The sequence below is a fragment of the Glycine max genome, chromosome 12, assembly GCF_000004515.6.
Source record: "Glycine max cultivar Williams 82 chromosome 12, Glycine_max_v4.0, whole genome shotgun sequence".
Lineage (NCBI taxonomy): Eukaryota > Viridiplantae > Streptophyta > Magnoliopsida > Fabales > Fabaceae > Glycine > Glycine max.
Window position 1 is genome coordinate 30,790,186 of NC_038248.2, and position 72,089 is coordinate 30,862,274.

Below are 72,089 nucleotides of genomic sequence, written 5' to 3' on the forward strand. Positions count from 1 at the left end.
AATCAGAAAAATTATCAACAAGACTAACCAAATAAGTCCATACATAATAAAATTTTAATACATGATTAAATTTCACAAATGGTTACAATACACTAAAAAATAACTACACTAAATTTTTTTTACAAAATCACTAAAATAAAAACAAATTTTAAAAAATAACTACAGTTTTTTTTACCAAAAATAATACTATTTAAAAAAAACTTTAAAATTTTTTTAAAAAAATACCATATGGGGGTGATCCGTATGGTTTATACGCATTTACAATCCGTATGAACTATACGGATCCGTATGGCCAAAACACTAATTAAATTTTAATAAAATACAACAAAGTTTTTTACCATACATAACAACATTTAAAAAAAAAACTCACAAGAATTTTTAAAAAAATAGCAACAAAAATAAAAAATTTAAACATTATTTCTAGTTTATTATTTTTATTTAAAAAAAATCCCATACGGAATTTATACGGATTACCTGGTTCATACGGAATGGAAATCCGTATGAACCATACGGATCACTGATCCGTATGACAATAACACTAATTAAATTTTAATAAATAACTAAAATGATTTTTACCATACATAACAACTATTAAAAAAAATTAAAATTAACTCACAAGAATTTTTTTAAAAATTGCAACAAAAAAAAATTTAACATAATTTCTAGTTTATTATTTTTAACTAATAAATTTTTTTTTATAAAAATACCATACGAATTGTCTTCACTGATCTGTATGGAAATAACACTAATTAAACTTTAATAAATAACTAAAATAATTTTTACCATACATAACAACTATTAAAAAAATTTAAAAATAACTCACAAGAATTTTTTTAAAAATTGCAACAAAAATAAAATTTTTAACATAATTTCCAATTTTTTATTTTGAATTAATAAAATATTTTTAAAAAATACCATACGGCCGTATGGCCACAACACAAAATAAATTTTTAAAAAAAACATAAAAGAAATTTACCAACAATAAAATCTAATTATTTTTAATAATAACTTAAATAAATTTTACCAAAAATAAAAGGAAGAAAATTAAAAATATTTTAAAAAAGAAAAAATAAATAAAACCCATAAGGATTGGTAATCCGTATGGGTTTTTTCCGGTAACACGCCATTTTTTTTGGGAAAGCTTCAAAAAAAACCAAGACCAATAACAATAAACAACAAAAACCAATTACATAAAACAATACAATCATGCAACAACATCATAATAGGAAATAATCATTTAACACTTCAACAAAAATGACTTGAGAGGGAACGAACCACTTACCTCGAAGAAGATGACCCAATAAAGGAGAAGAAGAACTGCTTGTTTCCTTTGACAATTCTAGTTCTCCCCAATACTCAATTCTAATATTCTGTGGTTGAGTCCTGAAACGACCTTAGTCAACATATCATTGAATTCAATGAATGCCCTTATGTCCACCCCTGCTCATAAGTCAAAAGCCCATTGATCAAATTCTTATAATTTTCCATGAAAATAGGTTGTTCTAGTGGGTCAATGGTGCAATTAATTTATAAATTATAATCGTGCGAAAAATGAAGGACAAGAAGGGACATAATGAGATAGAACAGAACTGCATCAACTGAGCAAGAATTTAGTAAAATGATTGATAGCCACTCGCAATTATCATCAGCGAAAAAGAAAATCAATAATGAGATACTATGATTAAAAGCAAAGTCTAGAGAAGCTAGCATAAGATTGCAAGAAAAAAGAAAAAGAAATAAAAACAAAATCACAAATAAAGAACAAAAGACTGGCTTGCACAGAAACTCTTTTAGTTAAATAATACACACTTGAATTTTGGCTTCCCACCATTCATCATTAGCAACAATGGTTTTCTTCTCTCCATCCCAGCTAAGACTAGTGTCCTTCCCAATAAGCTTAGCCTATAATTGTCATTCTTTTTTCAAAGAATCCCACCTATTTCTAAATTGTTTATATTCATATCTCAAATTTGTTGCCTTTTTGAACTTTTCTGTAATATTTGTCCAACCAAGCTTAGTAAAGTGGTTGTGAGGTTTATTTCTAGCATGCACCTCTTCTATGCACACTTTCAACATAATTTCAATATTTTTATCACACCATTATGCTTTCTTTCTTTTCATAGGAACTTGATTAAGAGTCATTTCACAAACTTAAATGAAACAAATAAAAGCATAACCCTAATCCAAAATGATTCAAAATTTAATGAGAAGAAAAAGAAATTAATGAAGAATTGGTTAACCTGTGATGTTAACCAAGGAAGAAGAGATGACGAAGGATGATTTGAAGAGAAATCAAAAAAATGGAAGAGAGATTGAGGAACGGATGAGGAGAAAGGCACAACACATAACTTGTGAGAAATAAGAGAGAGAAACTTTGAGGGTTTAGAAAATATGAAGGGCATGCTTCATCATTTTAAAATTTTTTGTGGACATAAATATCGTCCAAGTATCATTTAAGGAACAGATTCCCAAAAAATACAAATTTCACAAGCTGATAATTCGAACTTCAGAAAAGATCTACGATAATTTTTACTTTTATAAAAGCTAAAACATTCTTAATAACCAAACACTAAAAATAAAAAACTTTTTTTTAATGGATAAGATGATGAAAGATTTTTGGGTTGCGTCCGCCGATAATGCCTCACTTCAACCCCTCTAAATGAAACACAAAGTTCATAGAGTGAGAAGTCTGGTCTTGGAAGCAAGATGTTTGCACCGGGGCGAGCAACCGTTGCCACATCCAGAAGTGATGAAAACATCATCACTTGATGATGATTGGTAAGGAAGGTCACGAGACAGGTATTCAGCAATTGCACTATTTCCAATAAGACAATAATTAATAACATCAGCGACACAAGTGATGTGAAAAAGTGTGCACCATAACCCAAAAAATTTCCTTGTGGAACTTTAAATCAATTGATGTGGTTCTACTCAAATTTAAAAGAAGAGAAATTAATTCTATGATACTTTTGAAAATTAAACTTTTTTAAAATATTTTTTTAATAAGTTTTTAGTATTGTTAGTGACAAACTTTCTCTCCCTCTCATTCTTTCTTCTTAGTATGTTTAAACTCATTCAAATGAAAGAGAGATGAATGCAGGAATTTAGTTTGTGTTTGACTCTTTATATATGTTGTGCAATTGGAAGAATGATGGCGTTGGAGTATAGTTTGTGCAACATAAATCTTGAAGGCCTTGTGAAATTGCCATCTTCCCACAAGGACTTCTTGATTGGAAGAATGATGGTGTTGTGGTGCGGTTTGCTTACGTATGTTGTAGGTCAGAGAAAGGAATATAACGGGAGCAAGAACGTGAAGAACTGATTAAGAGAAAGTGAGCAGTTACGTACTTTGTTATAGTTGAAGGCTAAAGTAGTGGAAACAGTTACTAATTAAATTTGACTCTTTATAATATGCTATTGATTTTAAACAAAGGCCAGAATGAAAACCAAAGTAGTTACCAAAAAACAATATAGAGTATTAAATGCATATTAAGGGCAAAAACGAAAAGTAAAAGTGAAAATCAAGAAGCAACAGCTGTATCGTCTTTAGCTATTGCATGTAATAGACAAGGGGAGAGAGGCACGTGTCTCTCTACATATCTTAAATAATAATAAAAAACTAACATGAGAATAGTGAGTAGAAGTTTAAAAATTAAAAAATATAAAATTGTTTAAAATTTGTGGACACCAAAAAGATAATATTTCCTTTATTAACAGTATAGATCATGGAGATTTTTAAGAGACCCACGGGTCTGGTAGTTTTTTCTTACTCGTCGCATTGAGAAAAATTTTCACACTAAAATTTTATGATATTATTATTTTATGATTTCACTTATTGCCTATTTTGAATCCACAAAGAACAGAAATTATGATGACATTCCCCGGCAGACATATGGTTAAGAATCATTATATATGAGTAGGAAAGTTATGGTCTTATTGACATATTTAATGGTGGTTAACTATATTTTACAAATGGTTAATATTATCATAATGGTATTGACTATAACACGTGATTAATTACATGAGTGTAAATATGATTAATTATATATCACAAATGATTACTAATCTTGTGAGATTATTGATTGTCACACGTAGTTAATTACATGAGTGTAAATATGATTAGCTTTATTTTACAAGTGATTAAAAATATCAAATGAACGTAATTATATCAAATATCAATCACTACTACAAAAAGCAGATTCAACATCGGTGTGTTAACATTGGTTATTAAAAAAACTGATGTTAACATATGCGCGGTGGTATAATTGTAAATACCGTGTATACGTTAACATCGGTTTTGTGAAAAACCGATGTTAACAAAGTTCATTAACATCGGTTATTGGAGAACCGATATTAACATTTATTAGTTAACATCGGTTTTTAAATAACCGATGTTAACATGTGTTTATTAACATCGGGTTTTTAGAAAATCGATGTTAACGTTTGATATGTTAACATCGGTTTTCTCCAGAAAACCGATGTTAACCTTAACATCATTTTGTTAACATCGATTTTTTTAAAAAACCGATGTTGAAGTTATATTTTAAAAAATATGGTGAGCCCTAAGAAGCTGGCGCTCTGTCTTCTTCTCCATCTAAGCTTTCGCGCTCTCTTCTTCTTCTAATCTCCGTCTAGCGAAACTGTCTCTGTCTGCATCTGAGCATCGTGTTCGTCGCACTCGAGCATCGTCTTCGTCGCACTCAAGCATCGTCACAAGTCTCTACTTCTTCTCCTTCGCCACCATACCTAGGTATGTTTCGTCTCCTTTGCGTTGTCTTTTCCTTCTCTCTGTCTTCTTCTCCATCTAAGCTTTCTTGCTCTCTTTGTTCTCCATCTACCTTGAAGTTGTATGTTCTCCATCTGACCATCATTTTGTCTAAGGTCGAGCATCGTGTTCGTCGCACTCGAGCATCGTCAGAAGTCTGTGCTTCTTCTCTTTCGCCACCTCACGTAGGTATGTTTGGTCTAATCCTGTATAAATATTTGATTGCATTCATGTATCGCACACTTAGTGAACTAAACATGGCTAGGGTATCTCATATTTAACTCGAGCATCGTGACAACTTTGTGCTTCTTCTCCTTAGTGAAGTTTCCCTTACCCTTATTGTGTTCTTGTAACAGTTTAAGAGTTTAAGAGTTAACGCCTCCTAGTTCCTAAAACCTTCCTTAAGATTAGAGGACCATTGGTTAAAATGAAAAGTAAAATCATTGTCCATTGCTTTGATCCATGACCATAGTAGGAATAGGGCATCTTCTAACAGTATGGTTCCATGAAAAGTTGTATCTTGGAACACCACCTTATTTCTATGGTGCCATATTGTCCAAGTTAAAGCAATCCACTAGCATTTCCAGGTTTTGGACCTGACTCCATCTGCTACCTCCATTCCATGTTGCAGAAAATGGTCCCTATATTTTGTGGCATTACAGTGATAAGATTAACCCAGGACATTGATTCCCACCATAAAGGGAGGGTTTTGCTACAATTGAAGAACAAGTGTTCAGCCCCCTCCTCCTTATTTCTGCATAAAGGACATAGCATATCATCTATCGGTATTTGTCTCCTTCTAAGGTTTTGCTTTGTTGGTAATCTATCCCAAAGTAGCCTCCAAGTGAACATTGTTGTTTTTGTGGGTATTTTGAGTTTCCATATTGCCCCATAATCCTGTTCCTGTCTTGCCTCCATCAGCTCTCCTCATATCAAATCATATCCACTTTTTGTTGAGTAGTCTCCTGCAGGCTCAGGTTTCCAAATCCAAGTGTCCTCCCTTAGGGGATGAAGTTGCTGCTGTGATATGTCCCCAAGAAAACTATCCGCCATTGCTATTTCAGAATCGAAAAGGTGTCTTCTCCAATTAAGTTGTCATTCCCAGTTTGAGTGCTATTTCAAGAAAACTACCCATGCAATCATTATTTGGTTTGAGTGTCGTTTCATTTGTTTTGCTTATGCTCTTCTTTCCCAGTTTAGTTAGGATTCTTTTATCAACTCGTTCTTTTAATCCAACACAATGTCAGTATTTTGGTCTAAAAGTTAAGATAGTTCCAATGATTGCTTTTTATGCATATTTTTGTTTGTGAAGTGATCCTAAGAATTTTTGTATGTAGCTTGTGTAGAAAATTGAAACCAGTAATTTGAAAATAGGATGCTTAAACTGGTTTAGGCTATAAGAAGCAAGTTTTAACCACTATGCTACATAAGCCAGTAGCATAGTTATGAAACCAGTAATTTGAGAACAAGATGCTAAACTGGTTTAGGCTACAACAAGCAAGTTTTAACCACTATGCAACATTTGCTTTTAACCAATGTAGTGTATATGGTCCTTAAGCACACGGGTTAGTAGATCAATGTTTAGGTCAATGTATATGAAATAACATCTTTTCTCTTTTTTGCTTGATCATTATTAATTCTGATGGCAATATCAATAGATACAAAGCCACAACTGATATAGAAGTGGCCCCTGCAGCAAAATATAGAAGTTTAGTTGCTGCCACAGCTGATATTCTCTGGATTCAAACTCTTCTCTTGGAACTTTCAGTCCCTCATTGTAGACCTAGGTAGGTTAATTATTCACCATGAAGTAAAAAGAGAGCATCATTTGTATATGCAGATAGATATATAACATAACAAGGCAGCTAGAGAGAGAGAAAATATAGAGAAAGAGAATGATAGTAAGGGAGAAGTTCATTTATGTTCCAAATTTCAGTGACATGATTGATTCATTGATTAAATTCCAAGCAGCATGGCTAAAAGCTTTTGAGTTCTACCCTTAATTGTTTTTTTATTCTTCTGTATTTTATACTTTGTTTTCTATAGTTCATTTCATCATCATTGTAACTATAGCTGCCCATTATAAAATAGCTTAGACAATCTAGGTCTGCTGCTTCTGAACCTTTTATTTATCCTTGAAGTAGTTTATTTTTTTTATTTGTGTTCAACTAGTGAAGAGTGAAGACTGAAGTTGTTCTGTTAGACTCGTTGATTTTCCTTTCATTTCAACGGAAGCCTAAGCAATACACTGCCACTGAATTGCCAGTAAGAAAAATTGGTCATGAAACACACACAAACCCTAATGACACACACACAGACACACACGTATGATAGAAACACACAGACACACACTGATGACACACACACACACACACACACACACACACACACACACACACACACACACACACACACACACACACACTCATCATACAAAGACACACACAAGTTTGATAACAAATTTGTTCAATTATACATGCAAAAATTTGTTCAGTTCTGACTTGTTAGCTGTGACAAGGTAGCTGGCCTCTTCATAAGGTACTTATCTAAGTTTAACTTAAATTCTACTGTAGTGGTGATGACCTACTAATATTAGTGAAAACAAATTTGCCTACTGTACCTTAGTTAATTTGTTCACAGTTGTAAAAAATGAATTGATTTTAACTTGAGTTATTCGTATTTTAAGTTTTCAAATATGCTTGCATGATTGTTTTTTTTTTTTTTTGCACTGCAAAAATCTGAAGATGGAAGTCTGTCTCCATTCCATTTAACCAAGACCAAGTGTGGAATAGATACTACCTTATGCACCACTTTTTTAGGAATTTTGAAGAATGACAGTAGGTAGATAGGAAGGGCTGTTAGGAATATCCTGCCTCCCATAGAGAGACATCTCTGCTTCCATTTGGCTACCTTAGATTCAAACTTGCTGATGAGAGGCTGCCAAACATCCCAGCTTTTAGAGGTGGACCCTACTGGAATTCCAAGGTAAGAAAAAGGAAATTCCAACTGGCCACAATTAAGGTAGCTAGCTGCTTCCCTGCACCAGTCCAAAGATTTACCCAAGCACCCAAATTGGCTTTTAGCATAGTTAATCTTGAGTCCTGAAACCAACTCGAAAATTCTGAGGATAGATTTCATGACTCTAACATTAGCTATAGTTGCAGTTCCAAAAAACAGTGTATCATCTGCATACTGCAAGATGTTAATCTCCTCCTTTTGCCTCCCGACTTTATAGCTGCTGAAAAGGTTTTTGGAGACAACTGTCCTCATCAAACCAGTGAGTCCCTCAGCTGCTATATTAAATAGGAAAGGTGCAAGGGGATCTCCTTGCCTCAGTCCCCTCTCAAGCACAAATTCTCTAGTAGGGCTGTCATTGATCAAAATTGATATAGTTGCACTAGAAAGGCATCCATGGATCCATTTTCTCCATCTTTCACAAAATCCCATCCTCATCATCATATAGTTTAGGAATCCCCAAGAAACCGAGTCATAAGCTTTTTCAAAGTCAAGTTTGAAAACCATGCAGGGGTTATTTTTGAATTTAGCTTCAGCTAAGACCTCATTAGCTATCATTACACCATGGAGGATATGTCTGCCTTTGAGGAAAGCAATTTGCCTTTCATCAATTAAGTGAGGCAGCACAAGAGGCATCCTATTAGCCAGGACTTTGGACATTATTTTGTAGACACACCCTATGAGAGAGATGGGTCTATAGTCATTAAGAGATTGGGGGCTATTGGTTTTGGGGATGAGGGCTATGAAGGATGCATTACTTCCTTTGGGAAATCTGCCATTAATGAAGAATTCATCAAAGAATCTGATAAAATCAGGTTTTAGAGTTTCCCAAAACTGTTTGATGAAATTGAAATTCAAACCATCCAGGCCAGGACTTTTATCTCCCCCGCAAGCCCAAACTGCAGACTTGATTTCCAGCTCAGTGAATCTATCAACAAGGCTTTCCTTCTGCCTTTGATCAAGGGAAGAGAACTGGATCCCCTCCAAGGTTGGTCTGCAAGGATTCTGCTCTGAGAATCTTTCTTTAAAGTGCTGAAGAACTGCAATCTTGACACTGTTAGGGTCATGGATCCATCCTCCATCAATACACAGACCTTGAAGAGCATTAACCCTCCTTCTATGATTGATGATTCTGTGGAAATAGGATGAATTTCTGTCCCCTTCTCTTAACCACTTCACTCTGGATTTTTGCCTCAACATAGATTCATAGGCAAGGGCTGCACTCCATAGCTGCTCCTGCAGTGATTTCTTGAGGTCTGCCTGAGTTTGGGATATTGTTGAGGCATTAATACCTGCCTCCATGTCATTTATCTGCTTTTTTAGATCATTGATTTTTCTTGCAGTAACAGACCCGTTCTGTGAGCTCCACTGTCTTATGCAGTGTTTGAGGAACTTTAATTTCTGTTTGAGAACATAACCACCCCAGCCATTAGGATGATAATTACCCCAGCTATGAGCCACCATATTCTGAAAGCCTTTGTCCTTCAACCACCAATCCATTACCTTGAGAGGTTTGGGCCCCCAATCAATGATTGAAGACCTCAAGAGGATGGGGCAGTGGTCTGAAAAACTTCCCACTTGCTGGATGAGGTTGTGTTGCTGTCTAGATATCTGATACAGCCTTGGAAATTTCTGCATTAATGCAACTCCTTCACCATTCCAGCAATCGGGAGTGATCATAATATAGAAAAACTAAGATGAATTTAATTTAAATTACTGCTTTGTTATCATTCTTGATGGATGTTCTAGCATTCATGAGTATTGACTTTGGTTTAATGGCTTCAATTTCTTACTATATGATTAAATCTTGCTCTGATATTGGATGACCATTGGTTGAAATGAATACCAAAATCCTTCTCCAAATGTGTCAGCCATGTCCATGACCATTGGTTTTTTTTTCCAGGTTATCATAGACTACTTTTAATTGACATTGTTGTTGAAGGTCGTTCGGGTTATAGCAACTCCAGGTACGTACGTAGGAACTAGCATGTATATACTGTTGTTTCATTTAAAATATTATATAGTGGTGTTTGCTTTAAAATGTTATATACTGGTGTTTGATGTAAAATGTTGCATACTGGTTTCAATGAATGAGGAATTGAGTCCCTTAGGAAATGAATTGATGTAAAAAACAGAAAACCTTCTGCAGTGCTTATTTTTCCACCCACATTTTTTTTATCAGCCAAGATAAATTATATTTATATATATTGTGAGTACCAGAGATACAAAACAGTACATGAATTAGATTGACTTGCCAGCAACATGGTTTCAAGCTCAGACTGAGATCAATCTCACAAGGAACCAAAGCTATGTATTACAAATACCTACAACACCCACTGTCTATGGTTTCTACCCCCCTGAAAAGACAAATCCCGATGCTATGTTAGACGACCAATAGCTGTAGGTGAAGGCAAAGTCCTTCTCAAAGTTCTTCAGCCATGTCCATAGTGTAAAAATAGCATCCTCCATTAACTTGTTACCATCAAAATTTTGATTAGAGAAGATGATTTTATTCCGATGTTGCCACACTGTCCATGTGAGGGCCAGCCACCAACTTCTCCATCGGTTAAGACGAATTCTCAAAGAGGGGAAATTCAGCTAAAGTTGTGATAAAACAAGACATGAAGGGAAGAAGGCATAAATATGGGTTTAACAACAATGAACGTGAGAAGGCACAGAAGAAAAGGGTGGTGGATGATGAAACTGCCGACAAACATCAACTGGATGAAGTCCTATGAAGATCCTCCTCATTCTTAAAGAGGGGAACGAGCAACAATTTGAAGGTTTTACATTCAGGAACTAAAGAATTCAAAATAGCTAGTAATAAGAGGGATTTGTTTATGGGATTTTCTGAGCACCAAGAGCGGCTACGCAAGAAGTTTACACTTGAGGAGGGAAGGATATTTGCAGCTAATGAACAAGTTTCTTAACTATTTGTCCTTAAGATTTTACTGTTTCTTTTTGCTAATATGTAAATATAAATGGTATAAGGGTATTCCGTAAAAACATGGTCTATATTTACTTCTAAGATTGTTAGGGGTAAAAATAACCATGTCCCTATGGCATAGCCTTATATTATTTATATTTACATATAAGAAAAAAAACAATAAAATCTGAAGGACAAATAGTTAAGAAAGTTGTTCATTAGCTGCAAATATCCTTCCCTCCTCAAGTGCAAGCTTCTTGCGTAGCCGTTCTTGGTGCTCAGAAAATCCCAAAAACAAATCCCTCTTATTACTAGTTATTTTGAATTCTTTAGTTCCTGAATGTACAACCTTCAAATTGTTGCTCGTTCCCCTCTTTCTTTTCTGCAAAAAAGAAAATCAAATGTTGTGAAAACATGGATGAAGTCCTAAGAAAATCAATATCAAAGAAAACATGGATGAAATCACAATTAAAAAGCACAACTACCTATCTTTTAGAGTCCTTTGGTTAATTTGTCTTGTCTCCTTATGTGGTGGGGTTTTGTTTAATAATGTTATACTTTTGCCTTCCAAAAAAAACTTATGACTAATCCTCTTTTCATTAATCCAATTTTGTATGTTATTGTATAAAAGATCATGGGTTCTCCACCTGCCTCCACTACTCCTCCTCCTCCTCCTCCTTCTCCTCCTTCTCCTCCTCGTCCTCCTCGTCCTCCTCCTACTTCGGATGCATCGGCTTCGACGTCTGCCGTGAAGCGGACACGCAAAGCCTCACGCCTACGATCGTTGTCCACTAGACCACCTGGTGTTGAGAGACCAGTGGTGCATGTTGATCCTGCTACAGGGAAGGCTGACGGTCCCCACAAGAAGAAATTAAGAACATATTTGGGGATTGTGGCACGTGATAAGGTGGACATCACCTACGAGAACTGGAAGGAGGTCCCTACTGCTCAGAAGGACCTGATTTGGGAGGATATTCAGGTATTTCTCTTTTCTTATTTGATTGTGTGTAATTAATAGCCAAAAAATTTCATTATTTTAACAAATAAACTTTGTTTCATGTTGTCAGACGGAATTTGATATCCTAGAGGCTTCTGACAGTAGGACGAAAAGGAAGTTACTACAGACCATGGGGGAGAGATAGAGGCAGTTTAAATCAGACCTCACAAGGAAATGGGCCCTTGCAGCCGATCAGGACGGTGTCGAGGACACTGTCTGTGACAAATACGGCATCAGCAAGGAAAAGTGGGCCCAGTTTTGCCAGACTCACAGAGAACCTTCTTGGGAGATATGTTCCTTTTCCATTTAAGTTGTTTTTCATATTAAACATGATGTTGTTATACTTCATTCTACCCATTTCAAACATTATTGTTTAATTTTTCCAGGATGTGCGCATCAAGGCACATGCCATCCAAAAGCAGAATACTGCCCCCCACGTTTTGTCTCGTGGGGGTTATGATTATTTGGAGCAGAAGCTCCTGGCTGAGAAGACCAAGAAGAAGATGCAGGAAGTTGCACAGTCAGGAAGCGTTGATGGCGTCATCGACCCTCCATCCCCGGTCAGACGCCACGTGAAGTGGAAGATGGCCCACACGAAGAAGACAGGGGAGATGACGACTGAGGCCGCAAAGGAAATCGCTGAGAAGATTGTAAGTCATTTTCAACTAACCATTACAATTATGTTTCAATATTTTGAGAATTCCATGTACCACTGTGTGTTTTTTGTGCAGGATTCGTTTGAGGAGCAGGTCACACAGGGATCGTTCGTCCCCCATGGACGTCAGGATGTTCTGGCCGCTGCTATTGGACGTCCAGAGCACCCTGGACGTGTCCGTGCTGCTGGAGCCGGTGTCACCATCAAGCAATACTTTGGATCGGCTCCACGGACGTCCCGCAGCGCTTCCTCCCTGCCTCCTGACGAATTACAGCAGCTGACTCAGCAGATCAGGGACCAGCTAGAGGAGTCCATCACAGAGAAAGTGACGAGGCAGGTCATGGCATCGTTCAGCCAGCTTCAGTCACAGATGCAATCTCAGGCACCTCCTGAGCCTCTGGTTGGTCCTGGTCCCTCCGGTCCTCGGGTGAGCATAAAGGGGAGTTGTGTTGATCCCTCAGGAAACGATCCTGAGACGGGTGACTCTGACAGGTGTGGCTTGTACATAGAAGCAGATCCTGCCCGCCTAGTTGCCGTGGGGAGAGTTTATGAGGGATCCACTCTTGTTCATAACACTCCTTTGTTGTCTGGCCAAGTAAAGGTAAGTGTGGACGAGGTTAAAGATGCAGATGCTGCAGTTCCTGTACCCACTGCTGAGGTTTCCTTAGTGGGGCAGACACTTCACACCTTCCTTGCTTGGCCAACACATCTGATCAAGTCTTTATCAAACCAGGTACTTATTGTCCTTACTATATGTTTCTTCTTTTTAAATTAATTCATTAAGCGTGTCTCAAATTTGGCTATTTAACTTTGTTTCATGAACAGGTAATTGTGTCTCCGCCAAGACCACCTCCGAAGCCCGATCCAGAGGTCGATGATCCGCTTTATCTGATGACATTGACCATCCCAGAGCTTTTCTTGAGGCCTTATCAGGTTAGATGGGATGTCACCGTGTTCGGGGTCGTTAATCCAGATTTCCCCCTGTACATAAAGCACGAAGACCTCTCCGAAATCGCACACGGTGGTCAATGTCTCAGCATATCAGCGTTACATTTGTGGATTCTGTAAGTCTTTATATAAAAGGCTTTTATTTACCTAAGTTATGGCTTTCAATTCATAAATATTTAACTTTGACTTAACATAAACAGGCATCTCATTGAAACATGTATGCGAGCGGTGAATTCTGATATCTATGGATTCCTCGAGCCTCAGTCCATTCAGAAGTCTGGGCAATCACAGTTTGAATCTGAAAGTTACATAAAGAGTTGGATGCAGAGTTCACAACGCGATGTGTATCTTGGAGCCTACCTAAATGGGTAAGTCACAAAATAACAAAATTTAATTAATGTTTACTAATGTACTAACCCATTTTAGGTTCCACTGCAGCGAACATTGGCAGATGGTGGTCATCCTGCCCAAGGAACACTTAGTTGTCTGGTTTTGTTCATTGCATAACAGGCCAGACAACTACCTTAAGGGGATTATTAATAGGTTAGTGTTCTTTTCAATACATTTGCATTGTAATACCTCAACGTACAACACCAGTTTTTAATTGTTACTCATATGGAACAGTGCTATCAAGGGTCTTGATGATGCTACACAGCCTAAATCAAAGGCTCCTGCTAGGTGGATTGTCGTCAAGGTACATCATTTACATAAAACTTCCACTTATATATATTTCTTTATGTGTCTGTACACTAGTTGTTTAATTAATATCCAAATTTCATTATGTATTTAGTGTAATAGACAAAAAGGAACTACTGAGTGCGGCTACTATGTTATGCACTGGATGTCCACCATCATTTTAGGAAGTTTTAGAAATAATTGGGAAGCTGTAAGTTTATTTCAAAGAAAATCGATTTATTTATAATTTGTATTACATTATTAACTTAATATGATTTATTTAATCATGCAGTATTTTAACGACCCTAGACCATTGGAGCCTGAGAGATTAAAAGCATTGCGGATCTAGTGGGCACAGTTTTATCTCCGAGTTAGAGATCAGGCCAAGGATTTAGGGACATTTTTTTTTACATTTTTTACATTTTCTATGTAACATGAACATTGAATTCATTTGTTGATTGTTCTTTATAATATATAAATCTGCTATTTGATGTTTATTATCATTAAAACTGCTTGAAAGCAGAATAAAATGTTTCTTTGCTGTGAATTGGGCCTCCTGAAATTGCATTTGACAGGAACAATTTTGGGTTTACTGTAAAAACAGAAAGTATATATAAAAAAATATTTGAAAACAACATTGGTTATTAACAAAAACCGATGTTAATATCATAACCAACATCGGTTATAATACAAAACTGATGTTAACGTTTGTATATTAACATCGGTTTTTTGTGTATAACCGATGTCAGCGTTTGTATTTTAACATCGGTTATCTGTAGATAACCGATGTCAACTAGTGTACATTAACATCGGTTAATTATAAATAATCGATGTGAATATTTGAATATTAACATCGGTTATTTATAATTAACCGATGTTATACACAAAGAACTACACCAAATAAGTGTATGCATCATCAACGTTGACATCGATTTTCTAGAAAAACCGATGTTAAGGGCATATATTAACATCGGTTTTTCTCGAAAATCGATGTTAAACTAACATATTAACATCGATTTTACTGGAAAACCGATGTCAACGTTTATCATGCGTACACTTTTTTTGTTGTTGTTCATTGTATTTAACATCGGTTATTTAGAGAACCGATGTTGTCATATGTATGTTAACATCGATTCTCCAAAATCGATGTTAACATTCATACATTCAACATCGTCACTTTCAACATCGATTTTAGAACCGATATAGAATGTTCTAAATAACCGATGTTGAAAGTGTATTTTCTAATAGTGAATATGTGATTAATAACATCGCAGAATTATTTAAAATATCTAATACAACAATAAACACAAATACCAATTGATAAACACTTAGATTCTTGGAGAATCCTTCCTTAAAAGCTAGTGATAAACTAGCTTGCTAACAATAAAACTGAAAAAAATACAGAGAATCACAATTATTTGTAAAACGATCCAATTCGCAAAATTGGATATTTGAGAACCTATTAGGTCCTCAATACAACATAGTAGCCGCCTTAATTTGTGAATTTTATTCAGTTGTCTTTAAACACTTTCTTGCATGCCTTTCACAAAAAGATTTTACCCTCTTCAAACCCTCTAACAGAGCAAATGGATCAGTAGCGAAAATAATACGAATCCAATTATTCAGCCCTACCGCAGTTCCTGCAAAATAAATTAAGAGGTTCCAATTTGAGTTTATTATTTATTTTAAATTATAATAATAAGGTTCTATTTAACTTATTTTTTTCAAATTTAAAAGTTACTTTAAAATTTAAATAAAATATAATATCTCTAAACCTAAAATTAAAATAACCTTTAGTAATTTTATATTTTGAAATTAATAATTATTTTCAAGTTAAAATTTCTTAGATTATATTTTTTTTATCTTGAAATTTGAAATAAAAGAAATAGAAGCTAAAAGATCTTAAAATTAATTTTTTAAAAGTTTTTAGTTAATTTTTTCATCGGAAAACAAATTGTGTTTTTAAATTCTTCTTTTCTTCAAATTTTCTCTTGATCAATTTCTCCTTTTAGAGAGAAAAATAATTCAACATAAGTTGTGTCAAATGTTATTTAATATTTAACAAATTTTTTAATTGTTAATAATGTATTCATCACACAGCCTATATTCTAGAACTGCTCCATTTATCTTAAAAAAAAAGAAGAAGAAGAAGAAAGAACTGCTTCATTTATTAATAGTTATGTAAAACCATTTTGAGTTTTTTTTATTAAAACGTTGTAATTTGCTTTTAAAATTTCTAAAATGGTATACATTTTAAAAAATTATCTTTATTTTATAAACTAGACATCTGAAAGTCGACTTGTTTTGTTTTTCTACTTTCTGACATATACAAATATTGACACAACTTTCGGAATCATAAAAAATTTCTTCAACAAAACTACGTCGGCTTTCAGAAATCTGACTTATATCATAGAGGTAAATTTTTAAAACAAACAATATAATACTTTGGTAATTTTAAAAGTAAAGTACTACCCCATTTTAGAAAAAACAAAATTCCAACATTTCCCTTCACCTTGCTTTTGTTCAAAGGTCAACATTCTTTGTTTTTAGAATTTCCTTTTCTCCCTATTGGACCTTTAATTGGAAGGACAAAAATTTATTGATAGATGAACATCAACATAGAATCATCCTTTTTGTTTTGAAGTTGAGTAATTGATCTTGATAATTTATTTTGAATTATTGAACATAACTCAGAAGTGTGACTGAATTAATTTTAGCCTCAAATTTTACATTAAAAATTGTGTCAATTGATTCTAAAGATGCAAAATAATATCTTAAAGTGTAGCATAATTTATGATTGTACCTGGAAGAATGATAACGGATTCCTCCTTAGCAAGCTTGAAACAAAAATCAATATCATCGCTAATATCCTCCAGAAGTGAAAGGTTTAGTCTTACCTGTATTTCATTCAAGAATAAATAAAAATAACCTATAAAGAAATTAATTGAATAAATAATATTAGAGTTCTTTTATTAAGACATTTTATTCTCTTCTCAAAGAACCTCAATTGTGATATATCCTTAGTTCCTCACCATCATAGCCATGGACCCTTCTGGTTTATAAGGGCAAATAATGTATGGATTATCCTTTAACTCTTTACAGCATATATATGCAGCATGCCTCAAATTATCAATGGTTTTCTTGAAGAAAACCTCTTCAGTATGCGCAATTATCTGAGGTAGAGCTGCCTGCCAATCCAGAAAAGCCATCAATTAGATCAAAGAAATTAGTAATAGATGCAAGAAAATTCTTCTTAACCTAGAATTTTGGATGAAATTCTAAAATATATTCGCACCAACATATGAATACTAGTCTAGTCTTAAGAATGCTAGCTTCTAGTCTATTTCATGAAAATTAAACCAAGTGTATTCCTTAAAATGTAACATTTCTTTTTATTGTTTTTCATACTTCTCTAATTAACTTCATAAAAATTGAGTTAAAACTTTCTTCTCTTTTCTTTCTTTGCTTTATATTTTTTTTGTTATTTTTCCACTTCAGGTGGTACTATCAAAGCTTTAAATTAAATCAAGTTGTTTCGGTTAGAGCAAGTATCCATTTGTGTACTAGAAAATTAATTAACTTGCAAGAGAAAATTAGAAAACCTGGATGAAGGTGGCAGGACCTCCCAAAAGATCAAAGTACTTTTTAATTCGCTCATCTACCTACATAGGGAAACATATGGTTTAAGAAACCACATAATGTATTGAATAATATGAAGAGCCATTTAAAATTTAGAAGTAGAAACAAAAAATTTCATTTATGAAATGTTTATATTTTAATGTACCGGTCAACTATTGAAACTTCAATATAGAATATACTAAAGAATAAAGCAATCAAATAGGAAATTAATAAAGGTAGTTCAACACAATAAAATAAGCACTACATAGAGTGGGAACCATCAACAAACAATCAAATATACTGAAAAAAGGTTTATTAATTCCCTTGTCTAAGAACATAAATCTCAGATCAGAGATAAGACCAGTCAAGGAACTTCTCCGATTAATTAATGAACTTCTAATTGCAGTATGATTATTCATGTACCATGGGATCAATGATCTAAGACTCAAGATGAAAAATATAAAAAGATTCAAAAGTTAGTTAAATAGAGTGGGACAGATTAAAACCTTTGGATTTCTAAAAGTGCCAGATGGATCATTTGTAACAAACCAACCAAGCCTCCATCCAGGAACTATCCATCTCTTAGAAAATGAGCCAAGAGTCAGAACAGGAACAATAGAGCCAAAAATTCCCATTGGCACAAAAGGCTTGCCCGCAAATGCAAGGTGACCATAAACTTCATCAGCAATCACAATTGTTGCAATCCGTTTTGCAGTTTCAGCAATCTAAAGTCCAATATACAAACAATTAAGTTATTATTTTAATGTTGTCAACTTTTAGAAACATATTTTGTCCAAAATAGTTACTGAGTTTAATTAATGCATCCCCTGATAATTTAAAGTATCAGCCAATCACAAATCTATGATAAACTTATGAGTTTATCAAACTAATTCCAAATAAAAAATGAAATTAAATAATCTCATTTTTAATGAACAATAGAACTTAAATAATTATCTTATTTTAAATTTCATCAAATAATATATTTATTATCACATTTAATGCATCATTTTCTCTCTCTTTCTCATGTCATTTATGTGTAAAGCTAAAAAAAAGTTAAAATTTCATACATATAACTCTCTTTATTACACACTTTTATTATTATTTAAGCTAAATTATAATTTTGATCCTTTATAATTTTAAATTTATAATTTTATTCTTTCATTTTCAAATCAAGACATTTAGTCTCCCTATTTTTCAAAATATGCAATTTTAATTCTTCCGTTAATTGATCATTTAAAATCAAACATTAACTTTGATGTAACATATTAGTACTGACATGACACTTTATGTAAGCTGTTGACATGACATTTATGTCAACATCTTTTTTATTTTTCACTTTATTTAATTTCTTGACATATAAATGTCATGTCAACGGTCTACATAAGTACTATGTCAACGCTAATATATCACATGAAAATTAATATTTAATTTTGAATGATCAATTAGATCAACTGAAAGAAGGAATAAAATTGTTTATTCTAAAAAAATACTAAATGTCTTGATTTAAAAATATGAAAAACCAAACTCACATATTTAAAATTATAGAGAGACAAATATTACACTTTAGTCTTTTATTTATTCATTCCGGAACTTATATAAGTATAATACTTCTATTTTTTCCAATATTTTCATTATAACTGTTAATTAAAAATGATAGATAAGGAGTATAATTGTTAATTAAAAATTATAAATAAAGTTATAAAAATTGAAATTACAATTATCACACACATATCCTATATTTATTACTTTAAATTTATAATCCAAGAGTAAATTTTATTGAAATAGAAATCTATTTCTTAGTAATTGAAAAATTAGTAACTAAGTTCATATCTAACAACTAAAATATTAGTCGATAAGTAATTATTTTTTAAAAAAGTAGTCGTTAAGTAATTGATTAAAAAGAAAAGTAAAATATTATTGATCAAAAGATTATTTTTTATATATTTCAATCATATTAAATAAATAATAAATAATTTCTCTGAACATAAAATAAATAAGAAAGGTGTATCTAAAGGAATAAAGATTTTAGATTTTTTATTAATTAACAAAAATTATTAAGATTTTAATATTTTTATAATTTATTAACTTTAAAGTATGCTCAAAATGTTGAAATTTTAATTTTTATAATTTTCGGTTAACAATTATATTTTTTATTTATAATTATTAATTAACAATTTTAATGAAAATATTGGGAAAAAATTGAAGTATTAATGTATTATACTTCCAAGTTGTATTACAGTAATAAAAAAAAGTGTGTGATAAAGGAAGATATATGACATATGTTGATATAGGTACCATGCATAAAATTTTAATCTTACACATAAATGATATGAGAGAAAAAAAATGCATTAAATATGATTATAGGTGCATTAATGACAAAATATTTAGAATTATCTAAATTTAATTGGTTATAAAATTAAAAATGAGATTGTTTAATCTTATTTTTTTTTACTTTGGGTCAATTACACAAACCCCAAGTTTAATAACTTTTACAATAATTACTTTAAAAATTATATACTATATTTTTTTATTGGTTAAAAGTATACTTTTTTACAGTTACAGTACATACAAAATTAGATTAAATTAATATGCAGGTCCTAAACTATTTGACAATTTTTTACTTAGGTTCTTTTTTTTTTTTGATTGAGTGCTTGAACTTGTATTAATTTTTTGTTAGGTCTATGTTGTAACCGAATTGCAAAGACCTAATTGTAAATAAATACAGATTCAAAACCTTAATTGAAAAATAATAATTCAAAGATCTATTTAAAAATAGAAAATAAATCTTTGAACTTTCTTTTTATCTATTAGGTCCTAAGCATGTATTATAATTTTAGATGGCTAACAAAAAAATAATTCAATAACCTCTAAATTAATTTAACCTAAATATTAAACTTAAACTTATTGAGTATCAAGTCACATATTAGGCAACTAAAACAAACCTTCTCCAAATGATGGTAACTATACACATTCCCACAAGGATTCCCAGGATTTATAATCACCAAAGCAACAGTGTTCTGATCAGCAAGAGCTTCAACAACATCTAGATCAACCTCCCAACCTTTCTCTGGAAGCAGATCATAATGCCTCACTTCAACCCCTCTAAATGAAGCACTAAGTTCATAGAGTGGGAAGCCTGGTCTTGGAAGCAAGATGTTTGCACCGGGGCGAGCAAGCATTGCCACTGACACATCAATGGCTTGTGTGCATCCACAAGTGATATAAACATCCTCACTTGATAATTGGTAAGGAAGGTCACGAGACAGGTATTCAGCAATTGCACTGTTGCAAATGGGACAGTAATAACATCAACAATGACAAAGTACACCATAACCCAAAAACAAAGTGTATTTCTACTAAAATTTGAAAGAAAAATTAATTCTACGGTACTTTCAAAAAAGTACACCATTACCCAACGTCCTATCCAATACCTAGGAAATGAATAAAAAATAGAAAAAAGAAAAATGAGAGTTATTGATGAAATGTTTAAAACAAAAGATAATTTATGTATCATTTCTTAATCTAAAGATTTTAGTATTGTTAGTGAGAATTTAAAGATTCAACTCAAATTTATGAAATCATTCTTTGTACAGTATAATTGTTTTGCATGAATGTGTTATAAAGCCTTAAAGGAGCTCAGCTTCTTCAAACAGAACACATGCGTCTTTCATAGCTCTTTTTTAGTGGCTAATAAATGGGCTCGGGTTATAGAAAACATCTGTCCCTTTGTTTTTTTATTTGTCAATATTCATCTTCACAAATTTATGCAATAATGCAACTATGTACAGCATTTACAAGAATCCATCACATTTTCAGAGATTTCAGAGATGGGAACGCAGTGGTGAAAGACTGAAAGCTACTTTTGTTGAAGAATGTCAGTTACTTGGTTTAAGAAGTGGGACACGTTGAAATAGACAGAAATAAAATACGTACGAGGGGTAATTTTGACTTTTTAATTTTAGTGTTTAATGTAAAGAAAATATTCCTTAATTTAGTCAGTTACAATTTTTCTGTTGTTTGTGGCGCTTTCTACCAAGGAGCCGCGTGTTAAGTGGCTCACGCGTGGTGAAGGAAGACACATAGCTACAGTACTGCGAAAACACATTTAAGTCCCTATTCAAATTTTCTAAAAGGACATTTAAGCCCCTATTAAAAGTACGTTCTTCCCCACGCGCTTTACGCCTGTGCTTGCCCCTTCGTCTCTCTCCTCTTCTTGTTCCTGTTCAGCCGTGAAATCTTCGTGAGGTTGCGGAACTTCACGAATCCACGAGAATTGAACGTCCTCAAGAGCCGCTCGCGGTACAGCGCGGGGTTCAAAATGGTATTGTCCTGTCGTCTTGCCATGAATCTGGCGTTGCAGATAGATGAGGGTTAGGGTTGAGATCGTCGCGGCGACGTGGGCGATGTAGCGAAGGTAGGCACAGAGGAGTTTTTCGAGGCTGGAGCATTCAAGGAAGGGGATGCGGAGTGCAGCAAGATGAAATACTCGGGTGAAGAGAAACATGATCGTTACGTAGTAGATGCAAGATGGAATGGAGTTGTTTTTTTCTTCCTTTTCAAACAATCATGTACCTACTAAAATGAAATATTTTAATTGTTCCCCTTTTCCTCTCATCTACAACTAATTTGGCCCCTTTTCTGTTTGCCTTTTAGTTAATTTGCATTTTTGGTTTGGATCTACATTTTTCTTTATATCTATTCAAATTGAGTGGAGTGATGGGATGAATGTGAAAGAGTGCCTGCCTCATTGTCTGGTTTTATAAATTAGGAATTTTGCTTGTTTCTTTTTTCTTTCTGTTTTCCCATATCCCTGCAAAACTGAGGCACAAATGTATGAGCAGTTGAGGAAAATTTTGTGGATGTGGTGTCGGATAACCGACGTAGAGGATGGGGCTTCCGGCAACTGATTGTGCGGCGTCCTTGTTCTCAACCGATTTCTTCATCGGAATAACAATGGCTAAAAGCTTTGGCCAATATCCACATTTGAGTAAAGGGTGTTTGAGACATTCACTATTACAGTATTTTTTTAATTAAATAATTACACTACTAAAAACAAAAAAACACAAATTAACTTGTCAAATCTTTAACAGTTGTTTTTTTTTTTAAATTATATCCAGCTATCCTAAAATGATGAAACATATGTGAATCATTTGAAAAAGTTAAAAAATCATGCCGGTTCACCCTTGGACCATTTAATCTATGGGTCCATGATAGAAAGCGTCATCGTTTGTTTCTGTCCCACGTCTATAACATCTCTCTTAAAACAATTGATGTTGTTCTTCCTTAAGTGAATGGATCCAAATTGAACCTTAATTGCTCATTTGTATCTTATTTTATCAGGCTACAATGAGTTTATGTAGGGATAGTTTTACTGAAGGGTGATGGTGTAATGGAGGTGGTTTTGTTTTGTAATATTTTTATATAAGCAAATATTAATTGTCAGTATTGGTGGAAAATTTAAATTATGACCTTTCTTCCATTTTTTTCTTTTATCATTATATCAATTTTATATCACATGTTTTGTAACTTGTAACCAGCAGGAAGAAGAAGTTGAATGCGGTTGAAAGAAAAATAACAAGACAGACATATAATTATTATATATAATAAATTTATTGACTTCTAATTGTCTTAATTCTTACATTCTTATGATTTTATTAGTTGATAGTATAAAAACAATTTACAGTGTTAATACATAAAACATTTTTTAAAAAGTGCAACAATACCATTTTTTTCTGTTCTACAATATTTAGAGATAATTTTAAGTGTTTTTGTATTATATTCTTATATCAAATTGAAATTTCACTTTCATACTTAACACGGACTTTAAATTTGGACCTTGTCTTAATTATTCACGTGAAAACTTTAATTTTAATTAAAATAATACTAAAATTACCTAAAATGTTGCATCTAACTTTTGTCCTGCTTTTTTTTGGTACTGTTTTTTTTGGTACTGTAATTATTGTCTTGTTTCGTAAGATGTATTTTTTTATATAAAAAAAAAAACTAAAACATAATACTACACTTAGAGGATCTTCAATCAATACAATTTAAACAATTTATTTTTTGAATGCTTTATTTTCCATTAATTGGTTGACTATGAAATACTTAGGGGTTGATTTGTTGGGGGCTCAGGCAGTTTAATATTGACTTAGTTGGTTGAGTAAGATGTGAGTTACTATACTACTTTATCCTATAGTATAATTACTATATATGCTTCTATGTATTGTTTCTTATCTTTAGTGAGGTATTTCTTATGACCTACAAGATGTGGTTTACTCTAATGATATCAGTTTTGCCTATAAAAAATTATATTAATTTTTTTTTAATTATAAGCAATTATTGCTTATAAAAGTAATCAAACTTAATTTTAAGTTCCCCAATAGATCTCCTCCGGTACTAAAAAAATTAAGCAACAATGTTTTAAAATAAGATTTAGATATATTTTTTATTCCAGTGAATTCACATTTTTTTAAAAAAATTTTGTAAGCTTTTTTATTCATTTTTAACTACTTTAAATTTATATTTTTTCAATTTTGGTTTGTAAGTTTTATTGTTTATTTTTAGTCCTTGTTAGTTTATATATTTTTTTAATTTTAGTCTTTTCAAGATTTTAATTTTTTTATTTTTAATTTCATAATAAGTTTGTGCTTACAGGAAGTAAAATTCTAAAAAACACAAACTTGTACCAACTAAAAATAAACAAAATATTTTTCAGAAACCAAAATTAAAAAAAGCAGGCATACAATAACTAAAAATAAACAACAAAACATATGAGATTAAATTGAAAAAATATAAACTTAAGTTAACAAAAGAAAAACATATTTAAACCTTAAAATAAACCCTCGTTAACCAACTAGCATCGAAGATGCTCTTAAAATTAAGCTTAATAATGAAGAAGTGAAAACAAGAAAAAGATGGACAGAGTTAATTTTATTTTCTGAAAGGAAACAATGTGTATAACATGCAGCACACGAATCTGAAATTCAAAACACACACAAAGAGAGTGTGAGAGAGAAAGGAAAGAAAGCATTACATCCTGGCCTGTGGAAGACCTGCAGTGGGAGCATAGCCACGAAACTTGTGTGACTGAAGGGCTTCGGAAACAGCTTCTTCAGCTACATTTGAGATGGGAAAATAAGTGGTGAGAGTTGGATCCCCCATACCCAGAGAAATAACTCTCTTGCTACCATCACCATTCTCATCTACACTTTTCATCAGAAGGCTCATGAAACCCTTAATGGTAATGGTGGAATTAGCTTTGGATTCATGGTTTTTTCTATTCACGGTCACAACACCATTTTCCATGATGTCTGGCTTGCTCAGTTTTTCTGGGGTGTGGTGCCTCACCATGGCATCTTTGTGCTTATATAAAACATTTTAATTACAATGTACGGTCACGGTAATTTTTTTTTTATTAAATATGTTTTTAGACTCTCAGTTGGAAATATTTTTTTTAGTCCTGTAAATTTAAAATTATTCTTTTACCTCTTAAATTTACAATTTTTTTCTTTTGTAAGGTGTGAATCAAATAAAAATAAGAAATTCATAATTTTTGGTATTTTTATGTCATAATTTAATTTTTTATTTTATTTTTTAAAGTATATTTTTTGGGTGGTTTGAAATTGTCAAAATCAAGTTAATAAAAAAAATTAAATTAACTTTTAAAGTAATTAATGAGTTTCTTAATTTTTTTATACTGATTTGATTATGACAATTTTTTACCATCATAAGTGTAGTTTAAAATGTAGAATAAAAAATTAAATTTTGACGATTAGAAGTTATTGTAAATTTTAAATTTATTATTTCATGTTTAAATTTTATCGTGCATAAGGATTAAAAAATATATTTTATGAATTTCAAAAATTAAAATAAATAAGGACTAAAAAAAGAATAAACTATTTTAAAGTACTAAAATTTAAAGCTTTTTTTTTTATGTTTGCAATTAAACTTTTTAAATCAGTGCACTAAGATGAAGTTATATAAATACCTACATTTTAAGTAAACACCTACATTTTAGGCAATGGTGATGTAGGAAGGATGTTGACATTGTGTTTCACTTTAAATATAAATATAATGTGTACCATACATTAGTTGCACGTATGAATCACCACTATGTTTTATTCGACACGTTGTATTAGGTTGTTGTAATAGGTATAAGGACATGTACAATAAGTAGCATGTTGGAAATAGGAAAATCAGAAATAGAGAAGAAGTAAAGATAGATTTTGGATTGTTTGGTTTAAAGAAAATAAGTTTTTAGTCTCTTAAATTATTAGAGGACTGTTTTTTAATCTCCAAATAAAATTCATAGTTTTTCAAATTTAAAAATATTTATTTTGATCTTTTTTGCTCAAATGAAATTACATTTTTTAGTTTCTCAAATTTTAATGAAGAGATTAAAAAGAATATTATTTTAATTTGAAAGATTAAAAAAAATATTTGGAAGACTAAATAAAATAGGTATTCTAAGTTGAGAACGAAAACATAATTAAGTAAAAAGTATAAGTGAAATTGAGAAAGAATGATAGTGAAATTTCTTTCAAACTTGTTTGATTGATTGTCACACTATTATAAATTAGGTTTTTAATATTGATTTTTAAGTACTTTCAATATTAGTTATGAAAAACAAGGTTGAAATACACTATATAACATTGGTTTTTACAAAAACCAATGTCGTATGATAAAAAATATACAAAAAATGCAAAAACATCATCGATTTTGGAGAAATCGATGTTGTCACTACTATAAAATAGACCTTTAACATCAATTGTTTTCGACTTTCAACATCGTTTTTTAATCGATGTTGAAATCACTGACGTTAACGACATCAATGCTAACATTGATTTTCAAAAAATCGATGTTAACATACACTACACTACATCAGTTTTTAAGAAAATTGATGTCGTATGATAAGCAATAAACAAAAGAAATGTAAAATATGCAAAAAAAAACAAAAAACATCGATATTCCCTAAAAATCGATGTTGTGGTGTATAAATCAAATCAGTTTTTAGAAAAATCGATGTTGTCGCACAACTAATAGTTTTCCTAAAAACCAATGTTGTGTTGCACACAACAATATCGGTTTTCAACATCGATTTTTTCATAAACCAGTGTTGATTTATGCACCACAACATTGATTTTTCAAAAAACTGATGTTGATTTATGTACCCCAACATCGATTTTTAAAAATCGATGTTATTTTTTGCAATTTTTTTAATATCCTATTTATTTTTTAATATTATCCAAACCTGCAAATTAAAAAACAGACCAATCCAAACAATTTCATAGTACAAATTTTTATATTATTATTGAATAATTACTATCAATTATAAGAAATAGTTAAAGAAAATAATAATGTCATTACATAAAATCATCTACTATAACCGAATCTAATTAAACATAACTATACAATTGTAAAATTCCTTAAACACCTAGTGTTTTATTTTTAACTCTGAGATAACATCTTGTCCACTGAATGCAAATTGCTTTTAATCTCTCTGGTTCCAACGGTCTTGAATCAGTAAAATACTACATGATATAATAAAACATAACTTAATCAGTATAAATAATAACAAGTATAACAGATGAAATTAGTTTTGAAATAAACAATTACCATTTCTTAATTATCCATAAAACCTTATAGGACTATCATTGACATCCAATAGCTGCACTCAGTGCTTGCTTCCTCTTTGTTTATTACACTAAATTCAATAAGATATTCAAAGTTAACCAAAAATTAGTGTACATAGTAATAAAATGTAATTTTTAAGACATCAACCATTGTTTAAATGACTTATTTTAACTGGAATCCATTTAGCAATAGCCTTGGATTTACTTCCTTGAATATCATTGAATCCCTTCAAAGCACTGGTTAAAAGAAACATGCATGCATATAGTACAATTAAAATATTGATGTCTTACAAATGATAAAGTAAATGTCTTACAAATTACAATTGACCTGTTGTACTGTTTAGGGTCCACAAAATACACGTGGCACCCTACATGACACTCCGAGACATGTGTCAACCCTCTACGTCAACCCTGCATCACGACAGGTTATTTTAACCTATTAATATTTGAATCTCTTTATCTATTGACAGATAGTTAATTATCTACAAGGCCACACATTATCTACAAGGTACAATTATTTTTTTGCTTTTATCTCTAAACTACAATTTATCTCTAACATTATCTTCACGCTACTAGCTATTATCTATAAGTTGGAAATTATCTACAAAGACTATAACAACCCCTACAAACAAGGATCCGTAGCTATGCTTCACTCCTATAAATACTAGGTTCCATTGAACCGTCAACACATCCCACACATTCCAGCACACGAGCAACATGCCTGTGCACATCTCTCTCTCTACCGCTCACTCAAGCTTACATTTAAGCATATACTTGCTTTATCTCCTAACTCATATACTTACTTGAGTGTCAGAGTCCTTTGTTTTGTAGGTCCCTCCTCCGGTCCTCTTAACAAAGGTGCCTTTTAAAGCCGATGTGTGAAGTTCGAGAGCCTACTTTGGTCACGTCCTCCCTGATGTGTCCTAGCTCCATATTTAGGTAAGTAAACTTGTTAATAACTCCTTTCAAGTAGTTGTCAAACTTATTGTGCAAGGAACAGAACTAGACGACAACATTGTCCTTAGGACATATAACGCCCAGTTGCCAATGTACACTGCATTGGAGAACATTAAGTTATTTTAGTTCATACATTATTTAAATTGATTTGTTCAATTTAACTTACACATTCAAGTAGGCTCCTAGGTAGACATCTCTCTGTGAATTTTGCATTCATTTCTTAATATAATTCTTATATTCAAATTGTGATTGCCCATATCTCTGTATGGATTGTGGCTCAAGGAATTCATACACAGAGGCATTCCCCGATCATAAACTTAACTAATTCATATACCGATCAATTTAAAGCAATCAGTTATGTAATGGACTATAATGTAAAGTGACTTACAGAATCCACATTTGTTTAATAGAGATGTTAAGACATTGACCACTCTGTGCTATTTCAGAAAAATCTTCATACTTTATGTATAAGGGGACGTCATCATTATACACCCCAAACACAGTTGAATCCCATGACACTTGCATAGGCTTAAGGAAAAGCTATTGGATCATTATTGTCATCTGGTATAGAGGATCATCATCAGGTTCTGACCCATTTATAGGTTTCGTCAGTCCCTCAGGTTCCTATTTATCCTACACAGTTAATAAACATAAGTCAATGACAATCAACACTTTATTTGTAATAAATCTTTTTTTAATAATAAAAAACACAACAAAAGGAAATACCTGCTCTGAAAAATGTTGTACAAGATGTGTTGGCCAAGCAAGGAAGGTGTTAAGGGATTGCTATGCTAATTGAACCTCTTGAATGGGGTACAGGGACATGAGCATCAGCATCTCGAACTTCCTCAAGACCAACCTTCACTTGATCATTGCCCAAAGGAACTTTGTGGACAGTTGTCGACCCCTCATAAACTTTTCCAAGGGCAATCAGGCAAGAGGGATTGTCATCAACATACAACCCAAATTTGTCTAATTCACCCGTGTTTGGGTCCTACCCCAAGGGATCAACACTACTTTCCTTTGTGCTGACATGAGCAGCAGAAGGACCAACCTTAGGCTTAAGAGGCAGTACGAGTCCCTAGGATTGCATCTGCGACTACATTTGTGACTACATCTGACTAAAGGAGAACATAAGTTGTTGAGTCACTTTTTCATTGATCGATTGCTCCAACTTGTCACTGATTTCTGTGTCAGCTACTCCGTAATATTTTCTGTTAATCGATGCAACTCTTAGGGAGTGATCGACGTAAATATGCGAGAGATTTTTGAAGCTTGTCCAAAGTATTGTCTGATCATCACACCGGCTCCAACAGCATGGACATGACCAGAGTGCTTTAGTCACCCAATGGCAGTTGTCAGCACATTCTGACATCCATGGGCGACAAAACTGCCCTATGCTAACTGCTTTTCAAGGAAATCTTACAGTCAACAAAATAATGCATGAGTTTACGGACTACTGTTGTTATTATAAAAATTGACCATTGAAAAAAAAACTTACAATCCTATCTATAATTTCACGTGCCGCCTCAAATGTCATCTCTCCAGATTATTTGGTGCGAGTCATCTTCCACTTCACGTGTTTTCTAATGGGAGATGGAGGATCAACGATTTTTTCTGTGCTCTTGGACTGGGCTACATGCTTCAATCATTTTTTTTTTGTTTTTTCCTCCATTAATTTTTCTTCTGGTAAATCATAACCCCCACGAGACAACACGTGAGGTGGAATGTTTAGTTTTTGGATGGCTTGAGCCTTCTTTCTAACATTCTGTCACAATTAGACAAAAACTTGTCAACAAAATGCGTTTGAAAATAATGCATAACTATCAAATTTGTAAACAATGCAAGTAAACTAACCTCCCATGAAGGGTCTTTACGGCTCTGACAAAATTGGATCAATTTTTCCTTGGTGATACCATACTTCTCATAGACAGTGTCATCCTCCTCCTCCTTGCCTTGTGCTAGAGCCCATTTGAAGGTCAAATCTGACTTAAACTGCCTCCATCCCTTTCCTACCGTCTTAAGGATTATCTTCTTCGTCCTTTGGTCAAACGCTTCTGGAATATCAAATTCAGCTTACGATACAAAAAATACATTTAATAGTTATGCAATAACATTCAACATTATAAGATTTTTAGTACAACCAATTACAATAACATTCAACATTTAATTCAAATACCTGAGTGTCCTCCCAAATCAAATTCTTTTAACTTGTAGGAACTTTTTTCCAGTTAACAAATGTAACATCCACATTGTCTCGAGCGATGATTCCCAAATATGTCCATAATTTCTTTCTTTGGGGACCATCAACTTTCCCAGTGGTAGGATCCATATGAACCATTGGTTTCTCCATCCCGACGGGTATGGTAGCCAATAATCTGAGCCATGTTGCTTTTCTAGTCTTCTTCGGTGTAGACAACAAAGGTGCTGACTCAGGAGGAGGAAGAGAGCTCGGTGGTGTAGTCATGTGCTTGTTAAAAAACAACATTAATTAAACTCAACTCGAAAGTATAGTTAGTTATGTAATTGTAAATATGGAAACAAGTAAATATAAAAAAAAGATTACATTATATGATGTTAACTAATTATCCTTCATCATGATCATTACAATTTGCAAGGACGTTGTCAACTTCTTCTTCTCCATTGGCATTAGGCATTTGTGTGGAGAAAGGAGTGAAACAAGTATCAACTATTAAATCATCATCTTCAAGATTAAGACCAATGGTTTTTCCGTGTAGAACCCATGACCACCTTTCATCACAAGGATCTTGAACATAAAACACCTATTTAGCTATTTCTTCCATAATGAAAGGCTCATTCTGATAAGCTAGTTTCTTCATATATACCAAAGTATATCCGAAATCATCGGTTTGCACACTAATATTGTTATCAACCCATTTACACTTGAAAACACACACAGTGAATTTAACATAATTAAGCTTCTAGATTTCTTTAATGACTCCAAAGTAAGGCATGGATGCTAGACAAGGATTTTCATCATGTACAGTAGCAAAGTGTTGGGATTCAGCCCTACAACTAACCCTGTTGTTTTGCATTGTACTCTTATCATCTTGTGATTTGGTGTAGAACAAATACTTGTTGATATCTTATCCCCGCCAAGTTCTAACATTTCTTTTAAGCCCATTTACTAACTTCCTTAATGTTTTAGAAGCATTATCATCACCAAAGATTGTATCTTTAAACCAATTTAGGAAAGTCTTGTTATGCACTTTCAACACCCTATTCTTGGTCATTTTTGGGCTACTTTCCTTGACTAAGGCTTCGTGACAAACTATGTATGGCAGAACTTCATTACTGTTATTCAATATATACAAATGAGCTAGTTGCAATTCCTCTAGACCTAGAGTTATAACATGCAGCTCTCGTGAACCCTTACCTCCCACTCTCTCATCATGTTGAGACTCGGGAAGTCCAACAGGTTTTGCCTTTTCAATGTCCTCTGAGCAAAATTCAATAGCTTCTTCTACAATGTACCTTTCAACAATGGATGCTTTAGGATGGTGTAGATTCTTTGTATACCCTTTTAAGATCTTCATGTATCACTCAACCAGGTACATCCACTGTAAATAAACAGGACCACATAATTTAATTTCCTTCACCATATGAGCAATTAAGTGAACCATGATGTCAAAAAATGAAGGAGGAAAATACATCTCCAATTGACACGAGATAATAGCAGCCTCATTTTCCAAGTCATCTAACTTTACAGGGTCAATGACTTTGCTACAAATGGCTTTGAAGAAAAAACATAGGCGAGTTATGGTATGCCTCACTTTGTTAGGCACAATGTCTCGAATCGCCATGACTAACAGTTGTTGCATCAAGACGTGACAATCATGAGACTTTAAGCCAACTAATTTCAGACCTTTCAGCTGCACAAAACTCTTAATATTTGAAGAGTATCACTGTGACACTTTGACACGACACAAACACTGACACAAACTTGTCTTCTCCTTTCTTGACAAAGTATGACATGCTAGAGACAAATATATTTTCTTACCATCAGAACTTGGATGTAACTGGTCACATACACCCATCTCAACTAGATCTTGACAAGTATTCAAACCATCCTTTGTCTTGCCTTGAATGTTAAGAAGTGTGCCGATGATATTATCACACATATTTTTCTCCACATGCATAACATCGATACAATGTCTAACATCTAGATCAGACCAATATGAAAGATCAAACAATATCAACCTCTTCTTCCATATGCAAGTTTTACTTTTCAGCTTCTTTTGGGTCTTTCCAAATATAGTATTGATGTCCTCAACCCGCTCAAGAACCTACTGGCCAATTAACAATATCTGCGCATTTTCATGCTCTTAACTTCCATTAAAAGCTTTTTTCAATCGCCAGTAAGGGTGATAAGGTTTCAGAAAATGTTGATGCTGAGTGTATATTGTTTTTCTTTCATGTTTCAATTGTACGCAGCTTGTGTCCTCTTCACAGATAAGGCATGCACAATGGCCCTTAACATTGCATCCACTCAAATTCCCGTATGTTGGAAAGTCATTAATGGTACAAAATAGCATTGAACATAACTTGAATGTCTCATTTCAATACCTATCAAACACGACAACCCCCTTGTCCCATAACTTTGTCTAGTTTTCAATCAAGGGACTGAGATAAAAATCAATGTCATTTCCTGGCTGTCTTGGGTCCGATATTGTAACATCCCAATTTTTCGTAAATAAATTTAAAAAGCTTTTTAGTAAAAAAAAAAATAAATAAATATTGAGCAAATAATAGGCTGAGTACCCTAGGTATAAATAGTTATGTTAAGTCAGCTGCCTCCTTTTGGCCTCATTTTCGTTTTTCCCATTCTCCTCTCAAAACCCTTTCTTCTTCCCGCAGCCCACCAAACCAGTCTCAGAAAAACGACGATCTCGAACCCGTTCACCGTTGGATCATTGTGAAATTTGAGTATCATGTTCGCAACAGAATTCCGAGCATTCTCACCGTTGGGAATTTCGATATCATGTCTGAACTGAGAGAAACACCCTTCGCATTGTAGCCTTTTTCTTTCCCGCAGAAACCCATAGCTATCTTGGTAAAACTACGATCCCGGTTTTGTTAACCGTTGGATTATTGTGAAATTTGGATATGTTGTTCGAAATTCAATTCCGCACGCTTCCACCGTTGGGATTTGCGAGATAATATTCGTGGAGGGAGAAAAAGGAATCGCATGAAGACAGTATAAGTGGAGGTTTCAATCTCTTCTCCGTCTCTCTGACGTTTGGGAATTCTATCGGAGCAGTCGGAGGAATAACTGAAAGAATTTCAGGGAACCGCTAGAGATGTTGCTATCCCTGGCTGAAGACACGTGAGTCCGCTCAGAGGTAAGGGATGAGTTATTCACAGTTGGGGATTAGTGAGAACATGTGTAGGCATCCTTAGAGGATTAAATTGGGGTTTTATTTTGAGATGTTTATTAAATTGCAATTTTTCCTTTATGATTATAAATAAAATATTGATGTCCTAATGAAAATTGCTTGATAAATTGTGTTCTTGATATTTGTATATTTCGACCTATGATTTTGATATAATTGTGTAATATTAGTTAAGGGGTTTTAGTCCTAATGTTGTGATAGTGTTTTATATAAATTGTTATATTGAGGATATGAAATGATGATTCAAATTGTGAGTATGTGATGAATTGTAGAAGAATATGTTGCTTTGAGATTATAATATTGTTATTGAGATTGAGTATAAATGTAAAGTTGAACATGTGTTAATTTGTAATATACGTGTAAACATGTGATGGTGGATTGTCACACTATGAGAAGTGAAATTGTGAATGAGTTCTAGTTGTGGATAAGTGTGTAGTTAACACTTGATGTGAAATTACTTGTGTTGTAAGCTATGAATTGTACAATAACCCGACCAGTGTTATCTTGAGAAAAGCGTTGATGCGCAGTGTTAAAGAGAAAATGTAGGTTTCCTATTTAGGAGCCAGTGTTAAATCATAGTGCGATTGTGTTGAACGTGTTTAAAACACGAGTGTAAGGTCGTGGGTATTGTATAATTCATGAGCAGTGTCTGCATGCAAAAATTATTTTAGGGGTTGGACCTGAATCAGGAGGGAGAGGCCCTGACGGACTCTTCGGAGTGTAGGCCTTGGGGGTCACCAGGTTTGAGTGCTCCTTTAAGCCTATGCTGATCTCATATGGTTGGAGCATTCTCGCAAAACATCGTGACCCTGACTGGTCTCCCTATGATCTTACTTAGTGAGAGTGACCTGACAAACCCATTGTGTGGTGTGTCTTGTTATGTACTCCTAAGCGCCCAGGGTGGTTTATCACTGACATGGTACCACATTGCATATAGGATTGAGTCTTAGCATAACTATTGCATATGCTTGCTAATTGATGTGTTATTATATCTTGATCGAAGTGTGGGATTCTTGTGTAATGTGATTGATAATTGAAAAGTGAATTTTGAATGATGAAGTGGTGAAGTTACGTGAGCTATGTTTAAGCAAGTGGTATCTCATTTATATAATATGTATATTTAATTGTCTTGTTTCTCTATTAGCTAGGAATGTGATAACTCACTCCCTGTGTGTTGTTGTGTTTGGATCCTGTGATGATCTTGAACTTGTGTTCGGGGGAGCAGATGAATAGGTGGATGACTATGAAGAACCTCATGCTAGAGGACACGGGAACACCACGCTCTGATAGGATGTGACATTAGAATATAGGTTCTATATTAATTGTATGAGACTTATATGATTTTCTTTGAGTCGAGATGACTTTATTATTTATTTGGACAAATTTGAATATGATGTAGAAGAAAATGAATGTGAGCCTTTTATCCATTTGAAAAGCTTGTATTTAAAAATGTTTTAAAAATATTTTTAATTAATATTTGAATTTTTATTCCTTTATTAATATATATGTGAGGGGTAGAGGGTGTCACAGATATTATCATAGACAACATCATGTATTTTCACTTCATGCACAACCAAGGAGGCAAGTTGTCAATTACTAGCAAAATTGGCCACGAAATGTGTTGAGTGCTTAAATTGTCGTCGCAATTCATTCCATCAGTGGCAAGTTCAAGCCTAAGATTTCTTGCCTTTTTGCCGAAATCTGGATAAAAAGGCTTAATCTTCTTCCACTGGGAGGAATCAGTCGGATGATAAATCATTCCATCGTAGTTTCTCGCATCTGCATGCCATGTAAGGTCTTTTGCATCTTCTCCATTAGCAAACAAATGATTAAACCTTGGAATGATCGGAAGATACCACAACACCTTTGTTGGGGGTCTTTCTTTGTGCTTTCGACACTGCTACACTCGTCATCATCGTTCACTTTGTACCATGATGCCCCACACCTGGGGCATTTATGCATTTCTTCATAGTCATGTCTGTACAGTATGCAATCATTAGGGCATGCATGAATTTTTTGATACTTTATACCCATCGGACACAAAATCTTTTTCACCTCACAGTAACTTTTTGGCAACGTGTTTTCCTCTTGAAGCATATCCTACACTACCTTAAGTAGTGAAGTAAAGTTTTTCTCACTCCACCCATATTTGGCCTTCAACTTAACCAGACTTAACACCATTGACAACAGTGTCAATGACTTCTTGCACCCCGGATACAAGGGCTTCTTCGAATCATTTTCCAATGTATCATGCATAGGGGCATGTGCTTGCTGAAAAGACTCTTGTCCAAGATCATGAATCATGTCCTCTAATCGATCTCCCATTTCTACATCAACCGGTTCAGTTTGGGACCTCTTCTGCATGTCTATCAATTCACTATTTCATATCCATGTTATATAATTCTTCTTAATCCCATCACATAGAAGATGTTCTCGTATGTCGTCTAGTACTTGTCGTCTCCCATTCAAACAATTTATACAAAGACAAAAATATTTTTCATCCTTATACGATTGACTTCTTTCGGAGGCAAATTCCAAGAACTATTCAACGTTTTCCTCATACGCAAGGCTCATGCGACTTGCACTCATCTAACTTCATTCATATAAATAATAACTCAGTGATACTTACAAAGTTATTCTATGAATGAAAACCTCACTTTTTTCGTTGAAGGTGTGGCCCTGTCCCATTCAGGAAGACATCTTAGATTTGACGAAATTTCGGTATAATTTTGCATTAATCTCCAAGTACATGACATGAAAGCGGTGACATGAATTCCATCACAATCAACTATGCACTCAGAGAACAAAGTGAAATATACTATACCAAAATTTTCATCAAATTTAAGAAAAGAAAGCTAACCTATACATATGAATCTACTATAAAAAAATAGCTCTCCTCAAACTCTCCAAACGAACAATTCAAGATTCAATATAATGATTAATCCAAACTGTCCAAAAGAATCATTGTATTGAATCTCAAACGAGAATCTAAGGTTCACTCATGATGAACATTAATTGTATATAAAATAATAGTCATTAATTACATAATACAAGTTATAAAAGCATTCATGATAAAAAAGAGCTTGAAAAGAGTATGAAAGACACGGTACCTGTGATGACAGTGACTAACAATCTACAACAATAAATGTTGTGATGATGATGTAAATAGGATAAGGAAAAGTGTCTACAAATGATGTTGAACATTGAACATGTTATATTCAAATCTTCAAGAAACTCGTAACGACATGATATAATTGTACTCTCGTTAATCAATTATATTAAAATCTATTAGTATCACAAATTATTAATTAAAAAAATTATTAGTGAATGAACAAACTTCCTACCTGCACCCACCCTTCAATGTTACAATAGCCACAGATTTTTTTTCCTGATAAATAGTTATATCCCAAAAACTATTCACTAGTGGGAATCATCATATGACATATCTTAAGAGGAAAATAAATAATATATCATAAAAGAAAATATTAAAGATTTTGTGTTTGTCAAATTATATAATACTATGTCTTTGGACTAGCTAGCTAATAATTTGGAAGCAAATTAATATAAAGTCAAAACATATTAGAACAGAAAGCAAAATTAGAAGACTGGAAATGTAAATAGAGCACAGTCAACGTTTTCACCTATCGTTTTCACCTATCTTCATTATAAACTGAATTGCGTTGTTCATATAAAAGCACAATCAGAACAGTGAAAAAAATTAAATGTACAAACAATGGTAATTGTAAATATTAATTTTTCTATTGAAATAAAAGGTAAGCAAGACATAAATGGTGATGGTCATATATTTGAACGTACTTGGCAAGTCTACTAAAGCTGGAAATAAGGGAATAAATGACCTAGGTGATATCAATCCTAGAAAGGCTCTCAAAAGTAGTTTCTCTAATCTTCAAGAGTATAAAAAAATAGTTAGTCAATATCCCCTGTGATGTAAGCTCCATTGGAGCTTGTAGGCCTAGGATCTTCTTCATCAATGGATTCCTTTGCTTCTTGGAAGATGAATGGCAACGGAATGTGTAGAAGCAAAGCTTCATGGTGAATCAAAGGTGATTCAAAGGTGTTTTGATGATAACAATGATGATAACAAAAGATGATGACAAAGGTGATGACAAAAAGCTCAAAGATCAATCAAAGAATAACTCAAGTGAATCAAAGATCAATCAAAGAACAACTCAAGTAAATCAAGAAGAATTCAAGACTCAACAAGAAAGTTTAGATTCAAGAATCAAGAATCAAGATTCAAGATTCAAGATCTCAAGAATCTAGATTCAAGGTTCAAGATCTCAAGAATCAAGATCAAGATTCAAGACTCAAGATTCAAGAATCAAGAGAAGGCTCAATCAAGATAAGTATGAAAAGTTTTTCTCAAAAATTGAATAGCACATGATTTTTCTCAAAACATGTTTACCAAAAAGTTTTTACTCTCTGGTAATCGATTACCTGATTGTTGTAATTGATTACCAGTAGCAAAATTGTTTTGAAAAAGTTTCAAATTGAATTTACAATGTTCCAATTAATTTCAAAAAGCTGTAATCGATTACAATGTTTTGGTAATCGATTACTAGTGCCTTTGAACGTTGAAATTCAAATTCAAATGTGAAGAGTCACATCCTTTTACATAAAAGCTTTGTGTAATCGATTACACTGATTTAGTAATCGATTACTAGTGTTTGTTTCTGAATAAATCAAAAGATGTAACTCTTCAAAAGGTTTTTGACTTTTTCAAATTGATTTTAAGTTTTTCTAAAAGTTATAACTCTTCTAAATGGTCGTCTTGACCAGACATGAAGAGTCTATAAAAGCAAGGCTTTGATTTGCTTTTCAATACACTTATGAATTCATTCTTTCAATCTTGAATACTTTTCCAATCAATCTCTTACAATCCTTTACAAGCCTTGAATCTCTTTGAACTTCTTCTTCTTCTTTGTACCAAAAGCTTTCTGAAGTTTTCTGGTTTTCCAAACCTTGAAAACTTGTGCTATTCATCTTTTCATTCTCTTCTCCCTTTGCCAAAAAGAATTCGCCAAGGACTAACCGCCTGAATTCTTTTTGTGTCTCTCTTCTCCCTTTTCCAAATTCTTTTGTGTCTCCCTTCTCCCTTGTCAAAGAATTCAAAACGTCCCTTGTCAAAGAATTCTTTTGATTCTTCCCTTTCCCTAATACAAAAGTGTTCAAAGGACTAACCGCCTGAGAATTCTTTTGTATCCCCATTCACAAAGTATCAAAGGTTTAACAGCCTAAGATCTTTGTCTTAACACATTGGAGGGTACATCCTTTGTGGTACAAGTAGAGGGTACATCTACTTGGGTTTGACTGAGAACAAGAGAGGGTACATCTCTTGTGGATCAGTTCTAGTGGAGGGTACATCCCTTGTGGATCTTTGCTTGTAAAAGGATTTTTACAAGGTTGAAAGAAATCTCAAGGACCGCAGGTCGCTTGGGGACTGGATGTAGGCACGGGTTGTTGCCGAACCAGTATAAAAACTCTTGTGTGTTTGTTTCCTTCTTCCCTACTCTTTTACTTTTCGTTGTGCATTTAATTTCCGCTTTTACTTTCTATTAAGTTTCTCTTCTACTCCTCATTCTCTTAACAATTTAGTAAAAGCCTTAGAAGAGTAATTTTTTAATTAGTAAAGGTTTAGGAATAACTAATTCAACCCCCCCCCCCTTCTTAATTATTCTGAGACCACTTGATCCAACAGAATGGAGAAGGAAGAGAGAGAGAGGAGACACCACTTCAAGGAGAAGATGAGTCTAGAAGAAGCTCTCCACCATAGGAGGCCATGGATAAGAACTTGGAGGAAGAAGGAGATGATTGAAGGGAGAGGAAGAGAAGAGCATAGAATTTTGTGCTCTAAAAGAGCTCTAAAATCTAAAGTTTAATTTTCAAATGATCAAAGTTGAAAAAATGCACACACATGACCTCTATTTATAGCCTAAGTGTCACACAAAATTGGAGGGAAATTTGAATTTCTATTCAAATTTCACTTGAATTTGAAATTAAATTTGTGGAGCCAAATTTTGGAGCCAAAATTTCACTAATTATGATTAGTGAATTTTAGCTATGGTTCAGCCCACTAATCCAAGATCAAGTCCTAGATTCTCCACTAACTGTGCTTAGGTGTCATGAGGCATGTAAAGCATGAAGGACATGCACAAAGTGTGACTATATGATGTGGCAATGGGGTGTAACAAGCAAATGCTCACCTCCCCCTCAAAAATTTAATTGGATTGGGCTTCTCCCAATTCAATTAAATTTATTTCTCAACGCCCACATTAAATATTCACTTAATGCATGTGAAATTACAAAACTACCCCTAATACAAAAATTAGTCTAGGTGCCCTAAAATACAAGGGCTGAAAAATTCTACATTTCTAGGGTACCCTACCTACATTATGGAGCCCTAAATACAAGGCCCAAAAATAATGAAATCCTAATCTAATATGTACAAAGATAAGTGGGCTCATACTTAGCCCATGGGCCCAAAATCTACCCTAAGGCTCATGAGCACCTTAGGGTCTTCTCTTGCATCTCTAACCCAATCTTCTTGGAGTCTTCTATCCAATGTCCTTGGAGGGTAGGATTGCATCATTCCCTCCCCCTTGAAAAGGATTTGACCTCAAATCCATAGTTTCTTGAAACTCAATGATTATTTCTTCAACAACTGTAAAAAGAATAAAAACATATGTATTAGTGATGTTGGGTATGTTAGAGTAGGGTAAGGACTGAAAACCCATTTCCTGACCATCTTCCCATGAGAGAACATAGTTCCTCACCAACTCAATGAGTGGTGCTATAAGTATAGAAAAATATGGGACAAACCTTTTGTAAAAGTTTGTTAAGTCATTGAAGCCCCAAATTTCCCTTATACATGGTGGAGTAAGACACTCAGGAATGACCTTTATTCCCTTAGGGTCCCTGGGAAGTCCTTGATCACTATTTAAAAAGTCAAGGAAAGTAATGGAATCAAACATACCTTTTTCTTTATTTTCATGTTGATTATTCCTACAAAAAATTATAACAAACCTAAGGTGTCCCATATGAGCACCTAAGTTTGTATTGAAACAAAAAATAAGAACAAACCTACCTAATGAGTCCCTATGTACACAAATCATGAAGATGTTGGTTGCATGAGTGATTTTACTAAAGAGTGTTGCACCACTCAACACATTCATCATACCACCTATCATAGGGATTTGGTGCCTAATAATATCTATTTTAGGCACCAACAAAGCACAAGGATTTAAGCTCTTGCGAACCAAACCCTCATCCAACAACTCCTTTACTTGAGGAATAACCTCAAGCTCAAGAGGTATGGCGGTGCTAAGGGATGTTTCCCTTGATAGGAGAAGGTAGAAAGATTTTTTAAGAAGGAGTGCTCTTTTGATATCACATTTTGTTGCAAAATGATTTTCCTTCTTAACAATCTTCTTGGAGGAATCCTTTTCCTCTTTTTCCTTCCCCTTGGCCTTTGAAGACAAGGCCTTACTATCCTTCTTTTTCTTTTGGTTTTCTAGTTTTTCTTCCTTATCCCTCTTATCTTTCATAGTTAGTTGATCTTTGGCCACCTGTGAAGGTGTTTAAGGATGCAACACAAATTTAGTGCCAAGATGGGTGAGGGTAATTTCATTTGTTAGGCCATTGTAAATGATCTTCCTATAAAATTGTCATGGCCTTCCTAAAAGAATATGTCCTACCTCCATGGGAACTATATCACAATTAACTTCATCTTTATATGTCCCAATGGAGAAAGGTACCTTCACTTGTTGGTTAACTATCATTTCCCCTTGCTCATTGAGCCATTGAAGTTTATAAGGTTTTGGGTGGGGAATGATAGTGAGGTTTAACTTGGAAAATAATCTTGTGCTACAACAATTGCAACAAGATCCACTATCCACAATGAGAGAATAAGTTTTATCTAAAATTTTGCATCTTGTATGAAAAATGTTCTCTCTTTGGGATTGAGATAGATCACAAGATTAACCTCCAAGGAGCCTTCTAAACATTAAGAGGTCACCTTCTTCATGGGGGTAGACTTCCTCACTAGACTCTTCACCCCTTACTTCATCTTCACTTCCACTAGAGGAAGGGCAAGAAGTAGTCTCCTCTTGACTACTATAAATGTCTTGACCCCTCATGATCATGATTTTCTTTGTGGGGCATTGAGAGGCAATGTGACCTCTCCTAAGACATTTGAAGCACTTAATGTTGCTAGTCCTTTCTTGGGAACTAGTCTTAGGGGTGTATTTCTCTATGGTCTTACCCTTATCTTCCTTGGGTTTTGAAGGTGCAGCCCCCAAAATTCCATGGACTTGGTCCTTCCTTGGATAAAAGTGAGAGTCATAAGATTTTGAAGAAGGATTTCTTTTAATTTGTTGCATTAATCTTATACAAAGTTGGACTAGCTCATCTAGGTCCCTATATGAAAGGAGTTCAACTTTGTCCCTCACTTCCATATTAAGCCCACTAAGAAACCTAGCTATGCTTGTTCTTTCCTCCTCCCTAATTCCAGCTCTTAAAAGAAGTAGTTCCATTTGTTGTTTATATTCTTCAACACTCATACTCCCTTGTCTAAGCCTTTGGAGCTTATCCATAAGCTCTCTTTCATAGTAGAAGGGAATGTGCCTCTTCCTAAGGGCACTCTTAAGATCATTCCAATACTCTACTGGAGGATCCCCATGAATCCTTCGTTCCCTAACAAGGGAAGTCCACCAATAAAGGGCATACCCTTGAAAGCTAAGGGTAGCCAATGGAACTTTTCTCTCTTCGCTAATATGATGGCAAGCAAATAGTTGTTCAACCTTCATTTCCCAATCTAAGTAGGCCTCAACATTATCTTTTCCATGGAAATATGGGAGGCTAATGTTAACATCTTGAGCCTTCTATCCTTTTCTCTTCTTTGAGAGTGATGTTTAGTATGTGAACTATGGCGCCCTCTATAATAGTCGCTAAGTTCTTCACTTAAACTCTTGCAAGAGTCATGACTACTATAGGAGGCATGTTTTTCTCTTTTCATTTCTTTCATTATTTTTCTTCTTTCTTCCTCTCTTATTTTCTCTCTTTCATCTTGACTTATTTCTTCCACTCTTTTTTTACCTTTTTCTTTTCTCTCTTGTTTTTCTTTCCACAACTTAAGTGATCTCAACTCATCTAATATCTTATACAAGGGGTCCTTAGGAGTAGAACCCTCACCATTAACACTAGATGAAGAATGAAGACTCATGTTGGTTCCTAAGTTATGGTTCTTTCTTGTTGGGGGTTTGAAAACAAAAGGTAAAAGAAACTATGGTTGAAACTAGCCAAAATAAACACTAAAAGAGGTGAGAAATATAAGGTAAAAACAAATTGGTAAAAGGTAAGCTATCTAGGCGGTTTGACAATGAAAGGTAAAGGAAATAAGCTATGAAAGTAAACAAGAAATGTAAACTAGGCGAATCCTAAGAGTGTTTGGATGACCACATTTAAGGTTCCCAACAAAACACTCATAATCCTAAGGAAAAATTGCCTAAAATTATTACACAAAAATGGAAGTAGGATGACCTATTGGAGGTTCCCAACTTACTTCCAATGAAAGGCCTTTTTGTTACAAAATTTGAAAGCAATGAAAGTAAGTAAATTGTCAATTACAAAATTACAAAAAGGTCCTCAATTTTGGTGGTTGTTATCTCTTTGGTGATTCACTCAATTTGGAGTGCTTCTTAGTCCAATAGCTCTTAAGGTGGTTTTCCTCTTGCTTCTTGACTCAAATTCTTCAAGGGACGACACTAATTCTCCTTTTCAATTCCCTATATGGCAACTCACAAACAAGGAGACAAACAGACAAGCAATAACCAAAGACCAAAAAAATGAAATGAAAGTTAAACCAATGAAAGTTAAACCAATAGAGTTTTAACAAGAAAAATTTTCAAGGATTATTCAACAATTAAAGCAATGAAAATCACACAAAAGCAAGCTAGGACTCAAAGAGAAACTTAGAATGACTCTAAAGTAGAGTAAAAAAAACTAAAAAAAAAGACTCAAGAAACCTCTAGTTTTGGAACTTGTATTCACAGTAATTTTAAATTGAAATTTTAGAACTAGGATTGGTATAAAATAGGCACCAATTATAGAACAAATTTTGAGACAAAATAACAAGCACACTTCCCTTTCACTTTTTTTTTCCTACACACTGATTTTTCTGCCAACTTGTGTGATTTTTCTTATTTTTTCCTTTAATCCAAATCTCTTGGTTCTTTTTCATAATTTTGGTCCAGACGTCTAGAAAATTCAGTAAAAAATTCATCTCAAAACACGTAGTGACCAATTCCCAATAATTTATACAAGTTCGTATGTTCAAGCTGCCAGCACCAGCGATTTCAACCTAGAAATCAAGAGTAGTGTTTATGTTGCTTAAGACTTGGATAGTTACAATTTGTGTTTGCTTATGCTTAATTATCTTGAATAACACAATTCAAGAGAGCTTAAGACTTATTTTGATTCACAAATCCAGCCACAACTCAGCACCACAAATCAACTTCATTATAGGCATCATGTAGGAAACTTAGAAGAAAAAAAGTTCAACAACAAGACTACTTCTAGGAATTGATTTAGAACATGTTATGAACTAAATAACATGCATGAATTAGACTCAAAATTCAAAAGATAGGCTAAGAATGGCAAGAATACATGAACAAATGTATCTAGAATTCAATCAACAAAATAAAAATTCAACACAAACTTAGAACATAATGTGACAATTACTATGACTAAACATGATTCTAAGACAACATGAATTAAGTGATTTACACTTAGATTTTTGTGTTTTTTTTTTCCAATCAATATTTTGGAAGAAAATTTAGATCTAAGGTTCAGCACAAGAATATTATGAATGAAAAATGATAGAACCTAAAATCAACACAAAAACATGATTCAAGAGTAGATCTACAAAATTTGAACCATAGAAATGCAAGAACAAGTGTAGATCTAAGATTTAATCGGTTTTTTTTTTTTTTTGAATCTACTCTAAACAGCACCAAACCACAAGACAATAGAGGATATACATGGAGAATAAGATGAAGAACAAGGAATTAAAGAGAATTCACCGAACAAAAAGATAGAGGAAGCAAAAGAACATCAAGGAATCCATTGATGAAGAATATCCTAGGCCTACAAGCTCCAATGGAGCTTACGTCAGCTACCTCGGCAAAAGATGCAGACAAAGGCAAGTTCACAAGCCTCAGCAAATTCTAGTTGATGCATTGAACAATTATAAACAAAATAGTGCTAAAAGGATGATATAGCAACACCCAAAGAACTCCAGGTACCTCTATCCCACAACAAAAACATATAAATTTCCTATTGCAACTTAATAAAAAAAATCTCAAACAAAGTATTTCATAAAATTAACCTCCATGTTGTGTGAGAGATGTCAACTCCCCTCCACCCCCCTCCCTCCCTCCCATATTGTTCTTTCAAGAATAAGGGGAAGTCCATTTCACTTGCAATCAATGAAAAAGTGAATGTTCAAAGAAGGGAAGGTTTTTACCTGTGTGATGATGGCCGCACAATGTACGGACAGGTTACACCATTGAGATAAGCTTTTGACTGTCCCTGAGTGCATGACCAGAGTGAGGGACGTCACGAAGGGCAGTGGGTGAGGGACAGTGCGAGAGTTAATAATGGACGCAATCGAGAGTGGGTGAGCTAAAGAGGGAAAGTTCGAGGGAGGGACGACAGTGCGATAGTTCAAGGAGGGAATTGAAGCTAGGGATTTTAGATTTGGGAATCAAAAACCAAGACGATTTTGTGTTAATAACCATCATGGTTTTCAGACCCCCTTAATTACAACATTGTCACCCAATCACATTCTAAGACAGTTCCTGATAACCGTATTAAAATGTGCGTTATTAAAAATAATTTTCATTATCTTAATTACAAAAATGTTATCGTGTCACATTCTAAGACGGTTTTGTTATAATCGTCGTAGAATGCACTTCGAAGCTAAAAAAGAAATTTACTTTAAAAAAATAACTTTAATACAAATGGCAAGATGTAATCAGTTTAACTAAAAGAAAAACGTGTAATCAGTTTTAAAGCTTCAATAAATGGGTGTTTAATTATGTCTTGGAACTTCATTTTATGAGTATAGTTAAATTACAAATTCTAGATAAACTAACATAAGAAACTAACTTTTTTTTTTATCAAACACTCCCTAAAGTTAAATTTAACATAGAAATAATTTTTATACTCCAAAAATAACATTTTTTATACTCAATTTATGCATTGAAACTCAAAATTTTGTATTAAAATTCATAAAAATACTTTTAAAACTTTAAATCAAAATATAGACATAGTATTTTTATTATATATCTTTTGAGTAGTAGTGTACGGATTTTTTAAAAGAAAAGTAGTAGTGCACGGATATGTGTGCATACGCTCGTACCATTTGCTTAATGTAATTAGAATACAAAGATAAAAGTAGAAAACATTTTCAAGATAAATTATAACATTTTTTTATACAGATATATTATATTACGTATTATGCAGGATTGTTTATTTTTTTAATTTTCAAGATAAAAATAAGAAACAAAAACAATTTAAGATTTAGAAAATATATATCAACAAGAAAGTATTTTAATTTGTCACACGTTTTCATTTTTTCATAAAGATTAAAAATATTGATTTACTGTTTTCAATTTTAGATTTATTTTCAACAATTTTTTCAGATAAAAAAATTCTAAATTTTAAGCAAACATATTTTTATTGTTATTTTATATTTTATTTTTTAAAAAATTGAAAACAAAAACATTCAAACCAAACATGACATTATTGTTTTGCTTTGATAGGAGAAAACAAGAGAGAACGATTATTAAAAGGATAAAATACATTATCTAACCTATTAAAATAATATAAAAGTTGTTTATAAAATATATTTTCTTAATTTACTTTCTTTGTTAATAGATAATTTTTTATCTACTAATTAAATAATAAAAAAAGGTTTTGTCCCTTTTATTTTCCATAAATTTATTTTAAGACAGAGGCAGTTAAAAACTTTAAAGGATTACATGGCTCGAGCATTGTTACCATTCAAACAGTTGAAGACTGACGGTCAAATTAACATTGAACAAAAGGTACGAAATGAAATAAAGGGTGATAAAGGAAGACATTGACCAACCTATATAAACCTAAGAAGCGAGTGACATGATTAAGGAAATAAAACAAAACGTTATAAATAGAATTATTGTATTTATATAATAAAATTACATAATAATTTGTGTTTTATATCTTTATTATATTACTCGTTTTATACTTTTTGCTTTTCACCTTATTTGTATAAATTATCATAGTATAATTTTTACATACACTTATTTTCTCTAATAAAATAATGCTTGATAATATAAATTTGAAAATTAAAGAATAACAATTTTCAAATAAAAATTATAACGAAATTGTCGTTTTATATTCATGTTTAGTTTAATCTTTATGAATAAAAAAATATTTAGTTTAATCTTTGAAAACAACAATATTTTAAATAAGTTAAATGAAAACATGTGGAAGACCAAAAAGATAAAGTATCAAATTCTTTACAAAAATCTGATAGGCACTAAAGTTAATGGTTTGAAAGGTATTGATGTCCCTATATTGAGAGATGGAAAATCCTTATCTAGGGATCTCGCTTAACACCTCATTAGGCCTATTGATACAAAAGAGATTTGGAATGCTCTAGTGAATATTGGTGAAACCAAAGCGCCTGGTATAGATGGTTTTACTTCTCATTTTTTCAAAGCCGCCTGGCCTATTGTAAAAAATGATGTGCAGAATGCTATCCTGGAATTTTTTAATTCTAGTAAGTTGTACAAAGCTGTCAACTGCTCTATTGTCTCACTTATCCCTAAGTCCCCGGAGGCAAAAACCATCAAAGACATGAGGCCAATATCATGTTGTAGCACAATTTATAAGGTGATATCGAAGATTTTGACTAGCAGACTGAGTGATGTGATAAATAGTGTGGTGGAAGACACTCAATCAGCTTTTATTCCTGGTAGGAATATCCAGGATAACATATTACTTGCTCAGGAGCTGGTGAGAGGGTATGGTAGGAAAAATGTGTCTCCTAGATGCTTGGTGCAAATGGATATTCAGAAGGCATACGACACGGTGGATTGGCAAGCTTTGCAGCATATTATGGTGGAGATAGGGTTCCCTCAGAAATTTATAGGCTGGGTGATGGCTTGTGTTACTTCAGTTTCCTATAGATTCTCCCTAAATGGTACTCCATCGGGTATTTTAAAAGCCCAAAGAGGGTTGAGGCAAGGAGATCCAATCTCCCCTCTTCTCTTTGTTCTTGTTATGGAATACCTTCATAAGGTGCTTCATGGTCTTGGATCAAACTATAACTTCAATTACCACCCCAAGTGTGAGAAGCTGAAAATCATTAATTTGTGTTTTGCGGATGATATTTGTGACACCCTCTACCCCTCATCTATATACTAACAAAGGAATGAAAATTCAAATATTAATTAAAAGTATTTTTTTAAAAAACATTTTTAAATACAAGTCTTTCAAAGGGATAAAAGGTTCACAATCACTTCCTTCTACATCATTTTTAAACTTGTCCAAATAAATAATAAAGTCATCGGCTCAAACAAGGCCGTTTGAGACTTCATAGAATTAATATAAACCCTATACCCCCAATGTCGCATCCTATCAGAGCGTTGTGTCTCGACGTCCTTCAGCATAATATTCCTTAATGCAGTTCACCTAGTCATCTGTTCCCCCGAACACAAAGTTCAAAATCATCACATGATCCAAACACAAACAACAAACCGGGAGTGAGCTATCACATTCCTAACTAATAGAGAAACAAGACAACATATAGTAGCCAAATACAATTTACTTAGCATATCTCACATTATTTCATCACTTTGTCATTCAAAATTCACTTTTCAATCATCAATCAAACCTTTCAATCATCAATCAAAATACACAAGAATCACACACTCCGATCAAGACATAATAACACATCAATTTCATAATGAACAATTAACAAGCGCATGAGACAGTTATGCTAAGACTCAAGCCTATATGCAATGTGGTACCATGTCAGTGACAAATCACCCTAGGGCGCTTAGGAGTACATAACAAGACACACCACACAATGGGTTTGTCAGGTCACTCTCACTAAGTAAGATCATAGGGAGACCAGTCAGGGTCACGATGTTTTGCGAGAATGCTCCAACCATATGGGATCAACATAGGCTTAAAGGAGCACTCAAACCCGGTGACCCCCAAGGCCTACACTCCGAAGAGTCCGTTAGGGCCTCTCCCTCCTGATTCAAGTCCAACCCCTAAAATCATTTTAGCACACAGACACTACTCGTGAATTATACAATACCCACGACCTCACACTCGTGTTTTAAACACGAACAACATATTGCGCTACAATTTAACACTGGTTCCTAAATAGGAAACCTACATTTTCTCTTTAACACTGCGCATCAACGCTTTTCTCAAGATAACGCTGGTCAGGTTATTGTACAATTCATAGCTTACAACACAAGTAATTTCACATCAAGTGTTAACTACACACTTATCCACAACTAGAACTCATTCACAATTTCACTTCTCATAGTGTGACAATCCACCATCACATGTTTACACGTATATCACAAATTAACACATGTTCAACTTTACACTTATACTCAATCTCAATAACAATATTATAATCTCAAAGCAACATATTCTTCTACAATTCATCACATACTCACAATTTGAATCATCATTTCATATCCTCAATATAACAATTTATATAAAAGACTATCACAACATTAGGACTAAAACTCCTTAAATAATATTACACAATTATATCAAAATCATAGGTCGAAATATACAAATATCAAGAGCACAATTTATCAAGCAATTTTCATTAGAACATCAATATTTTATTTATAATCATAAAGGAAAAATTGCAATTTAATAAACATCTCAAAATAAAACCCCAATTTAATCCTCTAAGGATCCCTACACATGTTCTCACTAATCCCCAACTGTGAATAACTCATCCCTTACCTCTGAGTGGACTCACGTGTCTTCAGCCAGCGATAGCAACATCTCTAGCGGTTCCCGGAAATTCTTTCAATTATTCCTCCGACTGCTCCGATAGAATTCCCAAACGTCAGAGAGACGGAGAAGAGATTGAAACCTCCACTTGTACTGTCTTCATGCGATTCCTTTTTCTCCCTCCACGAATATTATCTCGCAAATCCCAACGGTGGAAGAGTGCGAAATTGAATTTTGAACAACATATCCAAATTTCATGAAAATCCAACGGCTAAAGAAACCGGGATCATAGTTTTACCGAGACAGTTTTGGGTTTCTGCGGAAAATTAAAATGCTACAATACGAAGGGTTTTCCTCTAAGCTCAGATATGATTTTGAAATTCCCAACGGTAAGAATGTTCGAAATTGGGTTGCAAACATGATACTAAAATTTTACGACGATCCAACGGTGAACGGGTTCGAGATCGTTGTTTTTCTGAGACTGGTTTGGTGGACTGCGGGAAAAAGAAAGGGTTTTGAGAGGAGAAGGGGAAAAACGAAAATGAGGCCAAAAGGAGGCAGCTGACTTAACATAACTATTTATACCTAGGGTACTCAACCTATTATTTGCTCTATATTTATTTATTTTTACTAAAAAGCTTTTTAAATTTATTTACGAAAAAATTGGGATGTTACAATATTCTTATATTTTTAAGAGGAGATCTTGGATCAATGAATTTACTGATGAGTAAAATGAAGGAGTTTTCTGCTGCTACAGGTCTTCAGATTAGTCATTCTAAGAGTAAAGTCTACTTTGGAGGGGTGGATGCAGAAATTCAGAAACAAATGCAGCAAGAATCTGGGTTCGTTGTTGGTACAATGCCTTTTAAGTATCTTGGTGTTCCTCTTGACAGTAAAAAGCTTACTATTAGTAACTGCCAACCCCTTATAGATAAGATGCTGAGAAGAGTTCAACACTGGAGTTCTAAGCTGCTGTCATATTCTGGCAGAGTGCAGTTAATTAACAGTGTGTTGTTTTCCATAGCTAACTATTGGCTTCAAATTTTTCCTTTACCTAAGAAAATGGTTAAACATATTGAGGGGATCTGTAGGAGTTTTCTCTGGACAGGTAAGAGCAGCAATAGTAGAAAAGCTCCTATTTCTTGGGATCACATGTGTGATCCTAAATATGCTGGTGGACTAAATTTGATAGGCCTTGAGGACTGGAATAAAGCTTCAATTGGTAAACTTCTGTGGAATATTTGGGAGAAAAAAAGACAAGTTGTGGATTCGTTGGATTCACATTTACTATATGAAAAATATAGAAGCTAGTAACTTCCAACCGGGACGGAGCTGCTCTTGGACTATGAAAGCTATTTTTAAGCATAAAAACCTTCTGACTCAGTCTGCGGCTTGGGGGGAAATGCATGATGCTGGAAAGTATAGTATGAGGAAAATGTATCAAGTGATTAGAGGTGTTAAACCGCAGGTAGAGTGGAGAAAACTTTTGATCGGGAACCATGCTAGACCTCGTGCAATCTTCACCTTGTGGATGGCTTGTAATAAGCGCATGTTAACTAAAGATAGAATGAATAGATTTGGTATGGCAACTGATGGGCTATGTGTTTTCTGCAAAATGCCAGAAACTTGTCAACACTTGTTGTTTAACTGCAGTGATATTAAACCAGTTTGGGAGAAAATATTGAATTGAATTGGTTTTAACCATACTCCTGCTATGTGGGATGAGGAGCTGAAGTGGATTGTGCAAAACACGAAAGGTAAAGGCTGTAAAAGAAGTTTGTTGAAGATGGCAGTGGCTGAAACGACGTATATGATTTGGTGTGTGAGAAACCGGATCATATTTCAAGATGGTAGGAAAGAGGAGCTTCAATATGACACCATAAAAAATGTGATTCTTAGAAGAGTAGAAACCAATAGAAAACTCATGATGTACTGTAGTATGAATATTTAGTCTTGCTTGCCTTTGACTTGTCAGTTTGGACCTGGATCTTGGATCGGCTTGTTTTGTAATGTTTTTTTTGGCAATATATATTCCTTATTCCAAAAAAAAAAGATAAAGAATCAAATGAAGTTATATATACAAGAGAAAATTGATATAACATCAGCTAAAAAAATGATAAATCGATTAAAGTGATTTAGATATGTATAAAGGAGAGCATAGAAAAGTGAATTGCATGAATTTTAATCAAAAAAGAAAAAAAAAAGGCAAAATAAAATATTAGGAAAAATCATAAAAAAAAACTTGCAACTTAATAATATTTTTTAAAAGTTTAGGGGGTGTTTGGTTTGTTTGTTTTCTGTTTTCATTTTTACTGGAAATAGAAAATGATGATGGAAATGTGTTTTGGTTGGATTTTGGAAAACATTTTCAGTGAAAATATTTTCTCAAACGAATCAAAACACAGGAAACAATAAATCTCGTTTTCAGTTGAAATCAAGAACCTCATTTTGGGTAAAATGAAAACGCGGTGGCAAGGAATGTAATTTTAAGTAAATTTAAAAATACATTTTCTTTTGAAAACACATTTTCAGTGTTTTATTTCTTGAAAGTAGAAAACAAGAAGTCAAATCAAATATGTTTTGAGAATTCTAATTTTTTGAAAATGAAAACAGTAAATAAAAACAAAAAAATGAAAATGCAAATCAAACACACCCTTAATTTTTTAACTGGGCCATTGTTGTTGTTAAACATGCGTAAAATCTTTACTGTTACCGGCGGAAAGATCAATTTATTTGTATTTTTTAATTATTTATGAAATAAAAACGAGAATAATTAATTTTTTATAAAATTATAAGAATAAAAATAATTAATTTATAAAGTAGTAGTATTTTAAAAAATAAATAAATTAAAAGAATGTGCAATCACAATACATTAACATTACTAACACTTAAAAATAATTAATCGAAAAATGTTTTATCATATATTATTAGGAAGAAACTATCACTTCAGTACTATTTGAAATATCACTCTTAGTTTCTTCAATTTTGAGGAGTTTTGTAGCAAAATCTTTAATATATTTTTATTCGGTAAATATAACGAGAAAAGATGAAATTATATTAATGTAATTTTAATAATTATTATATCATTTTTGTAACTAAAATATGATTTTTATTAATTCATCAGTTGAGTTATATGAACATATTATCAATATTGTTTGTGTTAAATTCTGTCAAAATTAAACAATAATTAGAAGATAGTTAAATGAATCATATTTTAATATATTTTGAAGTATTTATATTAAGTTGATTTTAATGTATGTGAATGGGATAACAAATGAGTTTGAATTAATATGAAATTTTACATATATAATTTATGTGAAATTTTTTTTTAATCTAACGATAAATTTTAAGAAAATATTATTTAATTAAAAATTATAAAATAATATAATAATTATCAAAGTTACACTAATATAATTTATTTATTTATTTTATATAATTTTATTAGTTTAAAGACTATTTACAATAATATGATAGTTATAAAAAAAATGTGTGATACTTGAGAGAACAAACAAATGATTTATTATTATTATAGATTCGGAAAAAAACTTGTTTGATTTGTAAATTGATGAAGTTTGTTTTTGTCCTTTGCTTAGATAATTGAACTTGGTTCAGCAATAATGTTTCAGATTAATGTACGTACATATTATTAGTACAACTACTATAGTCAGTTTCAGTTGCATAAGCATAGCAGTAGCCATCCAATCTATGAATCAGACGGCGCACATGGTCCAATTTCAACCAAAGGACGATCCAGAATCTGACACGTCAGAGGGACCCACTTGCCTTATTATTATCATCCATATTTATGATTACTCACAATTATTGTTTATTAGTATTTATAAATAAAAAATAAATTGTGACCCTCTCACACACACGAAACCCAAAATGTCGCTGCCGGAGGGCGGCGGAGTGTGATCTCAATCTCTCGTCACGCGTCTCCTCGATCCACGCTCCTCCTTGTCCTTTTTTTATTTTATTCTAATTTCATTTTGTTAACCTTTGGATGTAAAAAATAAAAATAAAAACAATAAAGAAAGGGTTAAGAAAAAAAAACATTTTTATGATTTAGAAGAAAAATCATTATGCTCAGTTACATTTTTAAGTCTTACCGATTGTTACTGTACAATTTTGATCTATTATTTTTCGATTGTATTAATCGATTCTTTCTCAATTTTTCGCTCGTTTAATATGAAATCCCTCCATTCTGATTTCGTCAATATTTAATCAAATTAGCTTACTTGACAAATTGTGCATACACACCAGTGTTCCAATTTGGTTAAGGCGATTCATCATATTCAGAGATATGAAGATCATATTTAATGGATTCATGTGATGGGAGAGGCTAAGCAATTTGAACCTTATGACTAAGCATGAGCCGCAAATGTATAATTATTATCGTGTCTTTGATATAGTTCCAAATTTTACCTGTAATGCCTTAAAGGCAAATCTTGTTGTTTGTTTTCCTAGTGGTTTTTAAGTTAAGTTAGTTAATATATTTTATTTATACATAAAAAAATTACATACATTGTATCGGGTTCTTTAAAAATATTGTCAAAATATTTGATTCTTAATCATGTGAATGCACTTTATTGAAAGAGATTCATATTGATGATTTTATGTCTTTAAGGATTGGTAAAAATTAGTTTCTAACTATCAGCGGAGGGATACCATTTATGCAAATTATATATATATATATATATATATATATATATATATATATATATATATATATATATATATATATATATAAAGGGATTAGGTTAAAATTATAGTACTAGAACTACAATGATTTGAAAAGGTATTTTATTTGTATCAACTTAATTATTAAGTGTGTTGAATGAGTTTACTATAATATGTGTGTTTTGGATGACCATTGTTAAGTTAAAAGATATTTATGTTTTAAGATAAATGATGATTCTCATTTATTTTGATTAGATGTAAATAAATACAAATATTAAAAGTTACGTCTTATGAGTTATTAGGACATGTTTTACGAAGTCCACATCTAATGTTTCAAACAATAGCAAGATAGAATCATGATTTGATACGACATTAAACATGACATTTAAGACTTTATTTAATATTTTGTGTCTGAGATCTATTTTGCAAATACATTCTCCTAGGACCTGTTGAATCTTATGAATAATGAATGAAGCCAAGTTCTAAAATTCCTTAATCGCCATCAAAAGAAAAGTTCTACTGCACAAACCTACTCTAACGTAAAAGGAAGTAGTTTCCTGATGTAGTGTTCAACATGCCAAGGACGAAGAGTGGTTTCTCAACATGAAGAAGTGCATGCATTAAATGCACACATTTAATGCCCTAACTACCATTTTCTTAAAAAGAAAGCTTAAGAGACGAAATATGTCCATTTAGAGGCAACAAATACTTGATTGAAGGAGGCCTATATATACCAAAAGCTTTGAAGATATGAAGTACGATTTGAAGCGCTCATTGTTTCATTCATTGCGTAAACTCTTGTGAAGTTTAGAAAAGTTCTCAAAACACTTTATTCATCTTGAGAGAAAAGACTAAGTATTGAAATTGTTTATCCGTCTGTAAGACGATAGAGTGTTAGTCATTGTGCAATCAAACCAACAAATTTTTATAATTTGTGTTAGTGCTAACAGTGGCTTGGTAGGACAAAGAATACTGGTTGTAACGACTTAGAATAAAGCTTGAGTTAAGGAGCCACAAGTGGCAGTAACAAATACTTGTAACTTGTTGAAGTTAGTGAAACTTAGTGGTTTGTCAAAAACTGGACGTAGTCTCGGTGGTTGAGATGAACCAATATAAATTTTTTGTGTCTTATTCTTTTTATTTTCTCTCTTGCTATTTGGACTAACCTAAGGTTTGAATTTGATCTTTGCTTTTGAAAAATTGTTTGTCTTATAAAGATTTAACACTATCGTCTAATTCTCTTTGCAAAAGTCTTATATTTATTTTCTTAGGTCTTACTTCGTCAGACAATAACTTTGTTGTTTACAAAAGGATTTTATTTTGTAAAATTCACAATTCAACCCCCCTTCTTGTGAAAAAAATGAGAGAGGAGATCGCTTGTCCTACAAAAGACTTTGGGAATTTTTTGGAAAGTTCTAACACCTTAGTCATGCTTTTAAAATTTCACCAACATCCCAATGACAAGTATGGCCTAGGACTAGAAAAAGGAGCATCATCTTTTAAGTCATAGTTTGTCTAAAAAAAATGTGACTTTTATGGTAAGTCTGGACATTTCAAGTTCAGATGCATCTATAAGAAGAAACAAATGTCTAAGGGTACTAATGTTTATGGACCCAAAAATATTTGGGTACCAAAATCTCAAATTGTTCGTATTGCAGATATCCTTGGTAGAAAAAAGTCAGGGTTTAAGTTGATACCTGGACAGTGCATGCTCAAGACACATGACGGGGGAAAGGTCTATGTTCCTCGACCTAAAGCCAATTGAAGGAGGAAAAATTGCCTTTGAGGCATGAGTAAGGGAAAGATTATTGGTATAGGTGAAATTAGTATTTCTTCTTTAGCCTCCATAAACAACATCTTATATGTTGAAGGTTGTTGGACAAGTGGCCTCAGAAATTTTAAGAAGGGTGGTTGAATTAAGATTTCGTTGACTATTCCTAATTGAAAATTTCCCTTTCTTAGATATTCCCTAGATTCAATTATTTCTTTAATTATAAGTTACTCAAATAATAAATAAGGAGAAGTAACTTTAAAGAAATATGAACACAACAGAAAGTAAAAGATATTAAGGGAAGAGAGAATGCAAAACCGGATTTATACTGGTTCGACTATAACCCGTGCCTACGTCCAGTCCCTAAGCAATCCACTTGAGATTTTCACTATCCTTGTAAAATCCTTTACAAGCAATGAACCCCAAAGAACGTTGGTCCCTTGTGTCCAGTGATTACAACCAAGAAGTTATTCCTACTTCTTGCAATGAACCCCAAAGGACGTTGGTCCCTTGTGTCTAGTGATAACAGCCAAGAAGTTATACCCACTTCTTGCAATGAACCCAAAAGATGTTGGTCTTTTGTGTCCAGTGATCAACCAAGAAGAAAATCTTGCTTCTTGCAATGAACCCAAGGAACATTGGTCCCTTGTGTTCAGTGTTTGCAACCAAGAAGACCTTCTTTTGAAAACAGTCACCAAGAGTAGGTCTCTTGAAAAGATTTTTGTAAGAATGAAGGAGAGGAAGAAAATAGAATAGCACAAGTTTTTGCCCAATGAACTTTTCTTGACAAAGCAAGTGTTGAACAAAAACTTTTAGAAAGATGTTGAGAATGATCATCTTGAAATTCGTGTCATGGTCACATATTTATAGTCATTTGATGGCTCTTGAAGAAACCATGTTAAAAGTTGTGACTTTTGGCAATTTCTTCAAAACCAGTCACTTTAAAAAGTTGTGACTCTTGGCAATTTCTTCAAAAAACCAGTCACTTTAAAAGTTGTGACTCTTGGCAATTTTTTTAAAACCAATCACTTTAAAAGTTGTGACTCTTGGCAATTTTTCAAAACCAATCACTGGTAATCGATTACCATAATGGTGTAATCTTTTACACAGTTTATTTTATCAAAAGTTGTGACTCTTCATGTTGAGGTTTGAAATCGGACGTTCAAAAACCACTAGGAATCGATTACAAATATTGTGTAATCAATTACACTATTTTGAAAATATTTTGTCACAAGTTATGACTCTTGAGATTTGAAATTCAACGTTCAAAAACATTGGCAATCGATTACATGCTCATGGTAATCGATTACTTCTTTGTAAAACAGTTATAAAACTGTTTTGGGCTTCTAGTAATCGATTACTGCCTTATGGTAATCGATTACCAGAGAATAAAAACTCTAGTAAAAGATTTTTCTTTGAAAAATTCTTTTGGACAAATTGTGCTATTCAATTTTTTCTTTGAAAAATTCTTTTTATACTTATCTTGATGCTTTTCTTGAGGTTCTTGCATATCTTGAGTCTTCCTTGAATCTTCTTGATTCTTTAATCTTGTTTGAATGGATCTATAATAATCTTTGGCATCATCAAAATAATCTTGGAAGCTTTGCTTCTACAAAGGTCTTAAGTATAACTTACTAAGCATAAGTCAATTTTGCGACGGTGGTTATATTGTATCCTTCAACAAAGAGTAATGTATAGTCAAGACAAAAGATGACAAGTCCTTTTTTACTACCAAATGACACAACAATCTGCATGAGATTGATCTAATAGGTCTAAGTAAACAGAATGTGACATGTCTGCTTTCTAGAGAAGATGAGAGATGGATTTGGCATAAAAAACATAGTAATGTCAATTTGAAACGTATTTCAAAACTTTCTAAAAAAGATTTAGTGAAAGGACTACCTAAGATTTGTTGGAAAACCCATCTTCTCTGTGAAGGATGTCAACAAGGGAAATAGATCAAAACTTATTTTAAATCTAAAGATGGTGTTTCCACCATTAAACCATTACACATATTGCACATAGATATGTTTGGACCAACTTGAACGTTGAGTCTGGGAGGAAATAAATATGGCTTTGTCATAGTTGATGACTATTCAAGATATACATGGGTTTACTTGCTTGCACATAAGCATGAGTTTTTTAAGGTCTTTGAGATATTTTGTATGACAGTTCAAAATGAAAAAGGTTTTTCTTCTATCAAAAGTGATCATGGAACTAAGTTTGAGAGTGTTGACTTTAAATCATTGTGTGAAAATAATGGTATCTTTCACAACTTCTCTTCACTAAAAACACCTCAACATTCTGTATGAGATTGATCTAATAGGTCTAAGTAAACAGAATGTAACGTGTTTGCTTTCTAGAGAAGATGAGAGATGGATTTGGCACAAAAAAAACATAGGAATGTCAATTTGAAACGTATTTCAAAACTTTCTAAAAAAGATTTAGCGAAAGAACTGCCCAAGATTTGTTTGAAAACCTATCTTCCCTATGAAGGATGTCAACAAGGGAAATAGATCAACACTTATTTTAAATCTAAAGATGGAGTTTCCACCATCAAACCATTACAACTATTGCACATATATATGTTTGGACCAACTCGAACGTTGAGTCTTGGAGGAAATAAATATGGCTTTGTCATAGTTGATGACTATTCAAGATATACATGGGTTTACTTGCTTGCACATAAGCATGAGTCTTTCAAGGTCTTTGAGATATTTTGTATGACAGTTCAAAATGAAAAAAGGTTTTTGCATCTCTTCTATTAGAAGTAATCATGGAACTAAGTTTGAAAGTGTTGACTTTAAATCATTATGTTAAAAGAATGGTATCTTTCACAACTTCTATTCACTAACAACACCTCAACAAAAAGAGATAGTTGAAAGGAAAAAATAGAACTCTACAAGGAATGGCTAGGACTATGCTTTGCAAAAACTCACTTCCTAAACACTTTTAGGTAGAAGTAGTAAATATAACTTGCTATGTTCAAAATAGAATATTGTTAAGACCATTGATTAAAAATACTCCTTATGAACCATGGAAAGGAAGAAGACCCAATATTGCATACTTTCATCCATTTGGATGTGAGTGTTTTATCCTTAACACCAAAAATCAACTCACAAAGTTTGATTTGAAGGTGGATAAAGGTATCTCCCTAGAATATTCTAAAACATCTAAAGCTTTCAGAGTGTTCAGCTCAAGAACTTTAGTCGTGGAAGAATCTATCCATATTAAGTTCAATGATGATCTAACAACTAATAGGAAACTATCAGACCTTGAGGATGATTTTGCATATATGTAGATTAGTCCATTTATTGCTCCCAAGATAGATGAAGTGAAACAGTATGACAAAATTCCTCCTCAGTCTAAAGAATCATCTAGTTAACAACCTTAGACTAAGGACTTGAAATTTGTTAACTATCATCCTCAAGATCAAATCATTGGAAATCAAATTGAAGGAGTCAAAACAAAATAATTATTCAAAGATCTTGCGTCTTATGTGTTTTGTGTCTAAAATCGAACCTAAGACACCACTAAAAAAATAACTTTCTACGACGTTGATTTAACGTCGGTTATTGAAAAATCGTCTTAGAAACAAATGCAGTGGCATTTTTGTAAATAAACCGTCTTAGAATGATTGTCATTCCACAACATTTTTTCAAAAATTGTCATAGAAGATAGTCCGCTATTTTTAATATTTGAATATATGTCCTTCTAGCTACTATCTCCCACTCTCTAGTTAGAATACGTATTCTCTCTTTCTCTCCAAAGACCAAACCCTAAACAAACTCTGAAACCCTTTTTCTCCCTCTCATTGTCTTTGTCATTTCTATAATGGCAGAGTTGAAACTCTCTGAGAGACGTGATCTAACCTGCATAGAGCACTCGCACATTCATGGCCTTGGCCTGTACTCCTCCCTGGAGCTGCATGGTCGGGCAAACCGTGTAGTTGTCCTAGTCGGCCAGCCTGGCACCGACAAGACCGCCATTGCCATGGGCATGGCCAAGTCACTAGGATGCGAAGGGCTTGTGATTTGGAGTTGGAATAAGGGATGGCGGATTCATGAACGGAGGTCTCCCATTCGGTGACACCGTCATGGAAGGAGTGGTGGTGGTGGGAAGGGGAAGTAGAGGACGGCGGGGGAGATCCCAAGAAGAAGAGTGCAATGAAGCTGAGTAAGAGAGAGAGAGGGTATCATGCCAATGGAAATAATAAGAGAAAACTAAAAGTTTGAGTAAGCAATGTCCTAAAATAAATGGATCGTGGAATAATAATCCATTGAATTGGTTGAAGTATTTCCTTCTATTGTCTGAACATCACATTCTTTGTATTTTTCATCTTCATTATATCGGTTGAATCTGCTTTGATTTGGTTTTTGTCATTTTCCCCTAATTTTTTTTAATTTTCCACTGCCAAACATGCTTACTCTTCATTATAATGTTCCTTTATTTTAAGTAGAAAAGGGATAAGTAGACTAGCATAGGGTAGTAAAGTTGAAGTTATCTACTGAGATATTTGTATTTCAGATCTCAGAGGTGAGTTTACGCCTGGGCAGAGGTAGTATTGACGTTTTGGACACTCTTGGGAGCAATATGACACATTTAAGTGCGGTTTTTTTACCATACTGCACCTTCTCTCTTCAAAATTTGCTTGAAATACACTACTTTGGGAATTAATTTCCAAACTACACCACTTTTAGTAGCGTTCACGGAAGTCGGGTTCTGGCACCCCGACTTCCCTCCTTCCTTTTTTTTTTATAAAAAAGTTTATATATTATTAAAATTAAATATTATATTATATAAAATTATTTTTAATTGATTTGAAAATTATTTATTTATTAAATTAATTTATGTAATATTATTTTATAATTTAATTTTGTTATTAAGAAAATGATATTATTAAATTTAAGTATTTTTGTTATACTATTTAAATTATTTAAGATATTTTTTGGGGGAATATATGTTTTAAAATCTGAATTTTGTATAATAATATATTTATTTTAGTAAATATTTATTTTGTATAATAATCTGAATTTTAAAATTTTTAATTTAACTATTTTACTAAATATAATTAGTTTGTTTATGTTATTAGATTTAATTAAAAATGATAAAACTAAAGCTTTTAACAATTTATTTATATAAGAACATTATACTACGTCATCAATAAAATATTTAAACAATGACATTTGTCTAAGGAAAAACTAAGATGAGGATACATTAGGACAATTATTTCTGCTATGATCATGTTGCCGACAAAGTCCACATTTTTTTCTACTTGCTCGTTCATTTTCGTCTTTGTCCATCTCAGTAGGAATGCGAGTTGAAACGGGACGACCCTTTGTAGTCCTCTTTCTCCTTGGATCAGGACCCCACTGATCTCTTTCATATTCTTGCCACATTGATTCGTGTGGCAATAAACCAAAGGAGTTGTCGTAGATGTGCAAAATGTGTTGTAAAGTGAATATCATCGGCACATAGGTCATGGGATCAACATTGATAGATTTACAGGCAGCCATGACGTGAGAACACGGTAAATGTTTAGCCTGAAATTCACCACAATCACACTTTTGGGATTGTAACATTACTCTAAACCTTTCAGGTGGTCTGGGTGTTTCAAGTGGGGATTGAGTCTCTGTTATAATAAAAGTGCGATTGTGTCTGTCGAATTCATTTACAATGTGTGTATTAGATTCTTGTTGACCACTATTGATTGCATCGAAGACGACTTCAGAATACTGTGAGCCGGAGTTGATCGTTGCCTGAGTTTTTCGACCTCTATTAGCAAAGAGTTGTGCGGTCTTGAAATAGGTCTCCTCAACCAACGATGACACCGACAAATGTCTAGTGTTTTTGAACATGGAATTAACAGACTCCAACAAATTGGTAGTCATATGTCCCCAACGTTTCCCCTCATCAAAGCATTGTACCCATTTTTGTTTGGGTAATTGATCAAGCCATTCAGCTGCACTTGGCTTATTCGCACGAATATCCCTAAGATGTCGCCAGTGCATCTTCTCCGTGTATGCGTACCTTGTAAATATTTAATCAATGTATTATGTTATAAAATTTGATTGAAAGAAAATTATAACGAATAAATAAAATAGATTCTCACTAGCCAACATAAGTGGTTTCTTTAAATGTTTGCAGTTTGAGTTACGACGAAGAAAGTTTTGTGCAATGTGGCGCAGGCAAAAGAAATGGGATGTGTCCTGGACCCATAAGTTACTTGGGTTGTTGTAGGCACTTATAATTGAGGGGTGTCGGTCTGAAATAAGAGAAATGTTAATTTGCGGAGTAACATGTCTTTTCAAATTCTTTAGAAAAAACCCTCAAGCTGAAGTTGTCTCCCCTTCTACAATGACATAGGCAATCGGGAAGATATGGTTAGCTCCATCTTGTGCGGTAGCTATCAACAGTGTGCCAGTATACTTTCCGTAAAGCCATGTACCATCTACTTGTATAATGGGTTTGCAATATGCAAAACCATTAATGCATGGACCAAATGACCAAAAGACACGTTTAAACAATCTTTTGCCCGGTACTATTTCTCCCCTCTCATAAGTCCCGGGAACACAAGATTGCAAAGCTCCGAAAAGTTTTGGCAGTTTGACATATGATTTCAATACACCAAATTCAGTGGCATCATATTTAGCTACTTTACAACAATTCGATGCACCGCATTCGTTTGGAGAACAAGGTCAAAGTTCTTCAGCTGCAACAACCAACATTGAAAATACTAACATAGAACAACAACATGATCATGACGTGGAAGAACCAGACATACTGCAAAGAAGAAATCCGCGACGTAATCGGCGTCCACCACCTTGTGGGACTAGTCATCGTCTTGGTCATTGAAGTATAAAATGTTGTGATAATGGGATCAAATATGTTTAAGTACCCCTGTAACGGCATCATCAAATATGATTTGGACCCTTGCAACTATGGTTAAGTACCCATGTTCTGCATTTCTTTAAAATTATGTCGAACACATTAATGATCTTTGTGACTCATTTTTTCTATAGTTTGAACGTCAAAGAATCCAAAAAAAATTATTTCGTGCACCAGTTCCATCGACTAACACCTCAAAATACAAGTACAAAATAAAAAAAAACTATGATTTGGACCCTTGCAACTATGCTTAAGAGCCCATGTTCTGCATTTTTTTAAAATTATGTCGAACACATTAATGATGTTTGTGACTCATTTTTTCTATAGTTTGAACGTCAAAGAATCCAAAAAAAATTATTTCGTGCACCAGTTCCATGGACTTACACCTCAAAATACAAGTACAAAATAAAAAAAAACTATGATTTGGATCCTTACAACTATGCTTAAGTACCCATGTTCTGCATTTCTTTAAAATTATGTCGAACACATTAATGATGTTTGTGACTCATTTTTTCTATAGTTTGAACATAAAAGAATCCAAAAAGAATTATTTCGTGCACCAGTTCCATGGAATAACACCTCAAAATACAAGTACAAAATCAAAAAAACTATGATTTGGACCCTTGCAACTATGGTTAAGTACCCATGTCCTGCATTTTTTTCAAATTATGTCAAACACATTAATGATATTTGTGACTCAATTTTTCTATAGTTTGAACGTCAAAGAATCCAAAAAAAATTATTTCGTGCACCAGTTCCATAGAATAACACCTCAAAATACAAGTACAAAATAAAAAAAATTATGATTTGGACACTTTTTCCATGGTAATAACGTCAAAAACTTCAAAAAAAATATTCGTGACACACTGCAATTTTCAAAAATCAATTTTTTTTTACTCTGAAATTATAATGGACTTCTGCTGCATCAATTATCAGGGATAAATCACAGTCGAAATTGACAACACTCGGCAATTTCCATAGGTCTCTAAAAAAATAAATGTCTCACCAGTAAAACTGACATGACATGCACTACTCAATTTTTTTCACTCTGATAATTATAATGGACTTATACTCCATCAATTACCAGAGATAAATCACAGTTAAAATTGACAACACTCAGCAATTTACACACGTCTCTAAAAAAATAAATGTCGCACTAGTAAAACAGACATGACATGGACAACTCAATTTTTTTCACTCTGATAATTATAATGGACTTCTACTCCATCAATTACCAGGGATAAATCACAGTTGAAATTGACAACACTCAGCAATTTCCACACATCTCTAAAAAAATTAATGTCGCACCAGTAAAACTGACATGACGTGGACAACTCAGTTTTTTTTCACTCAGTTGTTTTTTTCACTCAGCAATTTGCACATTATGGACCCTTGTTAATATGCTTAAGTGTTCATTTTCCCGTTCATCTAAATGCACAGTTAACTAGTGACTCACTCAATTATAACCAAATTCTATAAATACCACTACAACTAAAGACATTCGTAACAATTTCAAATTTTCATCTCAATCCCTAACACAATGTGTCACCTAACTGCATATGTTTGTGTTTACTACGACGGCCAAATTTGCAATACTAATGAGGGCACCACCTTCGTTAGTAACAACACAAAAACTTTCATGGTCGACAAGGTCGTAACCTTTACACAATTGCTTGAACTTGTTCACCAAAAATTAAACATTGACCCAGAACAACATATCCAACATCTCCATTTTCGGTGCCCTATATTTGAGTCAGGACAACGTTATATGTACACATCTTTTATTCTGCGAGATGATGCTGATGTTCGATAAATGTTCAACATTTTTTACAACAACCAATCACTACCATTTGTGGAGTTATTTGCCATAATCTGTCACAATAATAACCCACCAGGCAACCAACATGGCTCAACCTCTAATCTTGAGGACTTATCAAGTGAATACGAGACTTGTTGGCTTAAAAACCATGATAGTGATACGGACTCCTCTTCCGGGCCCGAAGGAAGTAACCTGTCTCCATCCCACGAACCTATATTCAAACGGGATTGGTAATCTACGGATCATTCATGTCTAAGTTATTTCTTCGTTGAGATTTTCATGTAATGTCTTATGTTTGTCTTCAGTTATCACTTTACGTATTGAAATAATTTTTCCTTTAAATTTAAATTAGCAATTTTCAGTTTACCCACTTTTACTGCAGTAGTTGACATGGTAACATAATTGTCAAAATTCACAATACTTTGTCATTTACACTACACTGTTTTTAAAAATTAAATGTCTCATCGACAAAACTGACATGAAATGGACAACTCATAATCTCTTTATTCACTCTGAAAATAATTATGGACGTTTGCTGCTTTAATTACAAGGGAAAAATCACAATCCAAATTGACAATACTCTGCAATTTGCACACGTCTCTAAAAATTAAATGTCTCACCTGCAAAACTGTCATGAAATGGACAGCTCATCATCTCTTTATTCACTCTGAAAATCATCATGAACGTCTGTTGCTTTAATTACATGGGAAAAATCACAGTCCAAATTAACAACACTTTGCATTATGAGTTGTCCATTTCATGTCAGTTTTATAGGTGATACATTTAATTTTTAGAGACATGTGCAAAACTGACATGAGATGGACAACTCATAATCTCTTTGTTCACTCTGAAATTATAATGGACGTCTGCTACATCACTTACTTAGGTAAAAGAAACATTGGATTCCAATACACATCAACGTGGCAGAATACTCATACAACTATAAATAACACAACACAGACACCATACAAACACACAATCTCACACAACATAATTTCACAAACCAAATTCAATCTTATTACTATGTTATTTTTGGGAGAAACAAGCAGTCAGACCATTACTAACTCCAGATTAGCTTTCATTTTTCCAAATGGATCAATCAGTTACAACCAAACTGGTGTTTATTTTCAAAGTCTCATTCCAACACCAATGCGAGTTCCTAACAACTGTTCTTTTGATACACTCAAGCGTAGAATACACAACACCCTTCAACTAACCAACGATCAATTATTGGATGAAATCTACTACCGACAACCATTCATAGATGCAGGTCAACAATATTTTTTTCAATCTTTACAATTGAAAAATGATGATGATGTTTACACAATGTTAATGTGCAATGAGCAATACTCGTGTGTTGGCCCTATAGAATTATCATGTACCATTATAAGAACACCGGATGCTATACTCAACCTGCTTCAATCAACCATCACTCCTACTCATGATGCAATTATGTATTACAACGGGAAGTGGAACATACCACGTCAAGGTGAGTTTTTGGGTTACTCCTTTACTGGAACTAATCCAATAAGATTTGGCATTCCGTCGGGATGTGGCATGGAAAAACTCAAGGATTTAATCAAGCAAGTTGCACCTACAGGGGTTCCCCTAATGGAATTCACGGATCACAATTGGTTAGACGATTTCTTTCGACAACGAGGTCATTCTAAGTATTTCGAAAATTTGATTGAATATGACATAACAGGATTGAAAAATGATGAAGACGTGCTAAAGGTGTTAGCACAATCCAACTATTGGAAACGATTCTGCACAATAGAAATTTTGGCTATTTTTAACAAACCAGTAATCTAAATAGAAGAAGACATGTATTCTGCACAACATATTTCAGATCCTCATTAGTTTTGTTATGTTTGCATTGTAATTGTAATTTTTAATATGTTTCATTATTGTCGAGTATCATTTCAGTTACTGTAATTTGAGTATTTTGTCAATGACAGATTTGTCATATATTTTTTTGCGGTATTTTTTTTAATTGTATTTTAATACTACTAACTAATTTTATTATTTTTTAATTACAAGAACATACAAAAATTAATAAAACATAAATTTAACTACACAATTACATATAACATAAATAAAAAATTATACTCTAATTTTATCCAATTTTTTTATATGTATATTTCTCTTTACAAAAAATTATAAAATAATATTACATAAATTAATTTAATAAATAAATAATTTTCAAATCAATTAAAAATAATTTTATATAATATAATATTTAATTTTAATAATATATAAACTTTTTTATAAAAAAAAAAGAAGGGAAGTCCGGGTGCCAGAACCCGACTTCAATGAATGCGGCTGAGTGGTGTAGTTTGGAAATTAATTCCCAAAGTATTGTATTTCAAACAAATTTTGGAGAGTTTAGTAAAAAAACCTTTTAAGTGCCGGTGGGTTTGTATCTGGAGTTGTGACAAAGGGGAATGAAATTGGTATTTTAGCATTTGAGGTTGCAAACACTATTGTCAAGGGTTTTTTTAGTCTTATGGAATCTCTTTCGACAAAAAGTATTAAGCCTTTAAAAGAAGAGGTACTTCCATTAGAGGTTGTGGGAGGAGAATGTGAAGCGGCTGGGGTTTTCCAAGGCAGCGGCGGCGAGGCCGGTGCAGTGGTTCACCAGAGAGCCCGCCGCAACAACAACGAGGAAGGCAGTGGCGGCGAAGAGAGTGAGGGAAGGTGTGGAGTTTTACAGCAATGGTGATTTCTACGAGGGGGTGTTTCACAAAGGAAGAAGCAACGGGAGTGGGGTCTACCATTACTTCGTGAATGGGAGGTATGAAGGGGATTGGGTTGATGGAAGGTACGATGGATACGAAATTGAGAGTTGGGCGAGAGGGAGTCGTTATAGGGGTCAGTATAGGCAAGGGTTGAGGCATGGTTATGGGGTTTATAGGTTCTACACTGGGGACTCTTATTCTGGAGAGTGGTGTAACGATCAGAGCCATGGCGTGGGTCTTCAAACTTGCTCCGATGCTAGCTGTTATATTGGTCAGTTTAAGTATGGCGTCAAGCACGGTGTTGGCTGTTACCATTTTAGGTATCTTTCTTGTTTTTAATGCACTCGATTCTTGCATCATTGTGTCATTCAATCTCTCTGCCCTGCTCAATGGCTTTCTTTATAGATCCCATTTTTTGTTTTTGCTTTTGTTTTGTGAAATTAGGGTCTCCTTGTTTAGTTTTTGAGTTGTTGATTTCTTGGATTCTACTTTTACTGCGAGTTGTTCTTGGATTCTACTTTTACTCTTATTTTTTAGTTCTCTGAAATTCTTAAAATTTGAAAGGGAGAAAAAAGAAGGGAGGGAAAGATTAATCTGATTTTCTCATCAAATTACTCTTCCAAAAAGTTGTGTTTTTGTTCATGATTGTGATGGTGTTTATCCGTGGGTACATGCAAATGACCATAAACCATTAATTCAAACCATCAGCAGTCGCCAAAAATTGGGTCCTGCAGGCCTTGCTTTGCATTATGCTAATATAGTGCCTCCAAATTGATACTCTTGTAAGTGTTTCTTCTTTATTTAGTCTATTTCATAATTTGGTTTAGTACAAACAGTATGCTTTATCTATATCTTTTGGTTAAAGGTTCAACTAGAGTAATAGGGAACTAGGCCACTCTTTATTTAAGACTCTTGAGCATTTGTCAGGTTGTAGATTTATTTTTTACCATTTGCAAATCGGTATATGATTTGTTTGCGGCTGATCACTTTGGAGTTCTTGGTCTGTATCAAGTGTAATTATTCTAGTTCATAGTTGTTCAAATATTGAACATGCAAATGAGTGGAAGAAAACAAACAAAAAAGAATAATAAAACTCTATCTTATGTAAAAAAAAATTTTAAAAATAAATTAATAAACATTTTAAAACTAAAAAAAAATAAAATAGTAAGACTTTTAGCCTTGTGTGACATAGGTGACGTACTTTAATTGTGACATTCTTATAAATTAAAAGTTTTAAATATTTGAACTTTAATTTATCTATTTATTTATTATTTATTATTATTATAATAACTCACGTAAACTAAGTTTATAAGTTAATAAGTTTACAGAATATTTTTATTTTATAAATACTTTTTTTTTCATTAGTCAAGATAACTAATTTTAAGTAAAATAATTTTTTAAAAAAAATTACTAAACAGCTTATAACTCAAAATGGACATTTAAGCTAAAAAATGAAATACTTTTTAGATAGGCTAAAGGTATTTTATTAAAAAAAATAAACATCAAAGCACAAGATGTGCCTTGTGTAACAACAATGCAAGAAAGAGTAGAAATATTCACGGGTTTGGATTGACATATGACCCAAGCTATAGCTCAATCCAATCCTACTTAGCCCAACCCGTATCTATCCCTAATTGAGAGTACAAAAGGAAAATCCTTCTCTCCCAACTAAAGAAACAAATACGAAGATAGTGGTCTAAAGAAGTTTGAGATCGAGAAGATATAAAATCCTTTAGAGGGTCAAATATACAATTATATTTTTGTTATTGTTGATTAATCACCCCTCAATCAACACCCTATTTAATAGACTGAATCTCTCTCCCATAATCAATCCTCAACTAATACCGTGGATTTAACATTCAATACTTAATTGTTAGAAGATATGATAATATATTTTAATTCTATATAGTTGTTATATCTATTAGATTTTTCTTTAATTATATCTTTAACTATTAGGCTTATCTTCAATTTTATAATTGTTATATTTATTAGATTTATCTTTAGTCATATCTTTAGGTTATATATCTTTAGCTTGTAATCTTGTATATAAGCGAATTGTGCTTAATGAATTATTCAAGGAAACAATTTCTTTCATGGTATCAGATTGCTTAGGGAAAGATTTTTGAACCTTCCTCAGCCTTCCGCACATAGGCCCTAGCGTCGTTCAACCCCTTTCTTCTTTTTCTCCCCTTCTTCTCCATCACCATGCCTGACTCAAAATCCTTTCTTCTTTTTCTCCCCTTCTTCTCCATCACCATGCCTGACTCAAAATCTACCTTTCACCCTGCTCTTGTTGTATCCAACATCAAGAATCACGTCTCAATCATTCTTGAGATGAAAAATGTCCAATACGCGACATGAGCTGAACTTTTCAAAATTCACGCACGATCCTAAAGGATAATTGATCATATAATTCTTCCGCAAGATGGCAAGCAGAAGGCGCCACCAACGGAGGAGGAGACAAAACTCTGGTTGACACTAGATGCCATTGTTCTACAATGGATCCTTGGAATAGGCTGCGTGATATATTCCAAGATAACAAACACTCTCGTGTCGTTACACTTGAGTATGATTTCACCCACACAACCATGGAGGCCTTTTCAAGTGTCTCTACTTACTGTCAATATCTCAAGTCATTGTCGGATCAACTCAAGAACGTCGACTTTCCGGTCGATAACAATAGGTTGGTTCTGCAATTGGTGTCTGGTCTCACTGAACCCTACAAGGGAGTGACCACACTCATCCGTCAAAGTGATCCATTGCCTCAGTTTTATCAAGCACGGTCGATGCTTGTTTTCAAAGAATCCGACCTCAAGAAGGCGGCTCAGACCCCGTCCTCTGCCATGGTGGCTTGTGACTCGGATAAATCTCAAGAAATGTCTGATTATTCATCAGCACGTCGCACAAATAATGGTGGAAAACGGTATTCAAACCATGATAATTCTAGAAAGAATCACAACAACACTGGTGGTCGTGATAACTTAGGCTCTGGCAAGGGAGGCTCTAGTGGCGGTGGCAACAATCGTGGGGGTGGACAACAACAGCCCTAAAACAACCCCTAGCCTATAGGTCAACAATGGCCTTGGCCATGGATGCAATGGGTCGTTCCTCCTTGTTCGTACCCAGCTGCTCCATGGGCCAGGCCCAATTATCAGCAACCTCCGCACCAACAGCCCGGTATTCTTGGGTCCAGACCTCAGCAGGCATACACAACCACAGTTCTTACTCCAACAGACATTGAGGCTGCAATGCACACCCTTGATATTACTTCTTTGGATCCAAATTGGTATATGGACACCGGTGCCACCTCTCATATGACATCCACCTCAGGTAATCTCACGTCTTATTTTAATAAGAGCAATCATCGTGGTATCACTGTTGGTAATGGTCAATCAATTCCTATTCGTGGTTATGGTCAAACTAACTTGCCTTCCCCACATCCTCCTTTAGCCTTGAAAAATGTCCTTCATGCTCCTAAACTAATCAAAAACTTAGTGTCGGTTAGAAAATTTACCACTGATAACTCTGTGACTATTGAATTTGATCCCTTTGGGTTTTCTGTGAAGGATTTTCAGACAGGAATGCCTTTAATGAGGTGTGAGAGTCGGGGCGCGCTTTATCCTATCACCGAGTCCACCACTCCAGCCACTTCTTCCTCTACTTTTGCTGCCTTAGCTCCTTCTCTTTGGCATGAGCGATTGGGACACCCGGGAGTATCTATCTTGCATTCTCTTAGGAAGAATAAATTTATTGAATATAATCAAATTAGAGATTCTCGTATTTGTCATTCATGTTCTCTTGGAAAACATATTAAGTTACCTTTTGTTTTTTCACATTCTCATACTCTTATGCCATTTGATATTGTTCACACTGATCTTTGGACATCACCTGTTTTGAGTTCCTTAGGGAACCGATATTATATCTTGTTGTTAGATGATTATTCTAAATTTTTGTGGACTTTTCCTTTGTCAAACAAATCAGATGCTTATTCCACATTCATAAATTTTAGAACTTTCATCTGAACTCAATTCGAACGGGAAGTAAAGAATATACAATGTGATAATGGTAAAGAGTTTGATAATAAGCCTTTTTGGGATTTTTGTAAAGTGAATGGTATTTCTTTCTGATTGTCTTGTCCTCATACTTCTCCTCAAAATGGGAAAGCCGAAAGGACAATTTGTACAATTAACAATATTGTTTGTACTTCACTTGCCCATGCGTCATTACCTTCTTCCTTTTGGCATCATGCCTTGCAAATGACAACTTACCTTCTCAATATTCTTCCTCATAAGTTATTAAACTATAAATCTCGTCTTAGGGTTCTTTATCATAAGGATCCGACCTATTCTCATATTCGTGTTTTTGGGTGTTTATATTATCCTCTATTTTCTTCCACTACCATAAATAAACTTCAACCCCGCTCCTCTCCATGTGTTTTTTTGGGATATCCTTCGAATCACCGTGGTTATAAATGCTATGACTTATCTTATGGGAAAATAATTATAAGTCGTCATGTCATTTTTTATGAGACACAA

The 72,089-nt window shown here is 33.4% G+C and overlaps 1 protein-coding gene across 1 annotated transcript; it reads right to left on the bottom strand.

The window, feature by feature from the left end:
* Positions 1–15,282: 15,282 nt before the first annotated feature.
* Positions 15,283–24,964, bottom strand: LOC100784392 (probable aminotransferase TAT2). The gene is made up of 7 exons (XM_003540069.5): positions 24,633–24,964; positions 20,542–20,881; positions 18,106–18,324; positions 17,584–17,643; positions 17,014–17,169; positions 16,785–16,878; positions 15,283–15,621 (listed from the first exon to the last, which is right to left on the bottom strand). Exons 1-7 carry the CDS (start codon positions 24,947–24,949, stop codon positions 15,488–15,490), a joined length of 1,320 nt encoding a protein of 439 aa, XP_003540117.2. The 5' UTR covers positions 24,950–24,964; the 3' UTR covers positions 15,283–15,487.
* Positions 24,965–72,089: the final 47,125 nt, after the last annotated feature.

Excerpts from the sequence above, each read along its gene's own strand:
- LOC100784392 (XM_003540069.5), bottom strand. The coding sequence starts at position 24,949 with ATGGTGAGGCACCACACCCCAGAAAAACTGAGCAAGCCAGACATCATG. Across the intron at positions 17,644-18,105 it reads GCACTTTTAGAAATCCAAAG|GTAGATGAGCGAATTAAAAA; the intron begins GTTTTAATCTGT and ends TTCCCTATGTAG. Across the intron at positions 16,879-17,013 it reads AAGGGTCCATGGCTATGATG|GTAAGACTAAACCTTTCACT; the intron begins GTGAGGAACTAA and ends AATGAAATACAG.